Genomic DNA, 72,089 nt, shown 5'->3' on the forward strand with positions numbered 1-72,089 from the left:
CAGTTACTTAGTTTCACTTGAGCTATTTCAGTAAAAGCCTTGTGTTGGGATTGATAGCCATGCAGTAAGGAGTTATGCCGGTTTGCCTGTCCTGATGCAGGGCTGCAGTCCAGCCTGCGACACAGCGTCGAAATGGTGTTCGCGTGTTATCTTGTCTTGGTCACATCCTGGTTTGTGTGTGTGTGTGTGTGTGTGTGTGTGTGCGGCTGCGTGTGTGTGCGTCAGAGTCCTGTGGTGACCTGCGTGACTTCTGAGTTGAGGTCGTCATTGGCAACGCCGCCACAGCAGCGAGAGTCCGCCGACGACCCCTCCAAGGCTAGTCATACCTGCAGAGAGAGGGAACGAAAGAGAGAGAGAGAGAAGGGGGGAGAGAGAGAGAGAAAGAGAGAGAGGGAGAGAGAGAGAGAGCGAGAGAGATTTTCAGAGCCACTGTGGGCTTTGATTCCCCATTAGGTCCACTCTATTAGAAAGCCGTGTTATGATGGAGATTAAAATGTTTACAATTGCTTGTATTAGTGCTGAAACAATTAGTCGATTAATCGATTAGTTGATTGAAGAAAATGAATCAGTTCTAATTTTGATTTTAGTCATTTATCAAGTAAAAATACCAAACTAAGATTTGCTTGCTTTTCTCCATTTCGTATCAATATAAAATGAATACTTTGGTGTTTTTTGTCTGTTGGTCAGACTAAGTAGGCAATTATAAGAATCAGGCTCTGGTAACTTATGATGGGCATTTGTCATTATTTTTGACATTTTATGGACTAAATGATTAATCGATTGATCATAAAAAATAATCAATAGATTAACCGATAATGAAAATTGTTAGCTTGTATTGAAGTGTATTGTCCTGATATTGATATCCTATATGATATGTACTCTTAAGTAGTAAATTTAATTTAAACAGACACATGTGCGTGCACTCACACACAAACATACACACACACACACACACACACACACACACACACCCTCTACCTGTTGATTGGTCCTGTCCCCTGTGTGTGCACTGTTGTGTTCGCGATGTGGGACGTTGCGGCCAACGGCTCCGGCGCGGGACGAATTCTGCAGCTCCAGAACCGAGGGGCTGGGGGTGCAGAACTCACGGAAACAACGCTTGAAGTTCTCATCCAGGAAGGCATAGAGAACTGGGTTCAGACTGCTGCAGGGGGCAAAAACCACCAGCAGGTCATATTCTCCTCCCATATTGTGTCTGTATTTATTTTGGTAGATCATGGAATAAAACCTTTTTATTGATTTTATTCCAGTGTTTGTGAATGCAAGGCACCTTCAAAGCAATACCACTCTACTGGTATTGCTTTGAAGGTGCCTTGCATTTCTGTCTCTCATTTCTACACTGACTCTTATCTCATTTTCACAACTCAACTTACAAGCTACTATCCTAACACATATGTGTAATTCATTAGCTTCACTCTTTCATGTGAGCTAGACTTTTTTTTAAGAAAAATAAAAAATGCAGCTACTCTTGTTGGAGGCTGATGGATGCTTTTCAAAAAAACATCAATTGATGCAATAAAAACCAATGCGTTTCAGCAACATGCCTACAGTTTTTTGAAGAGCATCCATCAGCCTCCAAGAGTAGCTGAACTTTTTCCTTTTCTAGTTATTTTCAGTTCATGCACCTTGGTTTAAAGACAAAGTTGCGACAGTTAAAAAATGGACTGAAATGGAATTTCACTTCTTTTTCATAGGAGTAGTAACCTTGACTAAAGTTGTTTTATTTGCCTAAACTTAACTGTTAGCTAACCTTTTCATGTGACAAACAGGTGAAAATGATGTGTTATTGTCACATAATCCAAATCATGGTACTGTCACATAATCGTTTTGTCGTAGAGGACTGTAATCTTCACTGAATTTGTGTCCACAACATCTCAGAGTTTGTGCTCACTTCACAAAATTGAATGAGACTGTATTGGTGTGTGTACGTTTTTTTTTTTTTTTTGGGGGGGGGGGGGTTGATTATCAATGTACACCTGTATGTAAATGCACTGCTGTATGCCGACCTGTTGGTGTAGCCCAGGGCGATGCAGAAGTGCCAGGTGACCGTCTGCAGCAGCGAGCTGGGGATGGTGACCAGGGCCTTGATGATGACGAAGATGTGGATGGGCGTCCAGCAGACGATGAAGACGGCCACCACCACCAGGACCATGCGGGTGATCCGCCGCAGGTTCCTGTCCTTCTCCTGGGGACAAGGCGGGTGGCGGAGGAGAGGGGATGAAGGAGATGGGATGGAGGATGGAGTGGAAGTTAAGGAGAAGACAAGGAATGGTAGGAGGAGGTGGAGAAGGTGGAGAGAATTGGGTATAGATGAGGAGAGGAAGAGGAGGTAGAGAAGGAGAGTGGCATAAAGGGGAGGTACGAATGAGGAGGTGGATGGAGACAAGAAAAGGAGGGGGATGAGGAGGAGGAGGAGATGATGAGGGGAGCGATGAGGAGAAGATGGAGGAAGAGGAAGAGGGATGATGGGAGGGAGGAGGGTGAGAGGAGGAGAGAGAAGAGGAATGGGAATGGCCATGGAGGGAGATCAGAGGGAGGAGAAGATAGAAGTAGGAACAAATCATATCTAAAACAATAGGACTTTGTATTTGGCGTCAACGTTACAATCCATGTTCTTGAAATCGTTGTTAATCTATTGCATTAATAAACATCTGCCACAACCTCAGGCTCAATTGAATTTTACTTAATTACTTTCTCTTAAAATGAGCGGACAGTGTTTACATGCCTATTCAAGGCTGCCTTCTGTAGTACATTATTTTATTGTTAGATAGAATCAATCACTTATTCAGTAAACGCTGTGGGCACTTTTAACAAGTAGACCCAAGCTTTTCAAGGTTATATAACAGTAACTAACACTTGTATTTTCATATTCCTATTTGCCACTGTTGTGAAAGCGATTAAAGCCTCAGGCGCATCTAAAATATGAAATATGCATTGTTTTTGGCCATGGTGTAAGCTCAGGTTTGTAAAGAACAGCTTCAGTTTGTTCCTACCTTGGAGCCAGAGAGCATACGCACGCTCTTGAGCCGCAGGATCATGAGGCCATAGCAGACAGTGATGATGAGGACGGGCATTATAAAAGCAAAGATGAAAACGCAGATCTTCAGCAGGGTCTCCCAGTACCAGGGTGGGTGGGGGAAAATCAGCGTGCAATCAATAATGCCAGAGGCTGGGTATGGGTGGGGAGAAATACATGCACACGCACGCGACACAAGTGTACGTAGACACACACACACACACACACACACACACACTTGCACGTGAGCAAATCGATGACTAGGTGTTTTATCAACTCTGTTTTCACACCTCTACCTCTGTTCAAATTACCAGCAGTTCCAGATGATGGCACTTGTGCTTCCTGTGTCTGAAATATCTGCCTTCAATCTGGTTTTACACAATACATAGTATTTCTATGCATAGTCCTTTTTTTCTCTGTCCATACTCTAAAAATACAATGTGGATTTATTTTCTCTCTGAACCTTCTGGTGATTTTAATATGTGATAATGCTGCATTGGCCATCAAAGGTTGCCACCACCATGTCACTCCCATCAAGCACCAGAGGAAATATACCGCAGCTTCATGTCTGTCTTATGCTGTCCTGCATGAATCAAGCTTCCAGCTGTGCTTACTATCAAATACACTAAACAGAGCTTGAATATACTCTGCACCTTAGAGCTGAAGACTTAGGCTTAAGCTCCAGCCTCCCCCAGAGTGTCGACATGACAGTAGCAGCGAATCTCTCATTACTCTCACTCCTCCAAACCCGGAGTGCAGGAATCATGCCTCAGTAATTTCACTGGCAGTTTTCCCTCCATTATCACTGCAATTATACAGACAGGCCCCGCCAGAGAGGCCTGTGAGCTCTTTGACTATGCTGACATTTGCATCAGTCACCTGGTATATAACATTTTGTCTAACTGCATAAAACGGTTCTTGTGCACAATTACACAGAAAAACTTAAACGACTCTCCCAGCCTGTCTCCTTTAATGGAAGCTGCTAGAGTACATAATTACCATTTTACCCTGAAATGCAGAAGGTGAACCGAAAGTGGGTTTTTTTTTTTCCTGTTCTGTGCCTGTTCTTACAGTCTTTACCTGCCCTTGTTGAACTCATACTGTATCAAGGATATCATAAGAAAGGTAGTCCTTTCACGCTCCGCTGGGTTAAGGTTTTCAGGTTTTTCATGCAGCAGCTGCTACTCAACAAGCAGCGGGTGATTACTGCCTATCCTTCCACCATTTGAATTTGCTCTTCACATCTAAATCTGTTAGATGAAATATACACTACCAGTCAAAAGTTTGGACTCACCACATTTTTCTATATTTTTACTATTTTCCACAGTTTAGAATACAGTAAAGACATCAAAACTATGAAATAACACAAATGGAATTATGCAGTGACTGAAAACAAATCAAAACTATCTTATATTTTAGATTCTTTAAAGTAGCCGCCTTGCCTTAATGGAAAGGCAAAGGCTTTGGAAATAAAATCATACATAGGCATCAACTTCACTATTTATATTTGTCTAAAAAACAAATTTCAAGCATTTAAGCATAAGCCTTTAGATTAGAAATGGCTGTAAGATAATGAAAAACATAATACATTTAATCAGGTGTGTCCTAATTTTTTGAGTGTAGTGGTAGTGTGTATGATCGGCAATAAAATTGTGGTTTTCTAAATGTTTCCAGGGGAGCCAGTGTTTGCTTTAAAATAGACATATTTTTTGAAAAATCACAGGTGTCAAATTATACCTATAAATTCTACAAATTATGAGTCAAATAAGTCTACAGGTGTTTTTATGTAAGGTCCACATGCATGTCCACCATACATGATAACATTTGTGTGTTTGGTGTAGCACTCAGCAGTGTGGTAATATCTGTCGGTGTGTGTGTGTATGTGCACATGCTTACGGGTCTGGTAGGTGACGGTGGTGGAGGCCATGAACATGACAGGCAGCCCGATGGCCGAGGAGAGGATCCAGTTGCAGACGTTGACGATCTTAGCGTTGCGCGGCGTTCTGAAGTCCAGCGCTTTGACCGGGTGGCACACGGCGATGTAGCGGTCGATGCTCATGGTGGTGAGCGTGAAGATGGAGGTGAACATGTTGTAGTAGTCGATGGACAGCACCATCTTGCAGAGCACGTCCCCGAACGGCCAAGTCCCCATCAGGTAGTTGACGCTCTGGAACGGCAGCGTGCTGGTGGCCAAGGCGTCGGCCAGCGCCAGGTTGAAGATGTAGATGTTGGTGGCGGTCTTCATTTTGGTGTACCTGGAGAGAGGGAGCGGGAGGGGGAGGGAGAGAAGAAGAGAAAGAGTAGTTACTTGATGTTCATTGCTATTCAGCTGTGAGTTTGAAATGTTAGATATCTCATTTTGAAATGAAACTCTTCAGTTAGGGCCTGATTCAGATTTTATCTAACAAGAGAAAAATTCTGCCAGTGAGGTGAGATAACTCCACTTGTTTCCAATGCAGTTTCACTTGATTCAGGAATTTTCTAGAAATGAGTGTCAGTATGCTGAAATAGAATAAGGCAGATCACTGCACTACTATTAAGAAAATGACACTTGATTCTACAAAATTCCTGGAACAAGTTGATTTGCATTGGAAACAAGTGAAATTAACGAACCCCACTGGCAGATTATTTCACTTACTTTAAGAAAATTATGATTTTAGGACTCAAAAATAGACTAATGACTTGTTAAGATGGAGGTTTTTTGCAGTGAAAGATTGATTCAGACCAGTTTTGACCTAAACGCGCCCCACTCCTCTGATTCCAACCCTGGAGCTATGGGGGGATCTGCAGCCTCCTGTAAGATGTGCATTTTAGTGATGTAAATCAAGGCCAGTCCACATTATGATACACATATTTAGTCTCTGACTAAAATCAATTTGTACACTCCTTTATTTAAGCTCCTGAAATCCTACAATATGTCTCCCATTGGTCTCCTAATATAAAACAAGAAATCTGCATGGTTAAAAACACCAAATAGGATATGAATTAATGAGTTACAAACTTGAAGGAAATAAATTAGGCTGTGCAGCGCTGTCGGTTGGTCTCTGAACAGTATTTAAAGCAATTTGACGAGTCTCCAGAACTAAGCAATCAAGATGTGTCCTGCCATTTAAGTGGGCGAGTTTTTAAGGGATCAATAAAGGAGACGGCACTACCAGAGCACAGGGAGCGTGCCAAGAAATCATTTAAATGTGCTGAGTTTGACACACGCCCAGTGCATCCAGTGTTTCTGCTTTGGAGAGGACCTTGATCAGTGTGTTGTCTTTTGAACAATGATTTGCAGAACTATGTTGAGCAGCTGACATCCCTCCCATGTTACTCCGGGAAACATGTGCCCTTTCCGTCAGGCGAGAAGAACTGAACAGTCTCCAGGGATGTATCAGGAATATTTCAGATCTCTGTCTTCAGCTACGTGTCCTGGTTCTTAATGGCAATGTGCAGTCCTAAGTCACAAAGAATGTATTGTCCAGACAATCACTTAAACACAGAAAAATGTCCACAATGCACAATCCATCTTGTTACTGGCTCTCCAAATGTCAAACTGTGGGAGCCATCGGGGCACTGAGTGCACAAGAACAGATTTATAGGAATAGGAAACGACAGCATTCCACGAACATTCAATTGCCATGCGGTATGTAATGCTGATGTGGCCTTAACAAATGTTAGCACAAAGTTTCAATGAAATGACCAATGCAATTGTAGTGTGGCATGACAGCGACTTCAATAGAAAGCATTTGTCATTTTGACATAAAACTTATTTTTGATCTAAGAAATTCTTTCAATAACTTCTTACAAGCAAAACAAATGCAGAATGTCCTAATTCAATAAAGATTTTGTATATTTTATTATGTTTTTTATCTAATTTATGTCCCAAAGTCTAGTTTCCAATGCAGTTTTCATGTGCAGTTATCTTAAACAAAATTGAATTAAACAGAGACAAAAGTTGTTGAATTGAAAGAAATTGTTGAAATTACTGAATTAAAGCCGCATGAAAAGGCAAAAAGTCCATGGCCTGATTTTCCAGCGTACCGATACGAAGGGCAAAGAGAAGCCCGTGTGCAAGCGAACCCACGGCCCAAATCCTCAAGTCTGACCAACTCAAAAGTGTGAATCTTGATCGCGTCTCTTCACACAGTCTGCATGGAGCCCTTGATGAACATAAAAGTACACTTTACACATTTACAGGTGAACCCTTTGATAGCACATAGCCCACACACTTCCTTTAAGAGAGAACAAAGGCCAGGAAGAGGGGAAGTGGTAGTTCAAAGAGAATAGATAGTGAAGTGTTTGCAGAAGAAGAGAGAGAGAGAGAGCATGGATCCATTAGAACGGAGAAGTGGATGGAAAAACAGAAGAATGAAGAGGCCCGGCTGTTTAGAGCTGCTGTCAACACAAACAGACAAGATGTTTAGCCTTCGCTGTCTTCACCACGGTGCGGCAAAGAATAAAGCCGGATCACCGAATCACATCAAAAACATCTAAAATGATCAATTTATCTTGGAAGTCATAACACACAGACCTAAGGACCGACTTCCAAATACTGAAATACGTACAGAGAGCGATCTTAATCCGACGCTGCTTAAGATGGACAGACGTTTCTGGGCGATGTGGCCTCCCAAAGACTCCACAATGTTCAGGCGAAAAATGTCGTGAAAATATATTAGCCTACAGTAATATATATTTATGAGTGAAAATGGAGTGAAAAGTTCAGACACAGCCTGCAGCGTGTGTCCATGTCTCTGAGCGTTTGACTATTACGAGTGATATATGGCATTCTGGTGAGGGTGATTTTTGTTTTTCGTAATGTTAAATGTGGGTGGGATCTCCACAGCCAGGGCCCACAGTGAGGTCAATACGCCTGCAGGCTATTCATCAGATCCGCGGAACGGCAGTATCCGTTAATTAAGTCGTCAACCCAAATAATTAAACTTGCCAGGAGTACGATGATTGTGCCGGTGAAAAAGCTATCAGGTTTCCCTTGTTAATTTAGCACTCAAGATATTCTCATTTTAAGACATTTTTCAATTTAGGTGATATGTAAATCAGTCTATTTTCTTCTGACCCCAGGATTTAATTAATTTCCCTAGCACAATAGATAGATAGATAGATAGATAGATAGACAGACACAGACAGATAGACAGAGACAGACAGATAGACAGAGACAGACAGATAGATATATAGATAGATAGATAAACAAACAGACAGACAGATAGATAGAGAGAGAGAGAGAGAGAGAGAGAGAGAGAGAGAGAGAGAGAGAGAGAGAGAGAGAGAGAGATAATTTATTAGTCCCCGAGGAGAAATTTGTCTTGGACATAGAAATGCTGGGAAAAAAAAAGAATATACAATCAGTTTCACATATACTGATATGTATATACAGAAAAAGCCCAATTCCATGTGGGCTTGCCAAGTATTCATTCACACTCCAGGTCTCCGACTCGCATTCATCCAATTTCCAGTGCTAAAATCTCGGTGGACATCTCTTCAGCTGCATTATATATTTGCTTTTTACTGTAATTTTATTGACAGCAGAACCAAAGAGCTCTTGTATCCACTGAGCTTGCAGGTGAGCAATCTGTATCTGTTCCCTGATGGCATCAACTCACACTCCGTAAAAACAACGTGAGACGGGTGAGAGGGTGATTTTTCTTGCCCGCCTAAACCACCGCTTCCTCGAAAAACCTCCTGAGGCCGGGGGTGGGGGGGGGGGGGGGGGGGGGGGGGGTGGGTGGGGGGGGGGTTCTAATGCAATAGTCATCGTGAGAGCGTTGCTGCATCTATTTCCCGCAAATACAGCTTTGACATTTCCCTATAGTAAGGTTATGGTAATATCACGGATACACAAAAGTGATGGTAATATATTACACCCACTGACATACACTCCCCAACACACACACACACACACACACACACACACACCTCCCCACAGGGCCTTCATATTATTAAACCCAAACTGTCATTCTACCACTGGTGTAATTCACTTCTGTTTGTTTTAGCACTCTCCTCAATAATCCCAAATCCTCTTAACAACCAAAGATGACAGTTAGTTCATTAAATTCTGATTAACTTCAGCACCGACAGCTTAGTGTGTCTGTTGTTTCGAGGGTTTTATTTGCACGGGGATCATCGACACACCTGATGATGCAGTAAAAAAAAAAAAACCTGTCACCCTACACTTTGAAACTGAGCGGTGCGCTGCAGCTCGTGGTAATTTCCAATATCCCCTAATTGACTGTGAGACTGTCATTAACGTGGCTTCAGATAATAGCTCTTGTTCCTCCTGTGTGTTGTATCGGAGGGGCTTACAACCCTACCAGGCCCCTGTCCTGCTGTACGGGGGGCGAGCGGCCTCGTCCCATCTAAATTAACAGGACTGCCAAGGTTTTTTTTTTTTTTTTTTTTCAACCTTAATCTAATGCGTGCCCTTGAGGTTCTGTCACACTGATCACCCATTTATCGTTGACATGTTTTTATTACATTGCGTGGCACAGAGGGCACAACTGCAAGGCATTGTTAGCCTTTTTAACCAGCGTCGTGTTGTTGTGAAACCTGACGTGTTTCTATATATAGAAACAGACAATTAAATTAAATTCTGTGTTTCACTCTAAAATGTTATATTTTTCTGTTGGGATTTGGGATTTCAAGTTATTAACTGGCGTTCATTGCGCAATACTTAAAAATAGAGACGATGTAGTGGTAATCCTTGATTTTCTCTCTCTCTTTTTTTTTTTTTTTGGTGACAATCAGTCAGCGTTTTTGCACTGAACTTCCAGAGATCACCTGTCAATCAATCAGTGTGTCCAGTACTGTGACGTCTTTTTCCTCAGATTTTCTGTTGATGAAGTTTGAGCTTCTGTAGGTGGCGCTCTTGTCTTTGTCTGTTCAAGCATGGAGGCTATTGTTGCTCATGCTAACTATCCACTTCTTCTATTTATTCCAAACAAACCGCTGTTGCTACCGCTGGAAACGTAAATCAATTCCTGTGTGCAAGGTGATTTTTCCCGGAAAAGAGCCACCAGACACCGGGTGTTTAGTACAGCAAATTTACTATATATTAAAATGTCACATATTATTACTTTAAAATGTTATAAAACTTGTAAGCAAAGACCTTCAGATAACTAATAAATTCAGTAAAATGTATTTTCATGCCAGCAATCATTTCATAAGTGTCAGCTGCAAGTGGATCTCCTCTGGACCATATCTCACAAACTTCATACTTGAGGCCCCCTTCATTCCATATTAACATTAGGAAAGAAGATTGCCTCATTAAACGTCAATAAACAAACAACAAATAAATATCTTTACAGCGGCCACAACCATAAGATAATCAACCAGATTAAGTGAGAGAAAGAGAAAGTCAGAGCGAGAGTGAAGCCACAGAGAGAAGGGAGTAATTGACCATCTGCGAAGATAAAACTTTATTCCTCTCCTTCTGTGAATAAACAACTCTCGTCAATAGAAATTGCTCCATCTGCCTCTAAACTATCTTGACTCGTGCTTTCCTGGATCACCGGAGCACAGAAGCGGCAAATAAATGCACAGTAATGGACCTGTGAATCGTTCAAAACAGTCGATTCAATGACATCATGTATAATTCATAGCTCTCCGTCAATCCATTAGCCGTGGCTCCCACCTAGGGGTTTAGATGCTTTCTCAATTCTGCTAATTCTCATCTGTCTTTATTTCCCCTTTAATGAGAAAAGCACATCTGATAATAATGGTAAATTATCCCTGAGACGGTTCTGACAAGAAACTGATTTTACAAACTCATTATGGGCTCCCTGTGGAGGGAGGGAGAACGACAGAAAGAGAGAGAGAGAGAGAGAGGGAGAGAAGCTGAATGCTAATCTTACAGATTATCACTCGACATGCATTATTCAAACATCCAGATCATTTGACACATATGCAGATCACAAGTAATTATGTTAGTAAAGGAGTGTTAAATACATTTCCATGAACAGAAAATTAAGGCCTAAAGACAGGAGAGGACAGTTGGGGAATTGTAAAATACTTTGGTGTTCTCTGCTGGATTTTAAACCCAAAATAATCTTCTTCTAACTGTTTACGAAAACAAAATGATAATACCGTCTAGCTTGGCTCACCACTGAGCTCATCCATTGTTCATATTTTGTTTTGTAGATCAGTGGAACATAGAAGCAGCTATTTAATTGGTAATTATCCTTTTGAATGGGACTGATTTCCTGTTTTGGGACTTTGCAATGCTGATCAAAAGAAAAAAAAGGAAGAGTGGGCAGTATGGACTATGAACAGAAATTAGTTCACGATTTAAAAAGGCCTGTTTTTCATGGTATGCTGTTCCATAACACTATACGTGTAACCCACTGCCTATACTGTCTGTCCTTTGCTGCTGTTATCCATGTACTATGTGTGTCAGTGTGTCCTGTGTAAGCATCATCATTGCTGGTATGTCTCTGCACCATTATCACCAAGAAAAATTCCTGTTGCACTTGGCAAAAAAAGTCATTCTGACTCTGATGTTTTATCCTCTCAGAGTGTAAATGTTTGTGCTGATTCTTTTGAATTTTGATGACACACATCATCATATTTCCCACATACTTGTTACCTCCGCCAAGAAGGTAATGTTTTCTCCCGCGTCCGTCCATCTGATAGCAGGATATCTCGAAAAGTTGGGCACGGATTTGCACAAAACTTGGTATGAAGGTTGGTTATAGGCCAAGGAAGAACTGATTAACTGTTCATGTCGATTGACCAAAACGGGGTGTGGTGGTGGGTGTGGCATATCACCAAAAGGTGCATAACTTCCTTGCAGGGTGTTGTCTCTACTGAACACTAAGTAGAGCAGAAAGGCCTCACCCTGAAACAGCATTTACACCATGAGACACTTAAACTCTCCACTGACACCAATACTAATGAAATTCTGTTAGGTGCAGTGTATTTGAGGTGGACCAGGGCGGTTAATACTGAGGGAGTGATGGACATCAACACCCATGGGACTATGAGGCAGGGAAAGAAAATGCAAATATCACAGTCCAGTTGAAACCAGCGTCACTGCAAGGTTCCGCCTACACAGCATGTCCCCGTTTAATGGGGAACGGTCTGCTGCATGAAGGCATTCAAAGCGCCTGAATATCAGTTTCAAACAATTAAAAGATCACTGTCTGTTTGCACATATTAAGACCGTGCCTCACCATGGCAACGTGACCAGGCAGAGGAGAATCTCATTTTTGGTTGAAGATGCAATTACCTAGCGTGATTCTCATAATGAACACAATGATGATGAAATGTCTCTGTACTGAAAGTGAACATTTACTGTAATATTCATAGACTTGGGGACATACTTAGCATAATGTTTCCATGGGGAGAACAAGCTTTAATGAGGCAGTGACAAGGAATTGTTTTTATTTCTGTGTGGTCAAAAATGTTTGAACTACAGACCGGATGGTACTCACGCTTTATAACGTTTGGCATGTGCGTTTCATGTTTTTTCAAGGTTTGGTCCGGTATGTTGGTGTCTTTTAACGTTTATATATTCCTTCATTCCCATTAGCTGATGCTGTATAATGAGTTCACTACCTCTTTCTCTTGTAATACAATAACAATAGACCCTAGAGTAGAATGTTAGCACAAACCTGGCTCGATTAAGTGTAATTTAATTTAGTTTAGATTAGCTGCAGGATGATAAAACACAGAAGCAAAACGATTGAAAAACCCATAAAGAAGAGATGCAATTATTAATTTTTGCAGGTGAGATAAAAAAAAATGAGGGGCTTATAAAAACGTAATTGGATTGGGATTTATAAGAGGTTTCCAGCTGCAAGAGGTTCATTTCCTGCCCGCTCGTTGTTGGTTGACCTCAACTAAACAACAACAACAAATCTACTCTGCAGCTCAGCTAAAAATCTGAACTGATAACTCTGGAATGCTAACAGACAGAGAGACGGATAACATGGCCGACCGGTTAGCGCTACCCTACAAGTACCAGGATGTGCCTTGTTTATCTATATTTAGAATGAGCCTGTTGTGAATCAATAGACCTGTCACCATAGTTCAACAGATGGGGTCAAGCTGAAACCTATACACTTGTAGTAAACAGTTTGGAACAGACTTGGCTTCATTTTCATGGTGTTACAAAGCAAGTATACAGCAAAGTAAACTATATAATTCATCATCAGCCTGCAAAGCTTGCCAGTTTTTGTGTGGCTGAGTGTTTGATTCATAGATAGCAGTGGGAGCAGATGAACTATTAGGTCTTGGTTGCAAAAACAGAGACTGTTCATGTGCACACAGACATCTTTAAGCCTCTGGCCTCAACCATAACACTGTCCATGCACACTGTGGGGAGCATGATGGATTAGGACACACGTGTGCACTGTGCACATGTGTGTGTACTTCTGACCTGGCATATATGTGTGTGTGTGTGGTTGTTAGCGATTCCAATACCGATGGCGACATTTGTCTGCACTTTTTAACTTTATAGAGAAGGTATAATAGCTTTCTAAAAGTATAACACAAATGTGTATTAAACCTTAAGGTATTAATATACTTTATTTAATGTAAAACGTATGATAAGCAAAGGTTATATGTCCAAGTGACAAGAACAGTAGGTGCAGAGTGAGTGATAAAAGATGCAAAGGTGATTGATGATTGTAAAGCACAGCTGCATACTGGGTTTTACCATGGAATGATTCTCCTTCAAAACCCTAAAGCAAATGTAAAGATGTTAAAAATCACCTTAAGGTGCTTAGGGCTGACATTATGTTTGGTATTTTCTTGGTGCATTAGGAGTATGGTAGATCCTGATAGTGATTTATATGTGAAAGGCCAAAACTGACTGGCAATGTGTCCAGAGAACATGATGATATTAGCAGCAGCAGACATTTTGTCTGTTACATTGTGGCTGCAGCCAGTGTCATCCATCCAGAGACAAGCACAACAACAGCACAGATATCTGTAATATGTCCCACCCTGAGGTCACAAAAGAAGAGACGCTGTAAAAAATCGAATGAATAGCAGGAGGCATTGGCATTTATTGCTAGATAAAATATGTTTTCTCTTTTCTATCATTATGACAATTGGTACAAATGGCATTCTTATTGCGTTTTTATAATGTGTTTTTATTGTTAACCCTGTCTGCAAAGCATATTTCCATTATGGGACAACATGAATTGAAGTGAATTAAAATTTGTTTTTGGGAAACTCACTTGGACGTAATTTCAGTAAAGGGAAGTCAGAAAATAGAGAAAAAGCCCCTGATATGCTACTACTGCTACTACTACTATACTAATACTAATACTAATACTAATACTAAAAATAATAGACTTTATTTACATAGCATCTTTCATACAAAATTGTAGCCCAAAGTGCTTCACGTAATAATCAATTAAAAGCAGTAAATTAAATAGACCAAAGTTAAACATAAATACTTAAAAAAAGTTAAATGTAAGCTAAGTAAAATAGCTGATGCAAATTAACATAAAAGCTATGTACATAGAATAACCTGAATTTAAAAAATACGTCTTTAACTTATTCTTGAAAATATCAAGCGAGCTCGCCACTCTGAGATCTTGTGGGAGGATTTTTTAGGGAGTTCAGGGGCGTAAAAACAAACCAGTGTTCTTGTGTAAAACCTTCAGATCATCTAATAAAAAAAGTAGAGGACCTCAGCGCTCTGGCAGGGAAATAAAATTATAAACGATCTTTGATGTATGAAGGTGCAAGGCCATTTACTGCTTTATAGACAATTAAAAAGACTTTAAATTGATTCTAAAAGACACAGGTAGGCAGTGTGGTGTAGCCAGTACTGGAGTCATGTGTTGTCTTTTTTTGTTAACATTTTTGCCGCAGCACTCTGAATAATTTGTAATTTATCTGTAGATCTTTTGGTAGCCCAGTAAAAAGAGAGTTACAGTAGTCCAGTTGGTTTGTGATAAAAGCGTGTATAAGCATTTCTGCTGAGTTTTGAAAAGGTGTCTAATTTTACCAAGACAGCTATTTTGACATTTTTGTGGCCACATTATCATTGCATGACCATAAATGTAAAAATGGCACAAAGTTACATGGCTTGAAGGCCAGGAAGAGAATTCAGAAAGAAAGAAAGAAAGAAAGAGAGAAAGGAAGAGAAGGGAAGAGAAGAGAAGAGAAGAGAAGAGAAGAGAAGAGAAGAGAAGAGAAGAGAAGAGAAGAGAAGAGAAGAGAAGAGAGCAACCATATTTTTTTTTCCCATTTTCAAGTAAATACCCACAGTGGTTATCAGCTAAAGCGATGCACACTCACTTCTCTTTCTGTAGCAAGAGAAATAAAAAGAGAACTGAAGAGATTAAGTGATAAAAGCACATAATGACCAAAGAATTGGCACAGCTTCCCAAGCACAACGTGGGGTGATGAGTGGATGGTAATGTGTTCTCGTCCTCCAGCTCTGGAGATATAGAGACCCAGTAGACAGACAGAAAGACACAGATGGGCAGAGAGAGAGATTAATGACTTTTCAGACAGTAAAAAGCACTTCCTTTTCTGAACAGGCCACTTCATTAAGCGTTGCTCTTTCTCCTCTCCATCATTAGAAAAACTGTGTTGTCATAGAAACTCTGAACAGGTGATAAAACTGTTGTTACCATGAACTTTTTGGATTAAGGTAGAACAAACAGACTTTGTGCGTGCGTGTGTGTGTGTGTGTGTGTGTGTGTGTGAGAGAGAGAGAGAGAGAGAGAGGGGATACTGAGTGACGACATCTGAGTCTTTTAACTGTTTTCTTACTGTATTATTTTTCGTTAACTTATAATAATAATGTTATATATAAATTAATAAATAATCTATATACACTCCCAGTATGTTACATACATACTGATACCCACTGAGCTGAGATACTGACACACACACACACACACACACACACACACACACACACACACACAGACATTGATACGCAGTAAAAACAGTGATTGCTACTTTTATGTACTGTTAATTACCAACTGTAATGGAAGCTTTGGCAACACTGTTATCTTTGAACATTTATGCCAGTAAAGCACATTGAACTGAACTGAACTGAGAGAGAGAGAGACTGAACTGAGAGAGAGAGAGAGACTGAACTGAGAAAGAGAGAGAGAGAGAGAGAGAGAGAGAGAGAGAGAGAGAGAGAGAGAGAGAGAGAGAGAGATGATTTACTGATTAATAAACCTAACACATCGCGGCTGGTTCAAATTGATGAGACGTGTTGGAGTTCACCTCTCCCTCCTCTCCATCCCTTCTTTCTGTCTCTCTCTCTCTTTCCTGATTTGTTCCCCTGTTTTTACTTTACTGTCTCCTTATTTGACTCTTAGAGAGAAAAGAGAGAAATCAAAACATCTACACTATAAATCCACACTGACAAAATACTTATGAAAGAACAGAGGGATTTGAGTGTGTGTGTGCATGAGTGTACATGATGTGATGTGTGTGTGTGTGTGTGTGTGTGTGTGTGTGTGTGTGTGTGTGTGTGTGTGTGTTTGTGTGTGCGCACAGTTCGCAACAGTAGCCCAGAGGGTAGAGAAGTGGGCTTGTGACCAGGACATTTTCTCATCTAAACTTGTTTTTAAACTGCTACATCAGATCCGTTCTTCTTTCGCCGCAGTCTGAGTAAGTGAACCTATGAGTAAGTAAACGCATCATTATCTAGTTTTGCTTATTTTTCCATAATCAAGTCAAGTTGTACTGTGAGGAACATTAACCATATAAACTACATATGACTTTTTTTTTGAGAGTGTAGGGCTAAATGGAAGCTTCTCAGCGGCTACCCATAGATAACCTCACCTCCAACATTTATTTAAGTGACATTGTTTTATGTTTCATCTATTCTGTTTACTGACATGGTGATAAATGACTATGCTAAGCAAAATCTTGGTATTTATATACATTTATATGGCTCAAATACGCAACAGACCGCCAAAAATAGAAGCCATGCGTATCTCAAAGTTGTGGCTCCGATCCATCTCCGTTTCAGACCCGGCAACGTGCTGCGTGTGTGCCGACAGTGGAAGCCTGCTCCATTGAAGCCTGCTCCGTGTGTGTGTGTGTGTGTGTGTGTGTGTGTTTGTGTGTGTATGTAGTGCATGCGGCATGTAGGACATTCGTGCATTCATGTGTATGTGGACCTGAGACGGTGTACCAGGCTCTATGAGACATTTCAGGCAGGAGTCCTCCCTGATATTGATTGAAGCTGCTTGCCTTCAGCTTGACAACACACATTTCCTCAGCTGTCACAGAGCAGCTGCTGCGGCTCACACACACACACACACACACACACACAAAGGCAGATGAGTGGAGAGGCTGAGCAGTGCTAAATCCGAAAGTCAGATAGACAGACTGAGTAACTTACTGAATGACAGACAGAGAGACAGACAGACTGACACATGAGGAGTCAGACAGACTCATAGATACACTGCACAAGCTGGGTTTTGATGCTCAACGGCTCACATAGATGCATACACACACACACACACACACACACACACACACACACACACACACACCACACACTCAGAAATATTCACAAAGACACACACAAACAAGAACTTATACCGTACACATACATGCACAAACTCACACACACATTTCCTACAAAGGTTTTATTTGCTTCCACTGAAGCGTTTCATTTTTATTTACCGAGGATTCAACAATTTCAGATGTTCAACATGGTTTGCGAGCAACAAAAATGACATTACGTGATGTTGGGAATATAGCGGAGAATTGTCTTCATGGACTATAAGCATTCCCACACCAGGAAACAGTTAGATGTGATGCAATTTCTCCTCTTCCCAGTGTCCTTCGCAGATCCACCACTAGCCAGCCGATAGGGAATTTATCCCAGATGTACATCATCAGCTGTGGGTGACATACTGGAATATTCCTGCCTGGCCTGAGTGGCATATTGATTTAGGGTGATCAATATCCGTGAACACACACACACACAAACACAGTGGGATCGAAACTCAGCAACACCGTTGCCGTAGTCTTCGGCAACGGTGTCATAACACAACACTACCACGCGTGTGCACGCGCTTACACACACACACACACACACAAACTGGTTACAAGTTGCCTGGGAATTATAATATTAATAATAATAATAACTTTTCTTAACACAAGTTACAAAGTGCTTTACAGGAATAAAACAAATGACAATAAAAATGGAATGAGAATAAAAAGAAACAATTTAAAAGACCACAGCACTAAGAAGGTTTATGAAAAGGCTATAAAAAAGAATTGATAACAAATAATCAGTAGACACTTCATACAAGACCCCCCCACACACACACACGCACGCACACACACACACACACACACACTCACTCCTCACTTCCCTCTTTCTCTATCCGCTTCCTTGTCCTCTCATTAAAGGAAAAATCCAGCCTTGGATATTCACTGATATTCAATACATTCAAGGACTTATGAGGGAAAGTGGCTACACCAAAAAAGTAGGACTTGTGTTGTTATCTACTTTTTTGGTGTACCCACTTTCCCTCAACCTGCCTTGTCTACTTCTGCTTCAGTAATTTCCTACATTTCCCAGAATTACTTTCAACAACCCCCCAGATAACGGGCGTGAACTTGTTACCTTCAGCTATAGGTGTAGTGTAGGTGGAGAAAGCAATTATAGCTATAGTGATAGCATAGTATGAGCAAGAGAGCAAGAGTTTTTTCAGTTGAGAAAAACCGAAAGACGCACTCCTTAGGCAATGTAACATGTCCTGTGGCTGCATTGCATTATGGTCTATTGAGGCTTTTGTCAGTGGAGAAATTGGTGGCTCTTCCTCTTCTGCAGTGGATTTCTCCCTGTATGATTGTTGAACGTCGGTGTAAAGTGAGGCTCTTGCTCTTTGATTCTGAGGGACTGACACCAAAACCTGACGTTCACTGTTGATGTTTTAGACCGTTGTCTCCTAATCCAGTCCTCAAGTACCAGCTCCAGCTCTACTCTTGTAGACCTGATCCAATTAAGGGCTTAATGCTGATTGGTTGAGCAGCAGAAGCAGGGCTAGCATGAGAGTGTGTAGCCCTTAATTGCATCAGATGTGCAAGAGTAGAGATGGAACAAAAATGGAGAACCGCATAGTTAGTTAACCATAGGAATAAGAAAAATACATCACCAAACAACAAAATGAGCATAGAAATGGAAAGTACATCACCAGTAGCTGTTTTTAACAGTGTTAAAGTGTTTCAGGGTGGATTTCTCCATAACAATCAAAAGCCATTTCAACTCCTTTCAACTAGTTGAAATGTTCTTGGGTTTTTTGCAAAACACTCCAAAATGGAACCAAAATGACAATAACAATCACAATGACACAATCATGTACTCCACATGTTTTGTCAAAGCAGTATTCACTTCAACAACTACTGTATCTTATTTTGCCCATGAGTTTGACAATCACTATTCACTTCATTCTGATTGACTCTGTAATGGTTTTCCATCTCCAGAGCTATGGTGAAAAGGAAGAGGAAACCAATTTAGGCCAAGCCCTCCCCCTCAGTAATGCTGGTAATGGGAACAGGACCTCTTCAGAGACTTCAGCAGCTTGTTGCTTAGGAACACCGTTGTTAGTGTACATCTTCTGCCATGTGTCTCTTTGTGCCCTTGGCCCCAGTCTTCACCCACTAGTAGCCTACAATATTATTCCATCCCACTGAAAAGGTGCGGCAGCCTTAAAACTGCAATGAGCTGGACTTCAAATGAGTTCCCGGCCAATCATAATCACTTCCTCTTCTTGTTCAAATGTTTTTGTTGACTCAGAAACATCTTTGGCTTTTTCTTCATGCCAAAAAAGCAACAATGACCTGGAAATGATGTTCTTTCAACCCACGTTTGAAAGGAAAAAATATATTATTTGTTACAATGCAGGATGGGGGAAGTAACGGACTCGTCAAAATCATATTTATAACAAATCTCTGATACAGTCTGAGGTTTTGAAAGGCCAGTCTTGGAGAATAAAGAGATGTTTAACCTGTCAAAGACTATAAAGAGTGGAAGCAGGGTAAGTGTGTGAGTCACTTTGTAACTGACAGATGGACAAAAGAGCCAAGAGCTGCCATCAATCATCAAGTGCAGAACAAGACAAAATCTTTGTCCTTCACTCACTCCCTCTCTCTGTCTGTCTCTCTCTCTCTCTCTCCCATCATCTGCCGTCATAATCTTTTATCTAGACAATACCTGGCAGTGATTTTCACTTCATTGATCGGACAAGTGATTAACTTTTATCTTCACTGTGATTTATACTGTTAATGTGTCCACAGCCAAGGTCTGTCATATCTGATGACCTTAATCCAAATAAAAATTGGGCATTAATTATCTATCACTCCATGTTCCTTCCTTCCTTTCTTTCTTTCTTTCTTTCTTTCTTTTGTTCTGCTGGTTTTAACAGGACATTTGTTCATGTTGAGACCCTTGTGTCCTACTTACACTATGCACAGCACTTGCATTGCAGTATAGAGGTGAAACTCTTGAAAAGTTTTGTCCCGCATCAATAGTAGTACGCACCGTATTTAATTAGAACAATGCATAAGGCAACGTAAAAAAAAATAACCTCAATCATAAACTGCCAGGCGCTTGGTACTGAAACTTTTAAGGAGGATTTAACATCCCGCAGCTGATTGTCAGACTACCCGTTCCCGGGCCAAATAAAATAAAAACTAGAAGGGCACTCGGAGAGCGCAGACCTCCGCCAAGGTTCGTGCTATTATTGCTTGTTCGTGAGTTGGATCCGGATCCGCTCCAAAATTTAATGGGTTCTTCCTTGGCCCATGCTACACCCTTCCACGAAGTTTCATGAAAATCGGGCCAGTAGTTTTTCCGTAATCCTGCTGACAGACGAACAAACAGACAAACAAACAAACGGCACCGAAAACATAACCTCCTTGGCGGAGGTAACGAGACAAAAACAAAGCTATGACAGTATGACATTATTAGTCAGTGCACCCAACTTGATGATGCCATGAACCGGGCGACACTTTGCTGCTCCATTGGCCACAATGTAGCTTGGTACACCAGACCGCTTTGTAGCTTTTTCAGCCCATAATGTGAACACACAGTAAGATTTAGTCCCACGCCGCACATTATTGCAGGCCTCTACTCCAATACATACAATGCCAGTGGCCCCATTGTCCAGCGGTGTTAAGTAGCTCAAAGCAGCTCATTACTCACAGGATGATGAACACACACACACACGCACACACATACACCTGCACACACACACACACACACACAAGGAGACACAGAGAAGGAATCCCCTAATTACCTCTTTTCACTCTCTATTCATAATTGTCTTACGAACAACAAATTAGACCCTGCACCACCTGTTGTGTGGAGATACACACATGCAGCAAGACAAACAACCAGAATTCCCTGCCCTCTGCACCCTCCTACACACACACACACACACACACACACTCACGCACACACACAAATGCCAAGTTGGGCTGTCAGACTCTTTCATGATGATGATAATTGTCATCACTGAAATTCAGGCAGCTTTTTGGTAACAGCACAATCCAAACAATGAATCTTCATTAATCAGCTGAAAGCCTTACTGTTGCGGAGGGAGGAGGTTAGGCCCTGAATCAATTTTTCTTGACTCATTTTGCACCGGGTGAGTTTGTTGGTACCCAAAATCAAACAAAGTAATTGCAGCATAAAACCAAAAGGCGTGCAGCAATTATCGACCTTTCCATTTGTCATTGGTTAACGACATTGAAGGACAGGCACACAATGGCAGTGTGTTTAGCTCTGTACAGCTGTTACAAGGTCACTGCTCTGGGTCTCAAGTGTTTATAGCCAGTGGAGAGGGGAAAGATGGAAATGACGAGCGTGGAGTACTAGTTTACCTGTGCACACGCACACACACACACACACACACACACACATACATAGAGAGATGCAAGGCAGAATGGTAGATGATAGATGGATGTTATTTTTGGTTGGTAGAAAGGTTCGGAGCTGCTGCAAGCACAGATGTTTGCCGTTGGTTCAGTTAATTTACCTTTATAGTTCCTCTGCCTACCGAAACACATTCACATGTTGGATGATCCGACGCTGCCACAGCCACTCATGCTTACAGCCACGTGTGCATTCATATAAAAGTAGAAGCTAACATCTATCATGCATGAGAAAGTACACGAATAGACATGAAGGGCATGTAGCCTCTGAGTAACGAGGGTCTATTCACTAGCCTGAGCTATTAAAGTAGTCTTTAAAATAAAGTCAGTAATCATGAGGGCTTGTTTTTACAGATTTTTTTACAGGTAAAATGCTGTATTGCTTTCTCTAAGGTTTCAATCAACACGAGGAGAATTCATGTCACAATTTGTGTTAATGAGGGGAAAGCCATTCCCTTTCATCCCCCCTTCAACGCACCTCCTGCTAATTAGGCTACAAAAGAATCTGGTGAATAAAAATGTAGTCCCTCTAAAATACGAGCTCGCATTTTAGCACCTAGTCTGACCGTTTTCACTGCACAAACATTTTGGCCTTTTGGATCGCTTGCAATCAATGCAAGCACTTGGAAGGCTTTTAATCCCTGGTCTCCATATGACAACAGCGTGTCGAAAGGCTTCACAGGTTTGTTATTTGAAACTGGGATCGCACTAATTGCAGCGTCAAGGAGACACTGGAGCTCAGAGACACACATTAGGGAGCAGCATTAGTGAGGCGAGGATCTGTGACATTAGTCTTGTGAGCCAGATTGTGTTCGACTCTCGTATAAACAGCAGGGATAGAGATGCAGATGCAATTTGTTTTAATATCAGAGAGCTGGGTCATGGAATTTCAGGAAATTTTGATGAACCAAAGAGCAACAGAATGGGGCAAGATCACACATTTTGAACAGCGATTTAGTGTCCGATTGGGACATCGGTTCTGCCACAGGCCAGCAGGTTCATATTTTCGTTGTTCAGGAAAAAAAGAGAAGTATTGCCTCTAAAGTTTCAGAAACACATTTCCTGCTGAATGTGGCCGACCAGGTATAGAGCTGGCTGAGGGGGTTTTTGCACACACATCGCACTCAGAACGCATCACAGTGTTTCCATGGGAACAGGAAGCACTCTGCACCAGTTGCATACTCCCTGTGGAACCCAGTGGTTTCTGTTCAACCGAAATTGATTTTTCCGGATGAGCGTGCAGATATTTGCTCATGTTTGTTTGCACAGAAGTTCGCGGATGTTAGCGTGGAGCTAGCAGATGAAGGGAAGGAGGGAGAGAGAGAGAGAGAGAGAATGGTTTATGGCCTTAGGGTTATCATTATCCAGACAGTAAAGGGAAAAACATCTCTCACCCACACTGCTGTCTCTATTTAATCTAGCAAAATTGCATTCACGTCCTGACCGTAAAGTGGGGACAGAGAGTGCAAGACTACTTTTCTATTTACAAGTAAATATCCACGGTGGTCATTAGCTAAATGGGTGTACACTCTGAGGGAGAAAGAGAGAAAGACACAGAGACAGACAGACAGACAAACAGAGTGAGAAATAGAGAGAGAGAGAGAGAGGTTGATGAATGTTAATGACCTTGATGGATTGTGGGTCTCGGAGGAATGGGACACATCCTTTACCATCCCCTCAATTCCCTTGAAGTCTCATTAGCCGAGCTCAAAAAGTTGCAGAAACCCCTAAAACTTTTCTCGGTCACAAACTCACACACAGCCACACATGCCTGCACACACACACACACACCGCTGGTTGTCTGTCAACATCGGGACTGGAGCCCGTTCCATTAACATCCAGGGAAGGCAGAGGGAGGGTGGGGCGTCCTAAATCTGTTCCCACGAAAACAGCCAAGGACGAGGCAGCTAAAGCTTAAGTAATGTCCTCCGCCATCTATCATCAGTCTTGTTGACAAACCACCTTAGAATACATAATGAGAACCGATGTGCAAACTCATACATCATAAACAGTGTCCCTACACTTGCCAGATAGCAGCAGACATAGATAATTTATATTCCAAATGGCAAAAGCTTTAAAAAAGAAGTCTGCCTTATTTGACTTCACTTTGTCTCGCTCTGTCAATTTTTTTTCCCACTTCATTTCAGCGCTATGCAAGTGCCAGAGGAGCGACCTGCCGTAAGTCATTTGAGGTACAGCTTGGGTGCCTGTATTTCGTCAGCAAAACGGAGCTATGTGGGGCAGCGCTCAAAACAGAGGGGGGGCGATGGGTGTGGTCTTCCGAAGCAGCATTAGCTTGATGTTGCATCTGCCTCGGTAACAGTGAAGCCGAAAAGTCCTGTACCACCAGTAAGCACTACTGTAAAGAGAGAGGGCTCCCTTCACATAAAACTTCCTTTTTACACAGACTGATTTCTCCGCGTAAGTAGTGGCATTTCCACTTTTAAAGCTATTGAAGCGCCTGACAAGTTAAATCAAGCAAATCCTCCACTCGTTTAGTCTTTTCATCGATTCTCTCAGACCGGCAGAGTAAGTGTAATCCCGAGGTGCTGCTCTGCCTGCTGTCCTCCCTCCACCTTTCCCCCTGTTCTCCTCACTTCTTACCTCGCTCATCCTCTCTCTCCCTTTTGCCCGCCATCAATCTTTCTTCCTCAATCCTTTGCCCACATCCAATATCTCACCTGTTTAAATCCTCCTCCACCTCTCTTTTTCTCCACCGTTCTCTCGCGCTTTTGTACCCTGCTTTCCCCTCCTGGCGCCACATCTAGAATGACTTAGCACCACCCAGGGAGCATTCGAGCCAAATGTCATACTTTCTGGTTTAATTTGCAGAAAAGCCACTTCTCCTCTTCCCTCCTGCTCCTTGCGGTGGAAAGCAGCTCAGTAGGCCTACATCACAGGCACAGCGGGTATTATTCTGTTTCAAAGCAACACACCAGTGTATTTACCCCCCTTGGTTTATGCCATGGCATGTTCTGATCGCTTCCTTAAAGCAGTGGGTACGTTTTCTCAATCAATATCAAGTTTGTGCACATGAGAAAGGCCACAGATGCACACATGCACACATACAGCAGGCGGGTTAGCCATGATTGATCCAGCCTCTTACACCAAGAAAATATTACGACCGCCTTCCTCATATTGACTTACAGCCCCTTTTGCACAATGAATGTCTCCGTTCTCTCAAGGCTCCTTTCTTAACCTGTGTCTTAGCCTTCATTTAAACCACTCCTTCAGGGATAAAAGTTGATTTTCAATGGGTGAAATCATTATGAGATCATACGTCTCACCTGGATTCACCTGGTAATATTTTTTTTTTTAAATAAGCGCACACCTCACTGTGTATTATCCCTTTATACCTTTGTGACAGATAATGTTGTCAAAGAAAATAAAAGCTTTTCCTGTGATGATATCCTGAGCGTTTGAGAGTGTTTGTTTGAGAAAAGTGTGAAATATTCATTAAAAGATGTTCACGTTATTTACATTTGAAGTGATAGTTATCCATGGAATTGGCCTACATACGTCAGAACCATGGGTTACTTTATACAGTCAGTGGCAGAAGCATTGGAACAGTTTATTTTGCTGCTGTCATTGTTGTAGCATGCTGTAAGATGGAGGCCAATAATGACTATCTGACAGGCTTTCATTACATCTTTTGATATGAAATTAGTATTACTGGAGCTGAGTCTGCAGCAACAACAAAAGAACAATCTTGTCCCACTGACTCAGTACTTCAGTTATATGCCACTTTGTTTTTTTAGAGCAGTTAAAAAAAAGAATTCTAATGGAATTTGCAAACACTGAAAATGAGCGCAGCCATACCCAGGAAAACAGAGGAAATGTTTAAGAGTTGAAGTGACATCAGGACATAAGCACTTTACCACTTTGGGACTTCCTATTGCATAACTATTTTCTTGTTTAGCAGACACACGTGAAAGCAATAGAAAGCATTAAATTACTATGATCATATCACGTCACTGCAACTTCTGGCTTCTGGCATGGACAAGAGAAAGCAATAGGAAGCATTAAAGTTTAACAACGTATGCTTGTGTTTAGTTATGCCTATTAAATATGGAGTGTGCATAAACCTGTTGTCAGGGATCATTGATGTGTGTGTGTGTGTGTGTGTGTGTGTAGGTGTGTGTGTGTGTGTGTGTGTGTGTGTGTGTGTGTGTGTGTGCGTGCATGAGAGAGAGAGAGAGAGAGAGAGAGAGAGAGAGAGAGAGAGAGGATCAGCAAGTTCTGCTGGTGTATATACATCTATTCCTCGGTTTGTATGGATATTAACTATTACAAAATACCATTAGTGCGCGTGTTTTCGTGCGGCAGCTTTCCCCGTCAGTAGTACAAAGCCCCATTCCCTCACATGCGCGCCTTGTGCGCGCCGGTGCAACCTGGCGCGAGGTGAGATCGTAGGTATTTTACGCACGGCAGCTGAGCTGGCAACCATGTCAACACCACATTCACATGGTCTCCCCCTGCCTCGTGCACAAGCAAGAAACGAGGAGAACCCACAGCAACAGGTTATGAGTCGTATTCCACTCATAGTAATTCAGAGTAAGACAATTCATGATGCCACCTTGGTGTATAAAGCGTAATAATGCGCAATATGCTGAATACATCTGTAGATTTATGACACAATGTGAGACAGAGCCACACGTTACTGTTGTGTGAGTGGTTTGGCTGTCTTACCTGATAATGACATACATGACCAGCACGTTGCCCACGAGCCCCACCACGCACACTATGGAGTAGAGAGCGGTGATAACAATCGCTATGATAACCGGAGCTGTGTCGTCCTCCAGGCTGCCGGCGCGGTCCCGGTCGCATCGCGCGTCTATGAGGCTCGTGGTGTTACTGCCGTCGGTAAAGTTCCGACAGTAAGTGTTGTTGTAAAGCATGCCCACGTTGGGAAACGGGCTCCGGTAATCAAAACCCGTGCTGTTCCCTGCGCTCTCCATGGTCCTCGGTGAGGAATGGGGCTGTCTGCGCCTTTAGGTGCGTGCGAGGGAACCGGCTCCTTCACGTGCCTGTCGGTGGACTCGGTGCCTCGGATCCCCGCGGGTCCTTGTCGCTGGAGATGCGCTGTGTATCCGCCGTTACGTTAATTCTCACCGTGTGGAAGAAGAGCCGGTAATGAGAGACAAGCCTGCGCTCAGCGAGCAGCTCTGCGCGAGACAGAGTTCACTGACGAACCTAGCGCGCGGCAGTGCGAGCCTACACGGGACAGAGGCGACGGCGTGAAAGTGAATTTGTTCGCTTCCTTCTTTCCTACCTCCTTCCTTCCTTCCTTCCTTCCTTCCATCCTTCCTTCCTTCCTTCCTTCCTTCCCCCTTCCTTCCCTTCGTCCCTTCCTTCCCTCCGTTCCTTCCCTCCGTTCCTTCCTTCCTTCCTTCCCTCCTTCCTATCTCCCTCCTTTCTTCCTTCATTTTTTCTTTCATTTTGTCCCTTTCTTCCTTCCTTCCTTCTTTCCTTCCCTGCTCCCTTCCTTCCTTCATTCTGCTCCCTGTGGCTCCCTTCCTTCCTTTTTTCCTCCCTCCCTCCATCTATCTCTCTTCCTTCCTTCCTTCCTTCTTTCCTTCCTTCCTCCCTCCCTCCCTCCCTCCCTCCCTTCCTTTCTTGCTTTCTATCTTCCTCCCCTCCATCCCTTCCTTCCTTCCTTCCTTCCTTCCTTCCTATCTCCCTCCTTTCTTCCTTCATTTTTTCTTTAATTTTGTCCCTTCCTTCCTTCCTTCCTTCATTCTGCTCCATGTGGCTTCCTTCCTTCCTTCCTTTCTATTGCCTCTTCTTTCATTTTGTTGTGTAGGCGATAATTATTGGTCCAATCATGATTGTAACAGTAATTAACTGTATTTGCATAAACACGTTTACAAAAGGCTTTACAGGCAAGTCAAACAACAACAGCTGACACATTTGCGTGCATGTACACACACACACACACACACACACACACATATTTGACAGATATTTGTCTTGGTGACATTGGTTCAGAAACATATTGACAGCTCTACATTTTGTCAGTACGCACTGACTCACATGCTCCAAGGACCATGCATGCTGTACAAAGAAGACTATACACGTCATTGTACATACATCTGCCATTCAATGTTCTAGCTATATGCATTCGAGTGGCATACAGTGTGCTAGAAGCTGTAGACGTAAGTGTGTTGACTAACAGCTAAAAACAATCTTTGCCAGATTTTTGTCACTAACATTCGTGTGGCTGAAAAGTGACATATTGTGCAAACTGTGAAGTACATAGGCTTGTGCAGACAATGTAGTAGGGCAAGAATATGCAAAACCAGCCGAGTAATAAATAATACCATGTTAACAAGTCACATGAGTAAGGTTTGAAGGCACTACTGGATCATGAGGCAGCCAGGGATTATCTTTCAAGTCATCCATGCATATACATGTAGAGTTTTGATGAGTCTTCTTCGTTCTGATTTCTGTCACAGCGGCATTCTAATGAGCGAGGTGAGGCGAGGGCATGTAGCTCAGTGTAATCCAATAGGGATTGATTTTAATCAAGATAATGTCCCTGCTTGTTTCATTACAGTTTCAGAGAGGCACGAAGTGGACGGAGATCATTTATTAAATGTGCCAGAGGCCAATTTGAAGCAAAGCTATACAAAGGAAGCTTTAGTAGTACTCAAAGTCATTGTTAAGTTAGTTATTGCACTCACTATAATCAACAACATCCACACAATTACAACGCGTTGGCTAATTGTATTAGCGTGCCAGCTAACTTCAGTCTGAGCTGATTTTAATTGAAAAAATAAAATCCTGGAACACTTCAAAGTAAGAGCAGTGCGTGTGTGTGTGTGTGAGAGAGAGAGTGAGAGAGAGAGAGAGAAGAAGAAGAGAGAGTATGAGCTGTGTGCATGCATATGTGGTTTGAAAGTATTAGATCACAGATATTCTTTAATCTATCTACGGTATCTATCTATCTATCTATCTGTCTGTGTCTCTGTCTGTCTGTCTATCTATCTATCTATCTATCTATATCTATCTAGCTATCTATCTATCCCAAAACTTTGTGAAATAGGCAGTTGTGGAATTTTCATCTACAATAGTAGCCTGCAAAGAAGAAGAGGAGCACAGTAAGAATAAAATAGAATAGAATAGAAGATTAGGGGACTGGGGCTCAGATAAAAACCGCACTAGGCAACTTTGCACATTGGCGGCCCCAAATGGCAGTGAGAGGTAACGGTTTAAAAGATTCCAACTTCAATACCCAGAAATCCTATAAGGTGATGTCAGTAAACTGCAGTCAGCGCACTCATGTTTACCGGCCTGGCCGGTCTGTGATGCTTTACAGCAAAGGAAAACAAAGAGACGAGAGAAGAAACAGATCTAACGCTTCTCTGGACTGTTTGAAGTGACAGGTTGTATTTCACTCTCTAAGTTTCAATTCGTCACGTCCTGTGGGCGGAGACGTGACCACACCAGAATTTAATTTAGGGGGGATGGGTGAACCTTCAACGGTAGGGTTATGGTGTGCTCCTGTTTGTAGAGATAATGATAATCAAAAACAGCTAAAACGTTCCAATACATTTCACAGGGGGAAACTCTCCTGACGTTCCTTTGTGGAATAACTATTGGTTCAGTCTTGGGGGGCAAGGCACAGAGAAATGAGGATTGGGAAGCAAAGGGCATTAAAACTCTCGATGATTTAGCTACTTTCCAGGGAAGAAAAATTGACTTTTACTGAAATTGCAGTAAAGGTCGTTCTCAAATTGAGGTTAAGGATTTTTTTTTAAATATATGCAAATTACAGTAGATCCCATTTGTGTAACTACCCTGGAGAGAATGTGACTACACCAGGACTGACAGAGACTGAAGACACTCTAGAGGAAATGGTAGACGAGGCATAATGTATTGCTTCTAAAATGTATAAAATGCTGAATAATTCCTCTGCAGGTTCCGAGTGGGTAGCTCTTCAGAAAAACTGGGAGAGGGACTTTGGGAAATCTCCTGACCCTGACGATTGGACTTGCATTTGGAAGAAGCTGTAGATCTGTTAAAAACGAAATGATCAGTTATAATTTTGTGCATCTTGTTTACTTCACTCCAGTTAATTTAAAAAGACAAATGCTTCAGAATCTACGGTGGCCCTGAGGGTCAAAACACAACGACATTTCACAAAACACAACAACATTTCACAAAACACAACGACATTTCACAAAACACAACGACATTTCACAAAACACAACAACATTTCACAAAACACAACGACATTTCACAAAACACAACGACATTTCATAAAACACAACAACATTTCACAAAACGAATTAACATTTCACAAAACACATTTCACAAAACAACATTTCACAAAACAAATTAACATTTCACAAAACAAATTAACATTTCACAAAACACAACATTTCACAAAACACAATGACATTTCACAAAACAAATTAACATTTCACAAAACACAACATTTCACAAAGCACAACAACATTTCACAAAACAAATTAACATTTCACAAAACACAACATTTCACAAAACAAATTAACATTTCACAAAACACAACATTTCACAAAACACAATGACATTTCACAAAACAAATTAACATTTCACAAAACACAACATTTCACAAAGCACAACAACATTTCACAAAACAAATTAACATTTCACAAAACACAACATTTCACAAAACAAAGTAACATTTCACAAAACACAACATTTCACAAAACACATTTCGTAAAACAAATTAACATTTCACAAAACACAACATTTTACAAAACACAACAACATTTCACAAAACAAATTAACATTTCACAAAACACAACATTTCACAAAACAAATGAACTTTTCACAAAACACAACAACATTTCACAAAACACAACAACATTTCACAAAACAAATTAACATTTCACAAAACACAACAACATTTCACAAAACACAACAACATTTCACAAAACAAATTAACATTTCACAAAACACAACAACATTTCACAAAACAAATTAGCATTTCACAAAACACAACAACATTTCACAAAACAAATTAACATTTCACAAAACACAACAACATTTCACAAAACAAATTAGCATTTCACAAAACACAACAACATTTCACAAAACAAATTAACATTTCACAAAACACAACAACATTTCACAAAACACAACAACATTTCACAAAACACAACGGCAAAAGAGAAAACAATTCAACATTTCACAGAAAACGGAAAAGGTAGGTCCTTTCTTTGTCGTTACTGATTGGATGTATTTGTTGTCACTCAAGGTAACAGGAAGTGGGACCAGAGCAATGGCTCTGAGAGATGCATTCCGCTGGTTCAAATTACAGTTTTTTCTGATTGCTTAGGCACTATTTTTGAAACTATAGGCTATTTTTGCAAAACTCTACACACTAACCACAAAACCTTACACCAAACCAGCAAAACATTATACATCTCTTGCAAAAGTAAACAATTCTTGCAAAACTCTTCAAACTCTTTTAAAACATTGTGTTTTTGCATCAATACAGTACACACAAACCATCATTTGAATAAGCACACGAAGCACCAACTACGCACTGATAGTATAAATGAAAAACACTTGTGGCTTTTGCTTTTTCTGTGTGCAGGGCATAGCAGTTTGCAATACTGTAAAGTTTTGTCATACATGTAGTAACGTAAACACACATACACACAGGTATCCAAATGTGTAAAGTATGGATGTGTATTCCGAACATAACACACTATCAATACAAATAAGGGGAATAAGTTTTTTGTTTTTTTTCTTACTGTAAGAAAAAAAACAAAAAAACTTTTTCCCCTTCTTTGTATGTGTGTTTACTACATGTATGACAAAACTTTACAGTATTGCAAACTGCTATGCCCTGCACACAGAAAAAGCAAAAGCCACAAGTGTTTTTCATTTATACTATCAGTGCGTAGTTGGTGCTTCATGTGCTTATTCAAATGATGGTTTGTGTGTACTGTATTGACGCAAAAACACAATGTTTTAAAAGAGTTTGAAGAGTTTTGCAAGAATTGTTTACTTTTGCAAGAGATGTATAATGTTTTGCTGGTTTGGTGTAAGGTTTTGTGGTTAGTGTGTACAGTTTTGCAAAAATAGCCTATAGTTTCAAAGATAGTGCCTAAGCAATCAGAAAAAACTGTAACAGAAAATAACGTTTCAGGCGTTTAGCCTTCAAAATAAAAGCGGGATATTTTAAACATGTATAAATACTGTTTTAAACCAATTACTTTGTATTTAATTGTCAAATTCAATAAGTGAACACCCATATTAATGTTTCATGTCAAAATAATAATGAAAAATGCTATAATATATGCCATTTTTAACTATAAACGCTGCATATATTACACTTTCTGACATTTTTGACTAAATTGGACACTGTACAGTTGACCTTTTAGTGTAACTGCACAAGTTCTATGTCAAAAGTGTCTATGTCACACTAATATTTAGGCCCAAATGGTTTAAGAAAAGTCATGACAGGCCCTCAAAGTCAGCCATACTCTTAACACTGTGACATTTGTAGAAAAAAGTATCTAAGACACACATTTGAAACACACACAATAGTCTCAAGTCAAGTCTTTTTCACACTGTAAAATCTTTTTTTTACAGTTTTCAATTTTACTGGTTTCAATGGCAGGTGTGACTGAAAAAAAGAAATGGGACAAATTAGATATAAATACATAAATAATAAATACACAGCTTGGACCTAAATGATAGTGTGTAGAGAAAGTACAGGTCTACAGGAGTGTTTTGACATAGAACTTGTGCAGTTACAATGAAAGATAAAATGTACAGTGTCCACTTTATTCTACAAATGTCACATTGTTACAGTATGGCTGATTTTGAGGGCCTGTCATGACTTTTCTAAAACAGCTTGGACCTAAATGATAGTGTGTAGAGGAAGTACAGGTCTGTTAGAGTGTTTTGACATAGAACTTGTGCAGTTACAATGAAAGGGAAACTGTACAGTGTCCACTTTATTCTACAAATGTCACATTGTTACAGTATGGCTGATTTTGAGGGCCTGTCATGACTTTTCTTTAACAGCTTGGGCCTAAATGTTGGTGTGTAGTGAAAGTACATATCTGCAGGAGTGTTTTAACATAGAACTTGTGCAGTTACTCTAAACTGTAGTGTCCAGTCAGAAATATCAAAAAGTGTAATACATGCAGCATTTATAGTTAACAATGACATATAATTTTTCATTATTATTTTGACATCAAACATTAATATGGGTGTTCACTTATTGAATTTGATGATTAAATGCAAAGTAATTGGTTTAAAACAGTATTTATACATGTTTAAAATATTGCGCTTTTATTTTGAAGGCTCAACGCCCAAACCAGAAGCGTTATTTTCTGTTACTGTAATTTGAACCAGCGGAATGCATCTCTCAGAGCCATTGCTCTGGTCCCACTTCCTGTTACCTTGAGTGACAACGAATGCATCCGATCAGTAACGACAAAGAAAGGACCTACCTTTTCCGTTTTCTGTGAAATGTTGAAATGTTTTCTCTTTTACCGTTGTGTTTTCTGAAATGTCGTTGTGTTTTGTGAAATGTTGTGTTTTGTGAAATGTTCATTTGTTTTGTGAAATGTTCATTTGTTTTTTGAAATGTTGTGTTTTGTGAAATGTTCATTTGTTTTGTGAAATGTTCATTTGTTTTGTGAAATGTTGTTGTGTTTTGTGAAATGTTGTTGTGTTTTGACCCTCAGGGCCACCGTAAGAATCTGACCTATGTTGGCACCGTAAACAGGAAATGGGCACATTTTTCCACATGGCTGGCTACATCCGGTTGTTAAAACTTTTTTGGGAAAATGTTATAGGGTCTCTTGCCAATTTAACTGAGGTTTACAAGGAAGAGCAGTCAATATGGAGAACTATTTTTAACATGGTAAGGAATGTTCCCATGTTCCCTAGTATTGTAAAATACTTGTTATCAATGCTTGTAAACTGGAATAGCGCTCACAAATGTTTATAGTAAGCCTATGTTCCTGCTTGTTATATACATTTATTAATTTAAATTTTCAATTCAATATCAATTAAATTCAAAATTAGCTTTATTGGCATGAAATCCCTATATGTTGCCAAAGCAAATGTAATTTGTATTCGGGTATGTATATGCGTGTGTGTGTGTGTGTGTGTGTGCACATGTGTATATATACTACCAGTCAAAAGTTTGGACACACCACATTTTTCTTTATTTTTACTATTTTCCACATTTTAGAATAATAGTAAAGACATCAAAACTATGAAATAACACAAATGGAATTATGCAGTGACCAAAAAAGTGTTAAACAAATCAAAACTATCTTATATTTTAGATTCTTTAAAGTAGCCGGCCTTTGCCTTGATGGAAAGGCAAAGGCTTTGGAAAGAAATTCATACATAGGCATCAACTTCACTATTTATATTTGCATAAGAAACACATTTCAAGCATTTAAGCATAAGCCTTTAGATCAAAATTTAAGCTTTAAGATAATGAAAAACATAGTACATTCAATCAGGTGTGTCCAAACTTTTGACTGTGTATATGTATATGTGTGTATATGTGTGTATATGTGTGTATATGTGTATGTGTTGTCATGATGAGGATGATATATATGACTTTATATATGGATGTATATGGATATAGAGTACACTACAGTATAGATGTACACTTTTTTCTTTATTGGATTTGATTTTTATTAGTGCTGTAAGTTATTTTTGTTGCTTTTTGTTGCTAAATTTACTCCTGTGTCCAAAATACTATCCGTCAACTTAAGCTTGAGTGCACTTTTGAATAAGATCAGCTGGTAGTGTGGCTGTGTTTCATGCTGACAGGTACGTGACTCGTGGGTTCAAGTCTCACACCGAGAGGCGCTGTAGTCACTGTCAGCATGAATGGCACAGATGGTCATTAAATCTGAGAGGGATTTCATACTGTTGTTGTATAAAGAAAGGATAAGAAAAGCTCCGATCTGAGAAGATACAGAGAATTGGACAAGCTCAGTGAATCTGTCACATAATTAAATCATTTCCAATTAGGCTGTAAAACATTTAGAACACACACGTCAAGCCATGGCCTCTTTCACAATTACTTCCAGAGAGGTACTTGACTAAGCGCTTTGAAGTGAGAAATTGTTGAAACTGAAGCTCTTTGGTAAATGAAATTTATGTCCGCTGTATTAATTTGGAAATTGATACCTGTCATTACTCCAGTGAAGTGTTGTTACATTAAAATACATCTGGGATGAAGTGGTTGGAGTCGGGGCTTCTGCCTGTTGCCATGGTGAGGATGAATATTTCGTTCCCAGTAAGCAACAGTTTCAGAGGCGTGTGTGTGTGTCCACCAGAATAATACTGAGCAGTTAGTAATCTGATAGTTGTCACGCTGAGAGGCATATATGGCAAGAAAAAAACATTCATCTGAAGACAAGAAAGCATAAGACCAGAACTCCAGTAGGCTAAGTATTACAGGAGCTGGAATCATTGATCAAGGTTTTCAGATTTTGAAGAGCCGCGGCACAGCTGTGTGAAGTTCTGGCTTTGATGCCTCCATTAGCTGTCTATTAAAACCTAGTAAGTTACACTGTACCAGCCCTTACTCTTTTCAACGCCCCCTTGCAGCTACACTGAAATTGATCAAGTCATTTTCTGTGAGATAGTGTTGGCTGTGGAGAGAAAGAGGTCAGAGTGTCAGACTGGCTGCCTTTTCTATAAGGAAGCAGCTGCAAGAGAAAGATCGAAAGTTATCTTAGCCATGTCATCTAGTGTTCACTTTCAAATGCCAAGGTGACACTCATTGAGTCACCTTTGGAAAACCACATGAGTGCCACTAATGTAGACAGTGAGAGGGATCAGATGCACTGACCGACAAACCTGTAAAAACCCTAGTTGTGTCAGGAGTCACATCATAGCTGAACCATTTATGCAAATAATCTCTATTTGCATAAATGGTCCAGCTATGATGTGACTCCTGACAGAGCTAGGGTTTTTACAGACTTGGCGGTATGGTTCTACTCTTGAGGATGCTCCCTGCTGCTGCAAAACGCACAGAATACATAGCATATGATAAATAAGATGCAGGGAGCATTGCGATAATCCCCCCATGGGGATTAACTTAGAAGTAAAGACCCTCCAGGGTGCAAAGAAACAGAGCAGAACCAAAGCAGGTGGAGGCTGGGGTGGAGGAGGTTCTTGCAAATAACAGCAGCAAAACACACAGCAAGTTCAAGTTCAATCTCAAGTTTATTTATTTATACAGTATAGCCCTTTATCACAAGCATGTCTCAAAGGACAGTACAGAGAATGAACCTAGCTAAATCTAACTGATCAACAATCAACCATAGAACATATTTATATAGGACAAACATCAGGAAGAGCAAGACACACAAAACCAGATTAAAGCAGGACATAACAGTCTACCTATTCTACCCGGTACCACCAGGCTTAGACCCTCAATGCATACAAGGAAAAACTCCCATGAAAAAACCTTGTTAGGGAAAAAAAAATGGAAGAAACCTTAGGCGGGCCGAGTCACAGAGGGATCCCCCACCGGGACGGCTGAGCGGGCGATAGGTGCCGGGAAAACAGTGACAAGAACATGCGGGCAATGACAAAGACAAGAGAAAAACAGACAAACAGAGACAGATGAGGCAGAGAGAGGCAATATGCTGCGGAGAGATGGGGCCGCTAATATCCACAGATGCAGCAACCCACACATCGTGTGAACTTAGAGTGTCCTGCCAGAATGAGGTCATTTGTTCAAGTCTCCCCCATCCCTCCGAATCAGCATATTCATCAGTTTTTTCAGATAGAAAAGCATAAGAAAAGAGTGATTTCTTACCCTTTAGCCACAGCACCACGCTTCACCACAACCTCTCAAAAAAGGCCTAATGCAGCTGATTGAATCTTAATTGTAGTCTGTAAAACTCCAACCAACTGCATTCCACGTCCTCTGGGCTCCCATTTTTTGTTTTGTTTTGTTCTCATTAGTTTTCATTCAAACGGGGAAAATATGATTTTTAGACCTTCGATTTTTTTTCCTGTGTAAATCCAGCCATTGAACACCAGGACACTTAAGTCCTCTGCAATTTGAAACATCTGTTATTCTTGGGGGGATCATTAAGGTTATGCTTCAAAATGGAACAACACAACTTTTCAAAATATTCATATTAGCGTCTTGGTTCTCCGCTTTCCGTCACTGGGAAATACTCAGCAATTAAAGTTGTTCAGGCTAAATGTAAATTCTGAAATCACTGTGACCCAAAGATAGGTATCATAAAAATATTACCTCTCGGCATTTTTGGACTTGCATCATTTTTAAGGCGTTAAAATGCATCAAAAACTCTTCAGCACTTTCTTACAGTGGGATCACAGGCTTTCCAGTAGTTTATGACCGTATGGAGAAAACAAACTGTCTGGTTCTATGAAAATCAAGTAGCACTGACACATTTTACACAGATAATAACACACTGTTTACCTTACTGTATAATGAAATGTGCTTTCATTCAGCATGCTGACATATAAAAAAGGTATTGTTTCAGACAGAGAATCAAGCTTGAAATAATTTAAACCGGCAATTGTATCGGAAAATTTCCAGTGCGACCCAGCCCTCCTGTGACCAGTATCTATTACCAGACGCAGAGGCAGACACATGCATCACTGCTTTGCCAGAACTACTCTCCTAATGGCCGTGCAGTGTTTTGTCAGAGAGCCTCTTACAATAGTCAGACTCACATCTATTTATACAGAACAAATATTTATTCATTCTAGCTGGCCATCTATTTGTCATATTGTATTTGATAAAATATGCTTCAACTGGGGAAGTTTACATAAGCTTCTTATAAGGCATGTGAATCTGCACACACGGGTGTTGTGATGTTACCTCAAGTGACTGCTATTGCAGAATAGACTCAGGACTCGAGGATCAACTTGAAGCATGTTTGTTCTCAGCTACAACAAAGCACTGTAATTGATGTAAAGACAGTGGAAGAGTTACCTTATATGTACAGAATCGTACTCTACGTCAGGCACTTTGGTTATTTCATAGAAAGGCATTTAAAAGATGCTTGAAACAAGTTTGAAGATTAATAACCACAAAGTGATGAGCAGGAGTTTTCTTCAGATTCAGGTTGCTTATGGTTGAGTTTCTCTTTTTCACTAATTACTACTAATAGCAGTAGCATTGTTGACCTGGTCGACCTCTGTTACTGTAATCTTTAGGATCCCAAAGATAAGGACATTTTTCTTAAGCGCCATTTGTTCAAACCACTAATTCTAATTCTTTTTCTAAGTTCTTTTGAAGTCCATGGAATTTGAAATAGAAATCTCTCTCTCTCTCTCTCTCTCTCTCTCTCCCTCTCTCTCCCTCTCTCTCTCTCTCTGATGTTGCAGACTTGACTTGCAGACCCTTACCTCAGGTGGCTCCTTCAGTCTCCTGCTTTGCTTCGTCACTGTGAGAGAAAATGTAACACTCTTCAAAGTGAGGGTGACCAAACTTTGTGACACTGACGGACAAAGATGCAACACTCATGATCTGCGAGACTAAGATAAAAGAGACCGAAATTAATTAATTGTGAATGTAAAAGGTTAATAATATTTCAATCAGTATCTTGTTTCAAATGGCTGCTGGGAATATGTATAAGAAGCCCAAAAATCAACAGTGATGTAATGAATTTGCAAAATGTACCAAACATAGAATAATATCTCATAATATCTCTCTGGAATCCCTTGAAGAACCTATGAATAATTTTATGATGAGTGTCAAAGAGTACAGGAACTGAAACAAAACCATACGAAAACACTTCAAATGACACCAATAGCATAACATGGATGAAGATGAGTGAAATACAGCAATTTGCCAGGATATTGCAAAGATATCAAATAGCAAAATAGAAAAGATTCTTCAACTCTGATTAAATTCTTGAAAGATTTTTTGACTCATTTTTTGTTCGTTCCACAATTTCATTCATAATCACTCTGCATTTCCTGAGATCATGGAGTACGTTAACGTCACAGATAGGAACAGAACCTCCGCAATGCCTCCAACAAGTGTAAACAAAAGACATGCAGGCATTTGTGTTATTTATTCCAATGAGGAAATGGCGTGTGTCAGCCTGTTACCTGTGTATAGTTTTTGTCTTTTCGTAATGTAAATATTGTCAAACAAAGCTGGGGTTGCTGGAGGGGCTTCAGTGTGACACTTCCAGTGAGGTGAAGCAAGGCAGCGTTTCTCAAAAGCATCTTCGCTTCTTTCCACTTCACTCCACTTCAGTTCAATTTAGTTAAATTCAGTTAAATTCTGTTAAATTCAGTTCAGTTCAATTCAATTAATTAAGTTCAATTCATTTCAATTCATTTCAGTACAGTTAATTTCAGTTCAATTCAAGTCAAGTCAATTCAGTTCAGTTCAGTTTAGTTCAGTTCAGTTCAGTTCAATTCCGTTGCATTCAATTAATTCCATTCCATTCCATTCATTTAAATTCAATGCAATTCAATTCAGTTCAGTTCCATTCAGTTCCGTTCAGTTCAGTTCAATTCAATGCAATTCAATTCAATTCAATTCAATTCAATTCAATTCACTTCAATTCCATTCTGTTACATTCAATTTGATTCATTAAATTCAGTTCAGTTCAGTTCAATTCAATTCAATTCAACTCAACTGGACTAAACTCTTCTCAACTCAGCTCCATATCTGTACAGTCTAGTAACTTGGCAGATGACAGTACAGTCACAGTCTGAACTGGGACGTGACACATGAGCAGTGAGACTTTCCAGCGATCTTCTGGTCAACCTTTCCCTACTTCAGTGGGTGAAATGTGAAATGTCCCACTGCAAACTACAACCAGATGTGATGATACTGGCCACTCCTCGTTGTTTACCCTCCATGTTTTCCTCTTCCTTTCTGTTTTCCCTCTCCATGCACCCTGGGGTCAAATCCTATCAGAATCATCTCTCCTGTGTCTCCTCTGCTCCGTGTCCCTTGTGTTCTTCCTGTCTCAGGAGAGATGAAGACATATGGCTACAACACATAGGTTGTAAAATGCTAAATATGTGTTTTGACATAAGTCAATGATTTAGTGCTACCTCTATAAAATATCCTGTAAAAAATACTCCATGGATGGTTGTTCACCTTGAAGTCATACATTATGTTGATATGATAAGGCACCTTGACTTGTGTTATGACTTGCCTTTATATGTATATTAAACTACATATAGGTGCCATCCTGCTCCAATGCTATGTATTGAATTTCATTGTGTCACATTGGCACAGTCTTTAGTTTTATTGTTATTTATGTACAAGAGCTAATGGTGAAATATCAGAAGCCAGTTAAAGATGCAATAGCAGCATTTTTCTCTGCGCTCCACATCTAAAAATTGTGCAGCTCAGCTAAAAAGTTATTTGTAATCATTTTCATTTATCATTTTGAAAGGAGACTGTCCTCCTCCTGACCCCTAGATGTTGTCCCCAGCAAGAAGAGGTATTTGAAGCAGTTGGTCCCAGCGTTTTATCAATGTAAACAGCTATCTGACCACTGGTACTTTAACTCCCAGTTTCAAACATGCAAAACCAGAATCCCAGCCTTCATGAGTTAATCCTCATGAACTATAGGCCAACATCTAAACTGCCATATTTATCAAATGTTCTCGAGGAAGTAGTTTCTGACCAACTGATATCGTTTTTTAAACAGCAACAACATTTTTGAGAAATCTCCCTCTGGTTTTGGAGCTCTACATACAGTAGCACAGAGACAGACCTTCTAAACGTAACTAATGACCATTTGACAGCGGATGCAGGATACTGTTCAAATCTGAATCCTTTTAGACTTCAGTGCAGCCTTCGACACCATCGACTATCCAATTTTAAGCCCTGGGCGAGTCCTGCTGTAGCCTGGTTCCTCCACCAACCTTTCCAATAGAATCGACTCCGTCCAACAATTTGCAGCTGATCCTCCTCTTCAGCAGACAAGTCTTGGTCCAGCTCTTTCCTCGCTGCACATGCTCGCTTATAGCCATATAATCCATAAATACAATGTTTCATTTCACCTCTGAACCCATGATACCCATCTATATCTCCTGTTAAACCCCGATGATCCAAACAATCAAGTTATGTGGAGGTGAACATGTTTCTCCCACCACTGCAATTCCACTTGATCTCCAGTATCAGTGATGAAAACCAGGCCTTTAAAATGGGTCTATAGAACGTGTTACACATTCTGCATATTAACGTGTTTAATATGCAGACTGTGTATGCAAAACATGTGGTAATTGACAGAATATGAAGTTGTAAATGTTTCCTGGACAGGTTTATGCAGTGGAAACAGCCATAAATATGCATATACAGTATGTCCATGTCAGTGTCTATAAATGAAGATTTTTTTTTAAGGTGATTAGATTTAGTGAGCCCCTAGGTGCCCTTCCACCACATTTGAAATGGAGGTTGGTGCCATTTTGACCCGACTGGAATAGCTGCAGTCACACAGAGAATTAGATCACATCTGCTAGTATGTGGATGTCCAGCCGAAATGACTTAAACAGGTCACTTCTGAAATAACTATTCAGAGGAACGACGCCAGGAACTGGATGGGATTAGGAGAGAATATGGGATAGACAGAGAGAGAGAGAGAGAGAGAGAGAGAGAGAGAGAGAGAGAGAGAGAGAGATATTATTATTATATTATAATCGTTGATCTTGATGATTATATTATGGGTTATGTACTGAAAACTATTGGATAATATTTGCGATGTTACAACAATTGAAGCACTGTATTGCTTTGGCAGCATAGGTCTCTTTCATGTCATGCCAATAAAGCTGATTTGAATTGAAAAATTGAATTGAATTGAACTGAGAGAGAGAGAGAGAGAGAGAGAGAGGGAGAGAGAGAGAAAGAGAAAGCAGTGAAATGACAGTGAGAGAAGAAAACGTGACACTTGTCCACTTCTTGTCTCACTACTGTTACACAGTGTTACACCATCCATGCATCCACTCATCCATCCATCCATCCATCCATCCATCTTTCCTCTTTCTATCACCACCTCCATCCTATATTCCCTCTTTCACCTTATTCAGTCTCTGTATTCACACCTTCACTCAAAGGAGAAAAGGAAGGGGGAGGTGTTGATGGGAGGCTGAAGGGAGTGATAGGTAAATGAAAACACCGGAAGACAAAGGTGAAGAGGCTTCACTCAGCAATCATCCATCCCTCTTCTCTCTGCTGCACACTCTTTCACCTCTATCTATCAATCCTCTTGTATTCTTCTCAGTCATCCCAGCCATCACCTCCCCCGCCTCCCCTTCCTCTTCACGCTCTCGCCATCATTTGATCCGTCCACCTTAAACTGCATTCCTCGCCATCTATCCTCATCTCCTCCAGAGCAGCCAACCTCTCTCATCCCTGTTCCTTACATCATCTCATCCCTTCGCGCTCTTCCCCTTTCGCTCTTTGAGGCTCTCTCCATCATCCTTTGTCACGGTTTCCCTGTCAGCCTGTCATCCTCTCCCCGCAACGGGCACAGCGAGACGGCTTCAAACACCCAGCCCGGCTCAACTTCAAACACACACACACACACACAACACATACAGGGAGACAGATGTGTATGTATAGAAATGAATTGAGACTGACATTCTAGCCAGTTCAAACCAGGATTGGCAAGCGTTGATAAAACGGCCTCCTGATTGACAGCTGAGCAATGTATCGCTGCAAAAAGCACACACACACACACACAATGCTCTTTGTGAAAATTCATTACTTTCAATGAGACCAACATCCATTGTCTGTATTTAATTACTCGCCTCCTTATCAATTTCTTCCACACAGCCGCCCTCCTGTTATTGCCGTCTCTCCATTATCGCTCCTTATCGTTGTTTTGACATCTGAAATGTCTTTCTTTAAACCTTGAAATGAAAAATCTCTATTTAGCATTACTGACACATCTAACATCCTTTGGGTTTTTTGTAAAGCACTTATGACTTGACAATTCTTAACTACCCTTTCTCACTCTGACTCTTTTCATACACACACACGCACACACACACACACACACTCACACACAAATGCACGCTATAATTCATCAAGTTTGATAGTTTAATGCATCTTGATGAGTTTTAATTAATAACCTTTAAGAGAGTTCATCTCTTCCTCCCAGACTCGTCGCCCACTGTCCCCGGAGCAGGAAGGATGCTGTTAATTAATATCAACTTATAATGAACTCATCTTTTCATTACTGCTCATTATGTAATTCATTTTAATGTGGGGGTTGTCATCGGACGTTGTTGCTGGACAATGAAAACACATCACACAGACACCAGAGGGAATTAGTCCTGCAAAATGCTCAGCCTGCCTGGACCAGGTCTGCAGCATTAACAGAAACAGGCCTACATTTGAAAAATGCCTTTCAAAATGATTTGGGAAAATTGAAATACTTGAGGAGCCCTTTTGCCTCGATCTGGTCTGGTCAGTTAGTCTCTGATTGCATTCTGGGATAGGTTTCCCAAGTCTTTATAGCAAAAGTAATTTTCTGCTTCTTTATTGATTTATAGGTCTGAAAAAAAAATCTTCATGTCAAGATATTAAAAAAAGTGAGCTGCAGAGACAGAAATTAATTAAATTGTACTGGAGGAGGTAGCCTACATAGGAGAAAGTCACAGACAAGCTGCTTTAGCTGTGTCAGTTTGAGGCAAATTGCCATTGGCCAACTGGTCAGTCCAGCTGGACCAATAAGATAATGGAACTGAGTTGCAGGAAACCAGCCTGGCTGCCATTTCTGTAAACAGAGTAATCAGATTATTATCCACAACAATAGTCAGGTGTCTGCTGGTGATTTTTACATAAGCCTTCCTATGGAGCCTCACCAGAAGGCTTTCAAACCCGCCAGGCACGACATGCCTTCTGCAATTACATTTACCTCCACTGTAATTGCACTAATGATGCAATGCTAATATAGTTATTTCTGATGTTTTACATATATTATACACATACATCCTGTTTTACATTAGATTCAAAGTCATCACTGGGTATTCCATATAAAGGAATTATCCAACCGCACACTGTTAGACTTAAAAAATAGGCTTAAGGAGCGAACAATGCTCCTTAAGGCTATTTTTGCAAATGTTATAAGAAAAATAAAGATGTGAGTAAATTGGCAACAAAGTCTAACAGTGTGTGATAATTCCTTTATATGGACTATCTTGTATTCCTGCCACCAACCAGCACCTGATTACAAGTGGCTGTGCACGGGCGTTTTGACTACTACTTTCCAGGCATCACAGGGTATGTCAGTGAGTGCGTTGACATGCATATTAATATTCTAATATTATTATTCAGGATACGCAAGTATTCCATTTGTCAGATGCTGCATGTTAATGCCATATCCTACACAAAAGCCAGGACAAACTCATATCTATATTTATAGAAATCCATGTGTAAATTATGTATTCCATTTACTGTTTTTTTTATGGCCTGTGCAAATTTTGTTTCAATGCTAATATATGGAATCTTCTATTAATTCATGTACAGAATATATCTCTTTATTTGCTTTTGGGCTAGAATAGTGCACATGAACACACTCAATGGAACACAGACTATTGCCACTACTAACAAAGTATTTCCATTGCCTTAAAATATGGTCTCTAGTCCTCTGCCTCTTCAGCAAATTCAGTTTCCTTCAAAATCACACCACTCTCCTTTCTTTTACCAAGATTAGAGAATGAAAATCAGCTGTCCTTTCCTTTGCAGAGGATGTTTGAAAATGTCTTGTGTAAGAGTAATCCAGCGCACTCACATTCATTCAGTTGTTGCGTTATCCCACAACCACATCTCCTTTCCAGGAATTCAAAAACACCTTTGTTGAGCTGAAATACGGGTAACCTTCAGAATGAGTGAATCTGAGTGGAGCAGATAAGAAGAAATCTATAGCCTTGGCGGCACACAAAATCCACTCAGATGATGTGGATGATGACCTCGTAATTCACACAACAATCGAGTGAATCATAGTAATTAGGCAAAAACAATTCTGCGCTCCCAAGTCCAACATGTTGATTTATAGAGTATATGCCCTCCTCTTTCTCTCAGGATAACGGCACGATATGACCTTATCACCTGAGTTGCCATGTAGTGCTCAAGAAAATCCCCTTCTCTCACCTCTCTTCACACTCATTCAAATCACAGTGGTGAGCATCGGATTGGCACTGAGAAGACAAGGACAAAGAGCCACTGATGAGTTCTCTCCCCTGAAGTGGAGTGTTGCAGTCAGTGGGTGGCGAGTTCAAATTTAGCAGGCATGTTTCTGGGCAAGTTAATTGTCTCCCACCACAACAACAGAGGAGAGCATTTAATATTTTGAATGAAGAATAGGGATGCAATCTACCGCTTAAATCGCCCCCTAGATGTCAACCTTTTAAAAAACAAAACACCTATACGAGCCTCATATAAAAAAGTAACTGAACCTCTTTAGCTGCTTAGGATATACTGTATACTGTAGACTAGTTTGATTCAGCTGAACAGCGCTCTGCTATTGTTAGCTTTTAATGATTGACACAATATGCAAATTCTTTGCAAGTAAAGCAGCTATAAATGTCTCCTCTTGCTGCCCTGCTTCATGTTGTACATTGATCAGGCAATGTTGTTTCCCCCCCCCCAAACAGTTTCTCCTACTGAGTGCAATTAGACAATTAGCATAACAAATTATCACAGATATGCCAGTTTGCACTCACTTTACATGCAGTTAGTGGTATATCAGACAGTTTAACATAACAACAATAGACCTTGAGACAACCTCCAAGAATTTCTTAAAGTTGCTTCAGTAAGTAGTGCCATGACAAGAAAATGAATACAGTATATCTAGATTTAGATTTACATTGCAATGACTACATGGATGGTTTGTGTGGTTTACCTCCATTGACGTATGTAATGCAATTCCTCAGTACAAAGTTATTTGAACCTTCCTCGGAGAAATCTGAAGAATTTCTAAGCACCTTGGTAAACAAAATTGCCAACATTAGTACACAAATCACTCCAGCTTCGCATGACATAGAAAGTCCACACAGCTTGCTGCCTCACAAGATTCATGGTCTTCCACGATGATTGTCCAATCGTTTGATTGTTCATTCGTATGTTCGTTCATCGCCCATGTGTCGTCGTGATATCTCAGACACCACTGTTCAGATTTTGACAAAACATAAAGAAATAATGCATCTCACTACTGCGTTTTGGCATTTCGAAAATTACACTGATTGGCCCAATGGTGCTACTTTGTTCATTTGTTTGTTCGTCCATGTGTCACACATGATATCTCAGACACCACTGATTCAATATGGATGAAATTTGGGAGAATGATGCACCTCCCACTGCATTTCAGCCTTTTAAAAACATCCATTTGTCATTTTTAGAATTGGCCTACAACAATTATGTCAGCTATATATATATGACATAATTCTATAAGTTCTATGAATTATGAATTATGATAATCTTAAACATGCTTGGATATGGATTGATTGTTTATATTTTTTAAAAGAAGGCACCTGTTACACCTGCATTACCCCTTGCATTAAGGTACAGATTCTATCAAAAAATATCCACATAGAATCGGATTGCTCTTGCACTCACATTATGCAAAAATGTATCACCAGCATGACAGATTCTCAAACTTGTTCATGTGTCTCATGTGTGCATTAAAAACTATTTCCAGGCACTCTAGGGAGGTTGTAATGGGGTATCTGCTTTTTCTTTTACTTCAAAAAGTCACCAATTACGCTGGCATAGCACAGGCTAAAAACTATTCCTCTGAATTTCAGTCCTATTACTGGTAAGTTAGATAGTAACCATAAGTGTACAATATACTCCACAAATATGAATCGTTTTTATTGCAAAGAGAAGGACAAATACAAAAAATCAGATGGCTGATAATGGTTGATGATGAAAGAGAAAGCCATGACTTCAACTCATCATTGAGTGAATCGATCCAACCTCCTATGGTTTCTCTAGGAGTGGGCTCTAATCCTGTATTGTGCTTTTACTGTCTCATAGAGTACTGTACATGCATGAATAGAGTATGTATGCTTGCACGCATTATGGGTGGGAATGAGTGTCTGTATGTGTGCTTGTGTGTAAAAATGAACAAATTGGTGCAGGGTGAGCAAGTATGAATGCATTTGAGTGAATGTGCAAATATGTGTGTTCCTGTTTGCAAGGCAGGGTGCGCATGTGCATGTACCTGCAAACAAGCACGTTTCTTCCCATGACCATGTGCTCACAAGCAAGTCCACGTGCTGTGTGACCGCGTGTTTACAGGCAAATGTGCGTGAGCAAACGTGCATTTGGGGTGAGCAGATGATTTATTTGACGCAGGCTATATAGTAAGGTTAAGAGTTTGATTGACATTTTTTTTTAGCAAAGTTTAACCCTCCTGTCATCCTTGGGTCAATGTTATGGAATTGTATACGGTACTTACACTATGGTCTTGATAATTGATCAAAGTTGACCTAGAGTTCAGGATGTGCCGGATGTTCCTGCTACAAGGCCATTCGTCTTCGAGCGTCAATTGCTACATCAGCTATCAGACATATGGAGACATGCAGGAGCCATGTCTTGTCATGTATCTGTCATGTATGTAACTGACCACTAAATAGATCACAGGTCTCTCTCAGTAACATCTCTGCCTGTGTTCATGTTGTTCCTCTCCAGTGATGCATCATTAAATGTCTACCAATTGATCAGATCGCCTCCTGTCTGTATCAATAAAAATGACTCAAATACAACTTTGAAGGTGGAAATATGGCAAAAATCATTGGTGTAGCACTTTGACCTTTCATGACTAAAAAAGCAAAAACATTTTTCAGCGATCTTATACTTTGCCTCTACTGAAAAGGTTACGCCTGGGTGCTTCGGGTCAATATGGCCCACATATGAATTTCAAGTATCTATGTGGATCAATCTGCTCATATTACACACTCAGTTCTCTCCCTGTCATACACACACATAAACACCTAAGTACACAAATGCTTGTAGACATGTGCACACACACATGCACACACACACACACACACGCACACATACATATTCATGTGCAATCGTCTCACCCTGTGTTGAGATCCTGTATTGGAAATTACTGGAGCCTATCTTTACCCACTGCTAAACACACACACACACACACATAATAACATTGTACATTTACCGCATATCTAATATCTATGGGCAGCACTACAGGGGTCAAAGATGTCTGACCATTATTGTATTGAACAGAGTTTTGTTCAGAAAATAAAAAAGGTAACTGTTCCAATTTTCAGCTTCCTATTTCAAAGTATCACAATTCATGTACATTTACTCTAGGATATTATGCATTTGGCCAATTCGGTGGCCTGTAGGTGGCGCTATAGGCTCCAAAAGTGTCTGACCACAAATAGACTATACACAGTTTTGTTCTATGTGGAAAACAATTTTCAGCTTTCTATTCCAAAGCATAAGAGCTACTTTACATTTACTATGAGACCAAATGATCGAGTCAAACTGGACCCGAAGCATCCAGATGTAACAATCTGTGAGGGAAACAGGAAGGTTAAAATGAGACACATTTTGACTGGAAGACTCATTGTTTGCCTCTGAGACATGGAATGTGTAAAACAATCATATGCCTCATTTTTAAACATTTCTTTTTATCAATATTCATTTGCTTTGTCGACAAAATTCAATTTGTTTAAAGCTGAGCATATCATGGAATCTCTTTTGCACATTTTACTATACTGTTTGTAAATACTGCAAAATATATAATAAAATATATCTGTATTCTGAATTAGGCCTAAAATTGTTCCAAAAAACATGTGAGTTGAACACTTCAGGACCATGTCTACCCAAAGATTAGATGGCACAATAAATTGCCAGTAGTAACTTTAAAAGACCTGCAATGACTCTATTTTACATTCCCTTTTCACTTTCCTGCACTGAGGCTGGGCTTCATCAGTAATGTAGTGTGCTGGTTCAGTTCACCTCACTAGTATTTGACTTGAATGCTGATTCGGGCCCCCTCCGATGGTCAATCTATGTAAATAAAAATGAAAAGAGTGCATTTAGCGGTAAACTAGGCAGCAATCTCTGCCATGATTAAAATAAATAAGATGAGTTTTTCCTTTTTCAGCTCCATGATGCATATTTGTATTGTGAAATTTCAAGCGAAAAACATATGTCACATCCCCCAGTGTGTGTAGGGGGGTGTTAAAGTGTTTGCGTGTGTGTGTGTGTGTGTGTGTGTGTGTGTGTGTGCGTGTGCGTGTGCGTGTGCGTGTGCGTGTGCGTGTGCGTGTGCTGGGCTCATCAGGGCGAATCAGAATGATAGCAATCAGAGGAAGAAGCTCTGATAATCAAGTGAGTCAGCCTGACTAAGAGCCTCCGGACATTTTCAGTTCACACACACACACACACACACACACGCAAAACACACAAGACAGGCTTCTATTACATACAGTGTTGTACACATAGAGACAAACACCAGAGGCATGCAAGGTGCGTAACGTATGGACGCAAACACATTTAGACACACACACATACACATTCACTATATGCACGAATGCACGTATACTGACACACACACATGCAAAGATAGAATAGTACAGAACAGAACAGGATGTGCGGGGTGGATATTATCTGTCAAGTTGTACTGTGACAAAGCGGGGCTTGACGCTGCGCTGCTCTGCTCTCCTTCATGTCAACCAACATAACTCTAACTGCTAACAATGGACCAAAAGGACGGGACTGCATTCATCCCAAAGCTGTGGGCGTCACATATCTCAGCTGTCTTGTCTCCACCGCGCTCAACCCACAAAAAAACTATGCACACTTCCTTCATTCCCATAATTATAATGTAATTAGGCTGTAAATCTAATAATAGCATTATCATGACATCATGTATAGAAACCACTAATGCTGCGTGAAGGGGGGAAAGCAAAGAGGGAAGCTGTTTTTCTCTCTGATAGAAACAATTTATTTTTCTCAAAGGGTATCCGAAACCACCAATCTCGCTGGATTATTCATAGGTCAGCTGAACGACCGGCAACAAAAGAACCAGCTGGGTCAAATTTTGTTAGATTTTGTCTCCAACTGAGCTGTAATAATGGAAGAAGAAAGTTGTTCTCTAAAGTATTATTAAAAACTGCAAATTGGTTTAGGAAGAGTAACCAAGGCTCAAGTCACAGAAGGAAATTACTGCTGCAGTAAAGTGCAGGTTTGGTCTTTGAATTGTAAGTAAAAACTTACTCAAACAGTACATATCTATGTTTTCCCTCTTCTTTCATGCAATCTGTTAGTTGTGAAACAGGCTCACTCTGCAGTCACCTCAACTCTCTGGTTCATTCCACAAGGGTGAATGCGGCAAATCAGGAACAAACACATTTGTTTACCTTCCCCGGACAAAAAAAAAATGCAAATGTACTTAAGAACAGTACGATGTAAGTACGATGATTGCATACATGGTCATGAAAACGTGTGCGCACACTCTTCCACACATATTCACAGCCTATCAGCAAGCATCAAATGTAAAAAAAAAAAATAGTTACAGTTTGGAAATGAGATGTGCATAGAGCCATCAGAGGCAATAAGGCCTTTCTAATTGCCTGATATCTCTCTTCTCTTCTCTTCTCTTCTCTTCTCTTCTCTTCTCTTCTCTTCTCTTCTCTTCTCTTCTTTTCTCTTCTCTTCTCTCTCTCCTTTCCTCTCCTGGAGGGAAAAGCCAGATGGAGGGAAATATGGTCGCCTGAGCCTCCACTGGGGTCTACATCTACATCTACAGAGAATTTTCACCATTCTGCATGTGCAACAGTATTTTTTCCTAAGTGACCCGATAGTCCTCGCCGTCTGTGATGTCTCATGACTATAATGTTTGCTGCTACATTTCCCTTGTGGCTTCCAATCTGTCCAAAACCCTCCAGATAAGGAGACCTGTCAGCGCCTCGTTGCTCAACCTCCCCAACAACAAGCCCTTTGAATTTTATCTTTTTGTGTATCCATGGAAACAACACTCCGCAATGCCACAAGCTCTGGAGAGATTTTTTGAACTGAAAATGTGATTGATTACTGGACAGCTGTGTGTGTGTGTGTGTGTGTGTGTGTGTGCACATACATGTCAGTGTGTGTCTTTGTGAGCATGTGTCTGTGTTAATGTGTGACTGCGTTTCAGCAAATAGCAGCAAATTCCACACACAAATTCCCATGCATCCCTTCAGAGCTAAAATAAATGCTGCCAGCCCCTTTGTTCTTTCATTTTGATGCATCTGTCAACCTGTCAGTCTCTCTTGTGGCTGATGAGGAAAGACAGAGAGCCTGCTTTTATCTCTACCAGGTCAAAAAAAAAAAAATCTCACAGTTCTCCATCGATCGGTTATTATTTTGTCACTTTCCCTTTCTTTCTTTTTACACTCTCTTGCTGCATGGAGCCGAGTGAGCAGAGGGACACTGAGCACAGAGGAGAGCATGTTGGTTTCAACACCAGGGGGAGACAGTGAGGAGGGGCTTCATCTATTATCACTCATGCTGCACTTTTGTACTAAATGCAATCATAGAGGCCTGGAGTAATGTTCACAATTTGAAAATATCTTTAAAGCTATGTAACAAGCAACCAGCAAATGATAATCATGTGTTATAATATGTTGTTAACTTGTTTATTTTGTTCTTATGGTGCGCTTGACTTATCTATCCAAACAACCTTCTTTTTTTTTTTTTTTTTAAATGTTTGCATTTGTATTTATTTTAAATTTTGCCCCGGTCTGTCCCTAAAACTTAGCCCCTTCTCCATACTCTTTATCTCATTCAGTCCTGCAACTAATAATAATGCAGGACAGTAAACACAATGAGATCGACCCGCTTCTCTCCTGGACCAATTTAATGTGTAACAGAAACCATTAACAGCAGCTGAGACGATCACCTCTGTCATCAAATGTGTCCGTCTCATATGGTGCAGGGATTGCTACTGAATGGCAGAGAACCATTTGGTTGAAATTATAGACTAAAGACCCCCCATTACAGTTGTTGTGTGCATAATCATTCAGTAGAAAACAACCATTACCTGGGAGGGAGGGGAGGGGAGGGGGGGGAGAAAGAGAGCAATTCCGGAGGAGAGTGGAAAAACATGAGTGTGCGTGTGTGTGTGTGAGAGAGAGAGAGAGCGCGAGAGAGAGAGAGAGAGAGAGAGAGAGAGAGAGAGAGAGAGCACTCTAGAGAATGTAATGACAAACAGAAAGAGAGAGAGATGGATGTTTCAACCTGCACTAATAGAGTTTTCCTGGCAGGTACTGGGATGTTGCCCCAACTGATGGACAAACAACATCCCCTCACTGACACACATGTGCACACACACACACACACACACACACACATACATCCACCATGCTGACTAACTGTTCCAGGAAAACAGCCTCAGGGAGTCACCCTAATCACCTAGGCAGTCAAGCTGAGAAAATGTGGGCAATGGCACCCAAAGGATGCTGACTCACCTTATTGATCAATTGTCTCATATTGTGTGCGCACCATAATAAGTGCTTCTCTCTCTGCCTCTGCTATTACTGATATTTAATCAAAAAGTTTTGCCTTTTCATCCTAATGGCTTCAATTAAATCTCTTATGTCTAGGAGAGCTTCAGTGTTATCAAATCAACCGTGAATGTATGTTACAATTCTAGCAATAAAACGCAGCCATCACCGCTGATACAAATGGTAGCTCCAATAAGCTGCTTTGTGCCTGCATCTAGAAGGATTTTGGATGATTCAGGTCAGATTTTCCACTGTAAACTCCTTTCAAGCATACTGACTGACATTCTTAAATCAGCAGGGAGAAGCAATACCCTGCTCCTAATGGAAAGTAGGTCATATGGGGCCACTGCAGCACCAATGGTCACATTTTCAGCGGCCTACAAAAAGTGTCATTTGAGAACTGTACACTTAGGACCAATAAACTTTGGAGCATACCTATAAGGGGGAGGCAGCAGTGACAATCAGTAGAAGACTGTGTCTGTAACGAGCAGCTCCTAAGTGTGAATGTACGAACTGTGTGATTTTGAAGTGGGCTGTTGCCGGCAAAGAGCATCTGTCCTCAGACAACCTTCCTTGGATAAATAAAAGTTTTGAATATAAGTTACAAGTATGTCAAAGTGGTTGAAAGTGATTTCAAATAGGTGGGAGGCTTTTCAGGCAGAACAAGGGACATTCCCAACCTAATTTTCTCCTATATTGTATGTTTATTAATCTATTTAATTACCTTAAGATGGAGCCAAGTGAGACAAAGAGGGATTTTTAGCACAGTTTGCTTAGATTAAGACTATCACACAGGACTTGCAACCATTTTGACACTTTTAATCCGATGATAATGGGTGATCTGCTCTCAGCACCCTGTAGAACTGTATGCTAATGGGTCTTTATATAGACTGAAGGTATTAAGCAGGAAATTGGGTGGTGGGATAATGTCAGTTGCCAACACCAGTGAGATGGTTGGTAATTTCCTCCATCGTTGCTGACTGACATCCCAGCGATTTTGTTTTTGGTGCATCTGAGTTAAGCTCTTACTGTAATTAACTAAGGGGATTCAAACCAGTTCTCCCTTTCTTCAGCTTCATACTGTATATCACTCCCTGCATAATCCCTTTTCTGTGTTGTGATTAAGCTGGTTAGCGTTAGCATGCACCGGTGAGTAAGGGACTTCAATTAGGGGAAGTGAGACATTTCTACTGCTTCTGCAAAAACAAAATTGTTGAGTCACTTTGCTTAGCTTGTCTAAATGGAGCATTAATGAAGTCCTCTTCATCACTACAAGTATTACTACTAAATCACTATTCTACACCATCTTCTGAGTCTTCTCCATTCTGACTCACTCCACTTTCATCTTCTCATCTTGACTCCTGTAAAGCTAAATTCCACTGAATATCGCATCATCTGTATAAAGGAAAAGATGTGTATAGGGACCAGCAGTTGGCACAGGGGACAAAACGCTATTAGTTTAAGTTTAGTTGAAGTTTAAATTTATTTGCACATCGATAAATCATATAAGCATGGATAAAAGATCAAAATACAAGCATAAAAATCATAGAAAAAAGAGATGCAATTAACAAGGGGCTTTCAAAAACATCTCACCTCAAAACAAACAACAAAACAACATAAAGATTATAATGATAAACCAAGACACAGCTGCACTGGATCATAGAATCTAAATGTCACAAGTAATAACATAGCTTAAGAAAGTAGAACAACAATAAGATCCATAAAATGACAAGCGAAAAATACAATAAAATAGTCCTAGTGTGTGTGTGTGTATGTGTGTCATCAAGGAGTTACTGGAGGAATAGACAGATTCTGAATCAATTTCAGATGTAAGAGATGTAGATTCACTCCCAGTGTGGATGGAACTGTTGCAGTCAACATCCTATCTTATATCTCAGAAAACTGACACTGAGTAGTTATGAATCTGGGGAAGTGCAGGTTGTTAGACTGTCTGGTGCTGTGAGTATGAACATGTGAATTCAGGCGAAAGTACATTTTGAAGGGCAATGGAAGGGACTCTGGTTGATGTATTTGGCTATATATTTGTTAATAAAAATACAGATATGCAGTGTATTTACAGGTAGCTTGATGGTTCGCACTGTTCCCTCACAGCACAAATGACCCGTGTTCAATTTCCCACTGAGCAATTTTATGTTGATTAGCCATTTAAAAGACGTCTAAATGGTTATAGACATCTAGGCTAAAATTAGGCTACATAGGGTTTAAAAGTAAAAGTTTAGTAGACGTCTGCATCTTAGACTTAGTCTTCTGGGGTAAATGACAAAAATAAAACATTATCTTGCACTTTTCTGGTACATATTTTTTATATTTATAGCTGTTTATGCATTGTTTAAATATGTAATCATGTATTTATTGCTTGGTGTAAAACTGGGCTATACAATGCAAAAAGATCTTGAGCTATATGAGAGCTAAATCATAGACGCAACGTTGAAAAGACGCCTAGTACTCAGTTGTTTCTGTATGGAGTTTGCATGTTCTCCCTGTGTTTGTGTTTGTGCTCCGGTTTCCTCCCACATTCCATAGACATGCAAGTCAGGAGGACTGGAGACTCTAAATTGCCCATAGGCATGAATGTGAGCATTTGTCTGTGTGAGCCGTGTGATGGGCTGGCAGCCATTCCAGGGTTTTTCCCTGCCTTCCACCCAATGTATGCTGGGAGAGGCTCCAGCCCCCATGACCCTGAGGAGGAATAAGTGGGTAAAGAAATAAATATGCATTCATGTGGAAGACAGATGGGATATTTAGTTGATAAAAGAGTGGTGCTGAATGTTCAATCCTGTGGCAAATGTAACAATTCTCTTTGTTTTAAAACAGAACTTAAAAAAAGAACCATCGTCATTTGCTATTTAAAAGCCACAGTGGTTTGAAGAAAATCTTTCCTACTTACTTGGCGCCCTACACAGATCCCCACAGGCCGATCCTTGTTCTTTGAGCGCTCCTTCAAAGCAGTGAATTGTGAGGTATGAGGAGTGAAACACTACAAACACACCAGTTCAGCTTAGCTTGAGCAGTGTGAAGGGTCTGATGCATGTGGGTTTGACTGATTAGGCCAGTGGGGATTACTGTGTTGCTGCCCGCAGCTGGCTTCGGGGCTTGATCGATTCATTTCAAACATCCTTGCAGGAGCAGCGAGAAGCAGTTAATTAGTTTGTTAGGATTTAAGGAGGTTGTTGCAGTGGTTATGGAGGGAGCGGGGATGACAGCTAACGACTCCGGCCCGGCTCGGCTCACACTCCCGGTGGAACGCCAGTCTGTCACTCGGCCGACAGGCTCGCCACGAGAGGCTTCTCACGGCTGCGCCTCTCCGCCTCTCCCCTCCCTTCCTCCGCCTCTCTTCTGCTGCTCTCTCAGCTCTGAGTGGGCAGACAGGACCCAGAGGAAGATCATCCCTCTGGTTTTAATTAGGCTTTTTAATTACAGAGTGGAGACGCTTTTCACGGAGAGCTGCACCGAGGTACCAGTTGAGCGGAGGCGATAGCTAAGGGAGGCTAAGCATGTGTCACTGCCAAAGTATTCTAGATCTGCCAAATTGGATTCCGACTAAACTAATAGACAGATTGTTTCTTTTCGGTCAAAAGACTTCGGCCCTTTTTGTGTAAAGCAATTTTCTTTTCCATTTATAGTGCGTTTTCTTTTGAGTTTTCTGCTGTTTAATAGTAACTTGCAACAATGGGTTTAGAAAATTGACGTCGTTTTTCAATTTGCTCTAGGACTCTAGGTAGAAAAATAATTAAGAAAAGGCAGACCATCAAAACCAATCTTTTATTCACTGCATGTAGTGAAGGTGGTGAGGTATTGTTATTTAGGCGTAAAATTTCCAATAAACGTTAAAACAAAGTTAGAGAAGTTATAGACAGACATCATTACATTGACTTTGGGCCAGAGGCTCCAACATTATATCTCAGCTGCCCATTTTAGAATGACATAATTCAATTAGCCGTTCACAAGCCTGTTCTGTGTCTTCTATCTCGTTCTATGTTCTTGCTGGCAGTCGGATTAATACTTTTCAACTCTCCTGCTCCACCACTCGCAGTGTCAAGGCCCCTTCTTTCATGCATGACCTGCACATACAATTTGCTGTAATCACATTCATTGTGGTGGATTGTGCCTGTGACAGTTTGAAGAAAGGAGCCTTAGCACACCAAAAATAGTCTCTATCATATATTTCACCTCATGGATGGAATCTTGGGATTAAAAAAATCTTTACAAATCGCTCTGTGACAAACTTTAAAATGAAAAATCCATTATTTGTTCTTTTCTCAGAATTTGGGTTATTCGGGGCTGTTCTTACATGTAAATGTGTTATGTTTTATACATGTGGGCCATGGTTCCAGGGAATTTTAATTGATTGACATGCTGTTAAAATAGGCTCTAATATCCAGTGACTATTTAATGGTGTTTAATGCCCGATTAGACCAGACATCAAGGCAGATAACTGTCACCTCTTCCCATCTGTTATTTTGCACTCACTTGCAGGCAGGCAGCATTTCTTTACATTGACACATCATGCTGTATGTGGTAAAATGTGTTACCACTGCTATCTAACTGACCTACATTAACACACATTTCGTGTAAGTCTTTGTAAGGAGGCAGGAAGACGAACAAGAAGGTTTTGGTTAGGGGGGTTGGTGGGAGTGAGATAGAGATGGGCAGGAGAGCTCAGGTATAGGTGTTGATAGATAAGAATGGCGTGACGTTTCAAACAGGCCACGCCCACAAAGTGCGGTACAAGTGATATGCCCCGCTGTATTTCTATGGGCAAAACCCCTATCCCTATTTGCCTCAGCCCGCCCAAGGTTTCTTCCAAGTTTTCCTGCTAAGGTTTTTCCTGGGAGTTTTTCCTTGTGTGCATTTAGGGTCTAAGGCTGGGGTGCCGGGTAGGTTAGGCTATGTAGAATAGGTAGATTGTTTGTCTTGCTAAATCTGCTCTTGCCTACCTTGTGTTTTTCGCTCTGTTTGTCCTACATAATTTTGTTCACCACTGATTGTGTTTAGCTAGACCTAGCTAGACACATTCTCTGTAAAGTCCTCTGAGACATGCTTGTGATAAAGGGCTATATAAATAAACTTGACTTGACGTGTTTATTCAGTGCTCCAAACAAAATACTAACAAAATCACCAGTGTGGAAAAAAAATAGTTGTTTCCAAAAAAATATATTTACAAGAAATTTTCAATGGCCTTCTACTGGTCTGTTGTACATCCTCGTTCACCCCAGCAACAGCCAGCCACAGAACCACAACAAACCTGCAACAAAATGTAATTAGTAAGATGGAAAAGATGAGCAGCTTGACACAAGATAGAAGATGGGAGTGTGGCAAAGCGAAGACAGAAGAGGTAAGGAGACAAGCAAAGGAGAGGAGAGGAGTAGAAAGGAGAGGAGTGGGAGCAGTAAGTTAAAGAACTTGAATGGACCTTTCCACCGTTTGTCATGGTAATTTGTCTAGTACAGCAAATGGCGATTATGGAATTTTAAGGGTTAATAGCTATGGTGACAACGCAAGTCTGGGCATTGAGGCCATAAAGTCTGTCGCACTTGCTTGAGACCTGTGCAGATGTGTCTGTTAGCAAACTGTCAAAACTCAACTGAAGGCTAATATTAGCGACGAGGCTAATGTAGCATTATCATAGACGGCACTCTTCTAGTCAACATTAGCATGTCTGCAATCCATGGCAGCAAGCAGACAGAGAAGCTCCTTTGATTCTTGCTGTAAAACCTCTCACCTCAGCGACTTGCCGCAAGCCGGTTTAAACAGAAGCTAGCCCAACAGTACACAGAAAAATGGCCGCCGCTTCGACCATCCTGGAACGTTGATTTGAATGGAAAATGACCGTTCTATCCATTCAAGTCCTGTGGGAGGTGTACAAGAGATGAGAGGAGAAAATGAAGGTGGCGGTATACTAACGACAACATTGAACTTGCCTGAAATAGAAGCACATAAATTTGTGTAATTTATGCTCGCTGCAGCTTCGTATTGTTTGTGTTGGTTTGTTTTACACTCCACATGGAGATTAAAGTCGAGATGAAACGGCATTTCGAGAGTATCTAACTTCCGTATCGTGACGTATTTCCGAGTGAAACAGGAAAGACAGGCGGGACATAACGTTGGGAGGAATTTGATTTGAACGTTGAAAAGTGGGTGTGCTGTTGCTAGCTAGCTAACTAATGAATCTTAGCCTCTTAGCTCTGTGCGCTAAAAGTTGAAGATTGATTGATGGGTGGATGTCATGATATTATTGGTTGAAATTAGTTACGGGCATGCTTACATAAGCACACGGCATATTTTGTTTTACAGGAAGAAAACATGATTGAATTTTGATATAAGAATACAATGAAATTGATTTTTGGTATTTTTTTTGGCATATATTGTTAAATAGGTGCACAGTATGACCGGGGATGTGATCTAAAAGGGTTAAAAAGGCATTTTTCATTTCATCTCATCTTTAAAGATGTGAACATAACCAAGGGAAACCGGAAATAGCAGGAGCTGTTTTAAGTATATCTTGCACTGAACAGCCATTAAGGTGCTGATATATGACCATGAGATGTTCGCACACAGATGTAAACCACCAACCAGAAAAGGAAACGGAGATGCTTTTCCACAAGGCAGCACATTCAATCACGTGATATTTTAGACCAACTGCAGACGATGGAGCTCGAAGCTAATGTGGCACTTCTATTATTTCCGTCCTTTTGTCCACACAAGACTGCCAAAATTCGTTTCCGCAGCAAGTATACAGAGACCTTGATGAATGTCACAGGATGCGGGAGAGGACAAGAGGAGCTGAGGAGAGGAGAGGTGAAAGGATACATGTTGGGGAGCGAGGATATGGGAGGAAGAAGTACAAGAGGAGGTGAGATGAAAGGTGGAAAGAGAGGTAGTCAACAGGAAGAGAGGATGTAGAAATAAATGAAAGGAGATGGTGCTCTGAGAGAGACAATTATTAGTTTATTATTGTGCTGTACTCTCCAGTTGGTAAGAGAAACATGAGTGTAGCTATGGAAACGAGTGAGGGAATGAGTCATGGGTAGCAGCTGCGGCGTTGCAGTGGGGGGTTGGGAGAGATCGAGTGAGAGACTCAAATTATTATCAAAGGTAGCGTGAAGAGACTCTGAGAAAAATGATATGCTAGTTGGTAGCAAAGCAGGATTTGTTTTCTTTTCCCATATTATTCAGGTTTCATGATTTGTATTCAGATGGCTCAAGATAAATGTACTGTTCAGGATGTTTTGCAAATAAATGTGGTTTAGTTAAAAAGCTGAATTGAATTAGTTAAATTGAATGAATTTGAAGACTAGGTCCTCACAATACTGGACCCTGATTGGCCGTCAACAGCAGCTTCTCTAAATTTAAATGAGGTAATTAAACCTGCTGAGTGGAGGAAGGAGTTGTTTAGTGAGCGGAGCCAATCAAGACCAAGTCCAGTTGTGATGCGTTGACTGGACATGAACACCTTATTGTGTCGGATGATCAAGTCGGAGAAATCGGGATTGTAGCTGCAGCATGAATTGGCCAAGTTGTGACGTCGCTCTTTCCAACATGGCTGAACAGGACGTGAATGTAAGAAATTTCATACAATAAAGCTGAAAATTAACCACAAGTACACATTTAAAAGACATGGATATTCCTTGATAACTATAGTGCTACGGCATTCAATTTCCTACATTCATAATCCCCTGAAACAGCCGAAGATTGCTTGCTAGCTAGGCTATCGCTAGCTCAATTGCTAACGTTAGTCTAGAAGCAATGTGTGTAGAAAGTTGAGGAAACGTTCTCCAATTTTCTGAGCATAAAGCACGTGAATGCGAACTGGCAGAGTATTCCCAACTCAGAGAAAAACAACCTGACATCACTTGAATGCAGGGTTAGTCTGAAACTGTCTGTAAAAAAAACGCAGAATTTTTGAAAATGGTTTAAGATTTAACCACTCCAACAAAATCAAATTTTACCAATGTCTTAGTTAAACATCTTTCATCATAGAGGAAAATTTGAATTCTTATAATATGGAACCTTTAACACACTGTAGAGCTATATATATGTTTGAATCTAATCCTAAAATAGCCAGCTTTCAATGGGACAAGGTAAAAAAGCATCACTTCTACAAATCCTCTATTCTGCATAAAATCAAGGATATAATACACACACACACACACACACATACACACACACTTGGCACCTGACATTCTTGCACACGTCTTGGTGTGTGCCAGGGCCACATCAGGAGAATGCTGTATATAGAGTTTTTCTCTAGCTATTGTGTCATCGTGACTCAGGTCAACTTGACTCTGTTAAGGCTTTCTAACTGTAGCAATGCTGCATTTCCAGTAACACCTTATTGCCCACTTCTATGTCTGAAAATAGCTTTATTCAGTCTGCCATTCACACTTCTGTCCGTAATTCTGAGTTAAATACAGAAGAGAGAAGCTAAAGAACATGAATGAGAAGACACTTTCACATTAACGTGACCTTGGTATTATAAGGTTCTATCTGACCTTTTTGTCAAAACTGACTGTTGACATATGTGTGGTGCTATTTTTTGAAAATAATGATTTTTGAGTCTGTAATTTCTAAAACAAAAGGACCCATCTCCATTTAACTCAATGGATGCTGAAAACTTTGAAGCTCAATATCTCAGAACTATCCTGAAGGCAGATAGAACCTTTTAATTCTAAGCTCACGAAAATGTGTTGTGTGTTGAAAGATATATCAAGGCACCTCAAAATAAGGAATGCCGTTCAAAAATATTCACTATTTGAAAAATGTGACACTTGCTTTTACAAAATGGTTGATAGCATAAGATTTTAAAAAAATAAAATAAATAAAAATCCTTATTAAACGATAGTAGGTAACTTAATTCCTTAATTCCACTTTGACAGACTGGATATTAGATATTAAATTACAAACTTCAGGTAATGAAGGTAAATTAAGTTGCATCTCCAAAATCACAAATAACATTTAGGACAAGCTTTAAATCAAATGTGCACTGGGGAAATGGAGGGTGTACACACAAAAAAGAGTTGGTGTATACGCAGGAATGGAGTTGGTCGAACAATAATTATTAGTCAAATATGATGCAGAGACTCAGCAGAACATCAACATTTTCTGCATTGTCATGTTCCTCTATATGAGTATTTACCTGCAAATTTGATTAATTCAGTCAGAAGAGCTTTGGGGACAGCACAAGATGAATGGACTCATCCATATTTGCAATATGACAAAAAAAATCTCAGCTAAAACTAAGGTGTTTGAAATTGTTAGTATGATGATTCAGCATTCCTATTAATTAGTTAATGTGTCAATCAACAGCCTAAAATATGTAAAATAACTATCTAAAGTCCAAATGAACCATCAAGTCACTTGGATGATCTCCAAATCAAAATTTGAATTTAATTTCTGAATTTTCTGAACTTAATGTTATACATAGGCAGAGAATAGAAATAGGGAATTAGCTAGGCCATTATGTTGTGTATGTGTGTGCACTGAAGGTACTGAGATGGGAAAACAAGCTTCTGATACAAAAGCTGAATCACCATATCTGGCATTTTGCATCTTGACAGGTAAACCAGGAAAATTGAAATGTTTATCTCAAATAATTATCTTCCAAATTTGATAATTAGCCTTGAGCATTTGCAATGCCTCATTGACTCATGAATATTTTCAGGACATCTTGGCAGGTTCAGTGAATATCATGAATTTCAAGCACGACTTTGCGGCAATGGAGATGAAATATTTAATGTAGTTTTAAGTAGGTTTGACAGAGAGCCTGACAGTGAGCAGTCTATGAGTCTGTGTGTGTGTGTGTGTGTGTGTGTGTGTGTGTGTGTGTGTGTGTGGTTGAGCTGCGTCATCCACGCAGTACACTGCAGTACACAGGCTTTGACATTTCATTGATAAGCTGTGACGGCTGAAAGCTCAGGTTGACAGACTGGTTCTGCTTTACTGCAGAACACAACCGCAGTATTCCTCTGAAATCCTACCAGTCTGTGGGACAGATAGAGTACGTCACTGACGTCAAATAGAAACCTCCCCGGATGTCTCCAAAATGTCAACTTTTCAAGAATTAAGAGAAACTGTCATATTTTCAGATTGGCACCCAGATATTTTGGGGTGTGCACATTTTAGACCCATAACAGCCATAACAGCCATCTCAAACTAAGCTCTTTATAATATTGCAATTTCATAAAAGTACTGCAGTGTAACTAATAGTCGCACATCACAAAACTACATACAGTATACATATTTATTCCACATACAGTTGATGTGGAATAAAGACATTGGTTACAACAGTAAACAGGTTTCTTTTGAAGCAAATTGCGATTCATCATTTTCATCAATACTTCTACCTGCTTAATCTAGATAAACGTGAAAATGTCAGATATGACATCACCAAAACTGACAAACCGATCACAGTGAAACTGTGAAATATTACATACTATAGCATTTACAAAATTGCAAGGAACAGATGTTCTGCTTACTGTAAATGAAAACACTTCATCAACAAATTATGGATACAATTCCATAAAATCAGATTATGGGACTTTCTGATGAACATGTTTTGTCATCAGTATTCCTGTGTGGCTGTAACTGAACGTATTATCTAATCAGTAGATGTTGTGTGTAGTTTTGATGTCAATATTTGGTTTCTATAAAGATGTTATCTGAAAAGAAAGCAGCACTTAATTTTGCAGTGGAATTGGGCTGTTTGGCAAAAATGAGAGTCTGTTTCAGTGGCTGTGTTGAGAGCATGGACCATTTGGAGAAATGTGTCAAATCAGTTGAGAAAAACTGTATTTACCCATACAACGATTTATTTCTGAACAATCAGAACTTGCTACACTGTGCCTCCAAAATAGCTGAGGACTTGACTACTACTACTACAGGGATGCAGTCATTTAAACGTTCCATATTCTACACTCTCCAGTGTTTTATTTTATGTCTTGAGGTCCATTCAAAGCTGTTTGTGTGGTGTCATGTACCAAAAACACTCTCAATCCATTTTTACACGTTCATTTTCCAGCATCTCTCTGAGCCTTACCAAGAACAGGCTGTTTCCGTTGCGTGGTCTTTAAGGCTCATTAATATTAACAGGCAGGGAAAACTCTCCGGTAATAAACAATGACAACCGCTTTGAAAAAAAAACACTTTGTTAAACTATTATTTCTTACAAAAATGATAATGAGCGAACCTTTGTGACACCACAAAGTTGCGGAAGTCCAAACGGCTCGTTTAGAGGCTCGCTTTTCTAATATGGATTGTGTGGATTTAGTTGGCGACCGTGCATTTTGATACTTTCACAATGTTTAGATAGCACATCCAACTCATTTATAATCAAAGAGGCAAAGGAAATCCTGTTCTACACGATATGGGACCTGTATTAGGTTCAGTATTTTCAGTTCCCTGTGCCTCAGATAGCAGAAGGCTGAGCACTGTGCCTTAACACCTCTCAGTGTCAAACCACTCCTCTAATGGGCTAAATTGTGCCGTATCATGCCTGACCTTCTACCCAGTGGTTTTCAAACTCTACTCTCCCCCTTTTTCAACAAAAAAACAGTAGCCCACAAACTTGTGGGCTACTGGGTATAGGTAATCAAATAAAATCGACCCTTTTTTTCAGCTACAAACCTACAAACATACAATATATAATCCCATTTTTTTAACACATTTTTCGAGGGGGCTTTTTTGCCTTCATGAGATAGATTAAAGTAGAGAGATGCAGGAAACATTGGGAGAGAGAGGGAGAGTATTGACATAAGACAGGTCCCAGGACACTACGGTTATGCACCTCAGCCAACTGAGCCACCAAGACACCCATTTAATCTTATTCTAATCCTACTTTACATTACAGGGACTTGACAAGGCTGCAGCATCATAACATTACCGGTTCCCTATAGTTTGGGAACCCAATTAAATCTTCCTACTGTTGGGTTTCAATGTAAAAAAAAAAAAAACACCCTGTATGTACTCTACTTTGCCGAACGTGTCAATTAACCGCCTGCAAATGTGCCGTGTTCCTTTGTGCGGCCAGGATGCCACACAGCATTATGGTATACTTCAGCTTTAGTGTCAGAACAGTGTGAAAAACGATACATGTTTATCTCTGAAGCAGAGAAACCCGTGGCTTTGTTCCCATTGAAGTGACAAGCTATATCTCAGCCAAAGAGAAGCATGCGTTTCTCCTTGCTTGCTGCTTTATATTTTATGCCTTCAACTCACAATGCAGTGACTTGTTTCTTTAATATAAAAGAATAAACACCGGAGGAGGATTGGAGGGTACACTTGGAGAGATAATGTTCCTCCTGTTTGAGAAATGTCTCCGTGTCGAGAGATGATACATTTTCTGATGTGCATGACTGTCTTTTCAACTCTCTCCCACTGTCTCTCTCTCTCTCTCTCTCTCTCTCAGAAACAAACACACACACGCACAGAAACGCAATTCTTATATAAAGGAACTATCATTCATTATCCATAGTCACCTGATCTCCTTGTATGTATGTCTGAGAGGGACAATTTCACACGTTCATAATGTTCATAACGTGCTACAAATAGAGATAAAGGCAGAGAGACAGCGAGAGATGAAGAGTGAGAGAGAAAGAAAGAAAGAGAGCGAGGAAAGAGTGTATAATACAGTAATGATGTGTCTGTGCTTCCTTGTTACACCTGTTAACATGTGGGTGATCCTTTCATACTTCATTAGCAGAAGGCTGAGTGACAGAAGCTGTACGGGCCATTTCCTTGACCTTCTCATATGGTTATAAAAACTCATCTATAATTGCTGCCTGTCCCCTCATTCATCACTATCAGGGACATTATCCCTCTTGCTACTAGGAGATTTTCTTTTCTTTTCATTTTTCTTTTATTGTATGTTAATTATTCTCTTCTCCCAGAGCCCAGTATATTTCTGGTCATTTTGCTGTTTGGCGAGTCAGAAAATATCTTTGATCCGTCACACAGAGCACAGCCACAAAGTTCCACTGTAAACACAAACAGATGGGAAGCCCAGGAGTTGGATCGAGACTCTCTCTCTCTCTCTCTCTCTCTCTCTCTCTCTCTCTCAGTGCGATGCTGTACTGTGAAAAAATTCATAATGAATACTGCCGCCCCATATCCTCATTAATATCTATGGTAATATCATATTTTATCAATCTCATAATACCAGCAGTGTCATACCTGTGGCCGGGTCTGCCACTCACAGACCAGCTTTGACAGACCGGCCTCAGGACAGACTCTGAGAGGTTCAGAGGTGAACGCCTGTGAAAGGGCAGCGTCTGGGCTGTCATGCCGGCTCAGCTGGATGAGGTGCCTTCTGTGTAAACGGCAGCATTTTGAGTTCGAATCCAGCCTTGAACCTTTGTTGCCCGTCCGCCCCCACCTCCTGTCTTTTTGGTCTTTTTCACTGTGAACTGTCTAAGAAAGCAGAAATGCCATGAAAATAATCTTCAAAAGGGCATTTCCCCAGGAATGCTAGCAGGTCCGGGGGCGTGATGCGTCGCTCCGTCCCCCCCGGGGAGATTTTTTGAAAATCTTCTTTTAAAAAAAAACTCATTTCTGGTGAATTTTGTACAGTGGTATACTCTTTCAAAGGAGAAAATACAGTATACCTGCATTTCCGACCTCTCACTGAGATCTGAAAGTGACAGCTATGTAATGAAATCCAATATGACATTAAACAACTTTGAAACATCAAATAGGACCCTAGCAAATTAGTTTCTTTGTTTATCAAGAAGTTTCATTTCCAAGTTCCAGCAACTAAGAATGTTTCCATACGAGATGAGAAAGCACTCGATCAGTATTTATATTTCTGGATAATGTCACTTTTATACATACAAAATGGATAGTGTTGGCATTCAGTAACGTACATTTTGATCTTCATCCCCAGGTTTCACTGTTCTATCAATAAAAGCCGATGCTCAACTCTTTTTGCTCTTAAGAATTCCAGGTGAAACTGCACTAGGCTGCTGAAATGAGCTGAGCCATTTTGAAAATTACTTTACTGACAGTTTGCCACGCTATTTTCAAAACATGCTGTTCCCCGATGAAGGCAGATGCCAAAACATGTTGGTCGTCTAATCCAGTAAATTGTTTAATTCTTCTGCAAGAGATAAGTGTGCGGTCTGCTGCTTTTCTTTTGGATTTAACTGGAACCTTTAACCTGCACCTTCCTTGGGTGTGCATTCTCAACCTTTCAGTATTTAAAAAAATATGCCCCATATTCAGCAAAAGTAATCACACAGTTGATGAAATGAAATAAAATGAAATATAGATAAGTGGAATAGATGTAGGCCTAGGTTTAAAATTGTGTTTGGCATCTCTCATAATTTGGGCATTCTTTTTTATTATCTCAAGGAGCTACAGACATTTTTTCTGCACATTGGATAAGAGAAAACATTCATGTGGCCTTAAATGCTCACTGCTGACCAATGTCAGCAGTTGAATAGAGGTAAGGGATTTGTGCCAGGTTTGAAAAGCCGACATTGAATGGAAATACTGCAGGATAAACGCCTCTCAGGCTGGTTATCTGCCCCTTTCAGCTTGTACCTCCTCAGGTGATCAGTGTTAGTAACGCCTGTTTAGAAACTCTATGACTCAAAGGATAGCTGATGATGATGATGATGAAGATGTGTATGTCCGTCTGTGTCCTCAAGTGCTCAAGATCAATGTAAAGAATATATAAGTATAACAGGAAGCACTCTCCTCATTCCTATTTCTGTACCATGTGTTCTACTTGGATGTGAAAAACTCAACCAGGCTAGATCTTTTCTCGGAATTGGCTGAGTGCACCTTAACAACAGCAACCACACACACACACACACACACACAAATAGAAGAAACAGACACGAGCTGTTGTTGGGAGTTATTGATATGCCAAACCCGTTATGCCCTTGTAAATGTGCATTCAGCCCTCATGATTTGTCTGTGAGACATCCAGACATCCAGACAGGTACCATGACCATGACTGCAGGCTCCAATCTCTGTTGTATGTCCATCTCTCTCTCTCTCTCTCTCTCTCTCTCTCTCTCTCTCTCTCTCTCTCTCTCTCTCTCACACACACACACACACACACACATACACACACACACACACACACACACACACACACATATACTTACACAAACGCACACAAGTATAGCAGTCAAACTTATCACTCCAGAAGTGCCCCAGGAGGCTGTCTGAGTTTGGCTCAATAAAACACACACACACACACACACACACACACACACACACTCAACACCGCAAGGTGAAAGATAACTCCACAGACACATCGTGGATCACAACTGGTATTATGGTCTGCAGGTTAGGGTGTGATTGAAGGGGTGTACATCCTCTTTCTCTCTCCATCTCTCTCTGTCACACACACACACACACCCACACACACACACACACCGATTCCCTTACAAACACAAATGCGCACACACTCATTCACTCAATCGCTCAATAATATACTCACTCCCTTGCAAACGTGGAGAAGCATACATATGCACACACATATATGTACACACACACACACACACACACACACACACATCCTTTTCTTGTTTACGAGAGGCTTCCCTCCACTCTCTCTGGGTTTCTTCTGTCTGAGAACCATGTGGAAGCAGAGTATTACTTCACAGCTACTGACCTTTTCACATGCAAATCAGAGTGAATCCTCCTGAGTGAGTGAAGAAGACCTGGGTTGATCCAGGTCACTTCAGATCCGCATTACTGTAATGAGCCAGCCAGTGTCAAAGCACGTGCACATGTCTTCTCGCCTTCCTCCTCTCACGTGCTTCTCTTCATCCCCCTCTCTCTAGATAGTCACACTTCTTCAAATCTAAATAGTGAGTGGACCAGCTGCATATAGATGGCGGGCGACCAGACTGAATAGCTTATACAGGCTCATTCCAGGGCAATTTGCAAACAGCGGTCGCTTCCCTTCTTCCTATCTATATCAACTGGCGAGAACAAATGCTGATGATTTGACACTTTGCCTCGTGAAACGGATTTGAAAACCACCAAACCAGGAGGCGGCCATCTTTCTGCTCCCTGGTCTGTTACCACTCTATAGGATTCTATGAGGAAAATTATGGAAAAATGAGACAGTCCAGACATGGTAACCGTATGTGTAAGATGTACCATTCTCATTGCTGCTGGTGCTTGGTTGTGTGTGTGTGTGTGTGTGTGTGTGTGTGTGACAGAGAGAGAGAGAAAGATAGTCAGAGACAGAAAGAAAGAAGAAAATGTGTGTGTGTATGAGAAACAGGGAATGAGAGTGAGTGAGTGAGTGAATGAATGAGAGAGAGAGAGAGAGAGAGAGCAGAGTTTTGGTGCCCCCCACTGGTAAAGGTAGGTAAATATTGTTTGGACAGTGAACACGTCGACTGTGGCACACTGGACAAGATGCCTTGCTTTCTCACACTGCCGACACACGCTGAGAGATTCACTCATGTTATATAGAGAAACATATATAAAGAAAACTGAGAGCCACGAATTCAAACACATTCAGTGATAGAGTTTTTTGAAAAATTCACTGTGATTGAATAGATATGGTTGTGAGACAGCTGTGAGTAGCTGTGAGTCTATTCTATTCTATTCTATTCTATTCTGTTATTGTATTGACTTGTCTTGTCCTGTCCTGTCCTGTCCTGTTCTGTGAGGGACTATGTTATCATCAAACTTGACAAGATTCAAAATAGGGGCTGTAGAAGACAGTTATTCAATAGGCAAATATGGAAATCACATGCTAAAAATGAAAATAACTCACTTTTTATCCATTCCTCAAAGCATTCAGTGATGGATCTAAAAAGGAAAGATGGCCGTAATCAATGATAGTGTCAGGTCAGATAATATACAATTCATCTTGTGTAACTAATCTCTGCTAAGATGCAACATAGATGAATGAATGAATGAATGAGTGAATCCATCAGATAGATGGATAGATTGATTGCAGTTATGTGTTCGAAGCTATGGATTTATTCATCTTTTGCATTACATGACTTTTTGAGCAGGTCCAAATATGAAATTATATTTATAAATTACAAATATTTGTCTTTTGCTATCTTCATTTTCATTATTTTAACTCTAACTCCTTGCAGAGGTGAAAAATGCAGTTTAAACAAAAACGCATTTACAAGTCTTGCTGCTTGACCTCAGACAAAATGATTACCAATTTAAGACAAAATAAAACAAAGCTGTCTTTGTAATGTGTCTCTGTAGGCTCTTTATTTCGCCTAAACCTTGCCTACTGTATGAAACACAGGCCTAGTCTCAAACTGAGTTCAATTTTCTTGTTACAGTGATCCAAAGCACTGCAGGGTATTGCTCCTATGTAGCAATTGTGTAACAGTAGAAAAAGGTTAGAAAACACTCCATTGATATTTTAGGCCTTCTGCAGAATTTCATGAGCTTTTTCTGGAAGCAATGCAAGCAAAAAAAATGTGTGGCAGCTTTCAGATGACATTTGCTAAGATTTAGAGATATGCTCTTACTAAAATAACGGTAGTAGCCTAATCCTATAACAAAGGTTAGGATACTATACAAATGCCATAGTAAAAACGTATAGTCTATATGTAATGTACTATAGGAACATTATATTAATGTTATAATACCATAGGAGATTTAAAAAATCCTATTATGTAAACTCACTGTTGAATACAACAGACACACTATAAGTCCCTATAGGAATATTATAGCAATTTGACACTGATTGTTGCTCGGCCACATAAGAGTTTCATTCCAAAATCAGACATTCACTTCTGAAAAAAGTGATACATTTTCTTAGAAAATGCTGGCATAAAAATAAAATTATGTAATATTGCTTGAAGTCACTGGTTATCTTAATATCATTGCTTGAAAAATATCCTAACAAAAAAAAATCACTGTAATATTCCAATATTAACCCTACAGGAACTTGTGTGTCTGGGGTATTCAGTAGTGAGTTTATGGAGACTTCATTACTCTTTATGCCTTGGGGGTAAATCACCTATGGTGTGAATAGTGAATGGTGTGAATAATTATTATACTATAGTTCTTTTTCGTAAGGGACTGGATATCTTAAGATCTTTTCGTACAAAATGGTGATATCTTGCAGTCATTGTGTTTTGTAAATATTATATATAGAATAATGCAATGTTTTCAAATGGTATGTAGCATTTTGGAGCGCAGCCGTTGATTTGTCGGGGTACAGCAGATGCAATGTGATCTTCTGTGCATTACAGTATGTAGGGGCACAGCAGTGCATCTTCTCACTGCAGCCCCAGACCAGCGGTGGCAGCGCGCCTGCGCAGTGCATCCAGGGGCTCGGCGGCGTTCGGTGCTGAAGTTGGGCGGATGGCAGAAAAACAGCGGCGATGGACATTACACCGCAGGATTCCCATTTACGATGTCATTAAATAAGCATCGGAACAACGCATATTCAAAGCTATCACCCTAGGACACTGACAGCCTAAAATAAAGGGGTAAGATGATGATTATTCTGCGCAAATGCTCCATACAAGCTCGCTAGCTGCGGCTGGCTAGCTGACGTTAGCACGGTGCTAGCTGCTGCTCAGCTGCCACCGCCTCCTCTCGCTGCGAGAGATAGCGGATCTCGGGCTGTTGGCTAAGCTAGCGAGAAGAAAGTGGGTGGTGTTTGATTTCTGAACATTTTCGTTGCGACAGTCAACACTGTGCAGCCCTCTCCCTAATTGCGTTATCATTTGCCGGTATCTATTGGGAGGGGATCTCCTCGCTAGTCCTAACTGCAGTGACTGGGGCTTCAGATGCTTCGGACAGCTGCAAGAGAAACCATGCAAAACACTCAACCAGCGGCTAGCCAGCATAGCTAGTAACGTTACACACAGAGCTGAGCAGGAGCCGATGAGCCAGCCTACTTCTTCTCTAAAGATATGCATAGGCCTTCAGGCAGATGCAACAGCTTCAGTGCTGCAACAACACACTTCATGCATCCATCATCAGCTGTCCAGCTAACTTGCCTCACTTTCAAGTGCATTTTGCCGGCGCCTCGACTTGTTTCAGCCTTTCCCTCGCTGTCATGCATCGGATCAGGATCATGTAGTCCAGCTGAGAGAAAACATTGCAGTTGCTCATGGATGGACTTGTGTTGAGCCCAGATTATGTTGCCACTACTTACCAGTGGACTCATTCATCTTTTGCTATTCATTTAAGTTAGATTCTCGTGACTACCAGCCGCCATATCAGTATCTTTGAGAATGACAACATCGCTTGTGGTGTGTATAGTCTAATATTTTATTTGGCTAACTTTGCTTTGAACCAAATCAGTGTATTCCTCTCTGAAAGTCTACAATAGTAGATTGACTAGAAAGGCAGAGTTACTAAACAGCACTTAAAATGATCCAAGACACTTAATTATATTACCCACTATGGGAATGGTTTCATTGAAACTGAGTTTGGTTAAGGAGGCTAATGTGCTTATTCCTATGTTAACAAGTTCTGATCAGCTTTCAGTTGCATTTTCTTTAGTCAGAATCACAATATTCATAAATCAGAATTTGGACTGTTTTCTGGTTCAGACTTATTATATACGAGCAGCATAAGGATGCTGCCCTCCTACTGTAGACTGAATTAATTTGGTCTTCCTGCCCGTCCCACAGTACACCCAACACTTAAGGGTTTTTCTGGCTTTTGAAGAAGCATAGTTGCTAAAGTTGCTTGCGTGGTGGGTTTTGCTTGGGAACAGGAA

General features: G+C 40.5%; 2 protein-coding genes across 2 annotated transcripts in view; one reads left to right on the forward strand and one right to left on the reverse strand.

Moving 5' to 3' along the window:
• Nucleotides 1-264: 264 nt before the first annotated feature.
• On the reverse strand, nucleotides 265-26,814 carry oprm1 (opioid receptor, mu 1). The gene is made up of 6 exons (XM_071896006.2): nucleotides 26,606-26,814; nucleotides 4,931-5,289; nucleotides 3,012-3,187; nucleotides 2,025-2,203; nucleotides 972-1,162; nucleotides 265-326 (listed from the first exon to the last, which is right to left on the reverse strand). The coding sequence occupies exons 1-6, from the start codon at nucleotides 26,812-26,814 to the stop codon at nucleotides 265-267; spliced, it is 1,176 nt and encodes a 391-aa protein (XP_071752107.1).
• Nucleotides 26,815-70,721: 43,907 nt separating this feature from the next.
• Nucleotides 70,722-72,089, forward strand: part of rgs17 (regulator of G protein signaling 17) — a 14,823-nt gene continuing 13,455 nt past the window's right edge. The window contains exon 1 of the mRNA XM_071906599.2: nucleotides 70,722-70,845. The gene's annotated coding sequence lies outside the window, so the exon portion shown is untranslated. The remainder of the gene's footprint in view (nucleotides 70,846-72,089) is intronic.

This window comes from Centroberyx gerrardi, chromosome 15 (assembly GCF_048128805.1).
Source record: "Centroberyx gerrardi isolate f3 chromosome 15, fCenGer3.hap1.cur.20231027, whole genome shotgun sequence".
Taxonomy (NCBI): Eukaryota; Metazoa; Chordata; class Actinopteri; order Beryciformes; family Berycidae; genus Centroberyx; species Centroberyx gerrardi.

Excerpts from the sequence above, each read along its gene's own strand:
- oprm1 (XM_071896006.2), bottom strand. The coding sequence starts at position 26,814 with ATGCTTTACAACAACACTTACTGTCGGAACTTTACCGACGGCAGTAAC. Across the intron at positions 1,163-2,024 it reads GCCCTGGGCTACACCAACAG|CAGTCTGAACCCAGTTCTCT; the intron begins GTCGGCATACAG and ends TGCCCCCTGCAG. Across the intron at positions 327-971 it reads GACCAATCAACAGGTAGAGG|GTATGACTAGCCTTGGAGGG; the intron begins GTGTGTGTGTGT and ends CTCTCTCTGCAG.